Source organism: Augochlora pura, chromosome 3 (genome assembly GCF_028453695.1).
Source record: "Augochlora pura isolate Apur16 chromosome 3, APUR_v2.2.1, whole genome shotgun sequence".
NCBI lineage: Eukaryota > Metazoa > Arthropoda > Insecta > Hymenoptera > Halictidae > Augochlora > Augochlora pura.
Genome location: NC_135774.1, coordinates 20356182 through 20428270, shown reverse-complemented (window position 1 = coordinate 20428270; position 72089 = coordinate 20356182).

Sequence of the window (72089 nt, the reverse complement as noted above, 5' to 3'; positions counted from 1 at the left end):
ATTCCGGAAGTTTTCTAACAAGTATTTTTTATTTTTTTCGTGTTATTGTTCTCTGGTAATTTCTCCGGACAGCAGAAAACCTATAGATAAACAAGGGCACCGAGTTCATATATTCTGGAAGTTTTCTTCCTTCAAATGGGATTTTCCCATTGAAGGTAACGCTACTGCACAACGTGCCCACTGTCAACAATCTATTTTGATAAACTCTGATAGTTATAATACTGTATTGATCCTAGAACTGATCTCTCTTCTTTTATAATTATGCAAGACATAATAATAACGAAGATAAAAATTATAACAATATTTTTTAAATTTATATTAACAATATTTTAAACAATATTTTTGTAAACGAAGTAGCACTTTAATAATCGACAATTTAAAGCTGCTATTACAAAGAATTATTTTCAATTAGTTTTAATTTGTCTGTTTACTGTAAAAAATGATCGCACTTTTAGTTTAATAAACTATTATATATATATTTAACTGAGATCATAATAGGAATACTAGACAAAACTATACTGTGACACGCTCAGTTTAATAAAAATTAATGGGCTAAAATTAAATAGCCTGAATGAAGATAAAATGTATATTTTATCTTGAAATTTATCTGTTTTGATAAACTCTGATTATTCTTTTATAATTATGCAAGACATAATAATGCTCCCTTGGGATCTTTTTCAGTAGATTAATCGATTTATAAACTTATTATAAACACATGAGATATCAACCAATGAATATTTGCCAATATTTTGCCAATAAAAACAGGACATCTATGAGCATAAGATTTCAAAAGCTACCAGAGAAATATCAAATAGTTATGGATTAATACATCATTGAATAATATTTATTCTAAATATTAGAAACTCATCTTTTATTTTCCGGTGAAAGAATAAAATTACCTCCCGAACAATCCATAGTAGTATAATAGTACTTTATAAAATAAAAGCAATTTCTGGCAATTTTATCTGGTAAATGGTTTCTTGGTTTATCATTAAAATAAGGACATCCAATAGTCTCACATTTGAAAACAGTAACATGCCGAATATTGAGGAATATTTAGGATAACTATTAAAACTTCTAGTCTCTTTGATCATATCAATTAATAGGAAAATTAAGAGAAGATATTATAGTAATTGTCCAATAAGCTAATCCTTCTGTCACATATAAGGAAATTTGTCGACCATCTGCAGGTTAACCCTTTGCACTCGGAGCTATTTTAATTCGAAATTTAAAATAGTCCTGCTGATCTATAACGTTTTCCTTTGAAATAACTTACTGTATTTTATATGATGTACTTACTACATTTATTACAATTTTTTAATGTTAACTAATGTTATTAGATAGCAAAATTATTTTGAAACGTGATACAACAATTTTTTATGGCGCCTCAGAGTCGCCGCTCGAGTGCAAAGGGTTAATGTCTCCATCAACCCCCGGCGACGACCGATTGAAGTCTCATTATCGAAAGAATTCGAAAAGCAACAGTTTCATAAGCACTCCAATCATCCAAACCTTCTTGTTACCGAAACGACTGGAGGAGCTTGTGCCGGAACGATTCGGCGCAGCCTCTCAAAGTTTCCATTCGTGTTCCACCCACTACGCGCAAGGTAGCCCCGTTGGATCGGTGGACAGCCGTATAGGACAAGCCGCGAGTGTAGATGCTCGGCGAGGAAGGAGGATAAGGAAGAGGGGACCATCGAGCTGCCACCGTCATCGCTGCGGCGCGTTAAGCCAGTAGGTAGAGCCTAAGTCACCGGCAACAACGAACGTTCAGAGAGCTCAGTGATTACGAGGCTGATTGGCCGCCGCGAGATGAGACGGCGGCGTCCATCCTGTCGACCGCAGCTCGTGACGGAACAAGCGCGCACAGGGCTTTTCTTATTTATTCGTACTGTGCCCGTGGCCACACTCTGGCCTGGCTCGGCTTGGCTTTGCGACTGCAACCGGAATACGACTGCAACCAAATGCGGACGCAGGGGAGTCGCTCGCTCTCCGGAGCGGAGGAGGAAGCGAGCCGCCGCCGAAGGGAGAAGCGAAAACGCGGCGGCAGAAGGGAAAGAGAAAGGGAGAAAGAAAAGGGGGATATACCCTTAACCAACGTATATAATTTCATATCCTGGCGACCCGGTGCGCCGCGTAGGGATAGGCGCCACGCCCACCTGTGTGTCTCTTGGGCTGGCGCCCGTCGTGTCTCCTTTCGCTTCACCGACGGCTGCTGAAGCTTCTGCCGTTTGCTGCCTCTTCTTTCTTCCCGCGTCCCTCCGCACCGGCCCCGTCCTTCTTCATCCGTGATCCGTTTCTCGTCTTTATCCCCTCGTTCCTCCAGCTATCTGTCCAGACGTTTACTCGGTCCCGCCATTCTTCCCTTTCTCTCTCTCGCTCTCTCTCGCTCTCTCTCGCTCACTCTATTTATCTTTCTCTCCCTTGATCCTCCCTCCATCTCGTTCTTTTCTTTCTACCGTCATGCCGCTGCTTTCTTCTGTCCTCTGCTCTGTCAACTCCATTCCGTCGTGAGTTCAAGCCTGAATCCGCTCAATTTCCGCGGCAGCGTCAGCGAATCTGCGAAACCGCAACGCGCGACGATCTAACTGCTTTTCGTTTGAGGCCTCAAAGTTAGCCGGTCTGCGTCTCCTATGGGTGTCCTTGCTTCCCGTCTCTGTTGCCCGGCGAACCGCGTGCGGTTCCATTTCACGCGATCCGTGAAACGATGGATCCTGGGGTGCAATGATCTCCGGAGCATTAGACTTTTCGCACTTTGATTTCACTCGCGACTTTGTCCGATGCTCGTGGATGTATGTCTGCCCGCGCGATTAGAAAGTGTTCGTATTTGTGTAAACGGGATCTTACGGTGGCCGATGGCCTCAAGTTTCGAATTGGGTGATACGTATGGTGATTTCGGGATTACGTTAAACGCGATGCTATGGAACGGGAAAAGTCTTATCGATGCACTGAATTGATTCGTTACGGAGATACAGTATTACAGGGTGAACATTCTTATGAGCAAGAGAACGCGAATCTTAACACTTAAAGGGCTGGTCCCGTAGATTTATCTGTCAACGTAGATTTACGTAGATTTTTCCATTCTGAATTCCTAGAATGTGTTATTTTGTCTTGGTACCATTAGTTATAGCACTATCTGTTTGTTGTTCCTACTGCGTAGTTTTGATTTTAGGATGCATTTATAAATAATTTGATAACGGTAAAAATAGCAAAGAGTTTTTAGAAACCTTATCCGGAAGTGACATTGAGTTTGAGAACCTTGTTGAATGTTTTACGGCATATCACACGCTTAAAAAATACTAAACGCTTTAATAAATACTGTTCTGAAATATTATAAGAAATATAATTGATTTGATAAAGTATTATTGTATAATAGTTACAACGCTTTAAATCCATACATTCATGTTTATTTAATTCCCTTGAAAAATGCCCGGAAACTAGGAAAGACAGAGCCAATTCGATCCGTCCGTTAAGTGTTAATCTTTTGCAATGCCGATTTTGTAGAAGCTAATCGGTATGCTTTTTATTTAATTACAGCAAAAATGGGTAAATGAAATAGGGAGCGACGAAGATATCGGGAGAATGTAAGAATCTCGTTCCACTGTTTGCAATTTATTGGAACTATTGGACGAAGAGGTTCATCTTCATTTAGTTCTCTTTTTGTATCGTTGTAGACAATTTTTTGTTTTTTCCTAAATGATCGCATATAATGGTCACAGGATTGCACTAAACACGATGTTATGAAACGAGAAAAGAGTTTGAAATGACCCATACCGAAGACACAAGAGAGAAATCATTCTTGTGTACAAAGATAGGAATTTGAGATATCTTTTCTTTATTTTTTACAACTTTATTGTTGTGCAAGTTAATGCATTAGAGTTTTAACTTGAGTGATGCGTACAATGATCGTAAAATTATACTAAATATAAAGTGTTTGGACTTTTTGGTAGTCACTATTGAAAGATAGACATAAGGATTAAATACTGAAGCAACACCATAGACCAAACATCTTCTGCAAACGAGAGGATATTTTGTAGGTTAAGAACAACTATGCATTTTTATCAGTTTGCTATAATTATTAAAGAAGTAAAGAATGTTCTATTTGTCTTATATTTGTTGAAATCGATGGAAATCATTCTTATTTTGCATAAAAATCATTCAGTAAACGCGTAAAGTGATCGTAGAATTACGCTAGATTTTGTGGTATGAAACGGCAATGTTCTTTTCTTGATATGGTGTGATATAAAGTAACTTCTGTATCTTGGCAGCATGGACTGAATTTTGGCGGCGACATAATTTATTTGGCGTCCATTTTTTTTGATAATAGTTTCGCTCTACTTAATTTGCGAATTGAGAATACAGTGGGCGATGCGGTAATAAGTTAATTCTGCAACGAAATGTTTTTGTTTTGAAAAAATGTTATTTCTATGCTGAAAACAATTTCTATCTTTTGTAGAAATTATATTGCTCCTCAAATAAGGAAATATATTTGTCTACACTTGCATAGCGTAGAGGTGATAAAAAAATTAATTTTAAATTACTATCATACCTACATATTTATATTTCCATTTACGAGCTTATGTTATAAATTATATTTTTAGAATTCATTGTATTGGGTGACAATTCTCTTTAATCTGTAAATACAGATTAAAATAAAGGAATCGAAATTTTATAATCAATTATTAGCTGAATTATTATGGAGTACAAAAATTTACAATTAAAAGCAGCGTCTTCTCATATGATAAAAATGGATAATTTCAAAATTTGTATTTTGCAGTCTATAGAAAATAAAATAACGCTTTGGAAAATAATTATAAAGTAAATTAATGTGTTATAAAAAGCATAAATCAATCAACGCGACTGCTCACGGCTCCTAAACAATAATTGCTCACGCAGTTTATGACATATTTTTAAATCCATCACGCCCGATCCTATATTATAAAAACTCTAAAAACTCATTCAATCGATCTGAAAGTCATTGTAAAGTATTTGACAACAATTTTGCCATTCCGCTTGTAACAACACAGTAGGGATTTCCTTTGAAATAGAATAAAAGAGTTTGGAGTCAGTTATACAACGTTAAACGGAATAATACAGTTATGATGTTCAATTTATAACAAATGTTATTTTACTAATTATTTTCTTAGTCAAGAAGAGCACTTTTTCTGCAGGTAGACGAGTTACAATACTGGCTTTTAACAGAGCAAAACTTTTTTAACAGAACAGAGAACAAGATGTACGCGAAAGGGAAATATGAACGGGGAGCAAAGGATCTTTACAAGAATCGCGGTACAGACTAAAAGGACCGGGCCATCTTGTAATAATAAAGGACGAAAATATCAAGGGAGATAATTAACGGCATCTTATTAACCCAAGGAAAACGTTTTATGAGCGAATACTTAAAAAAAGAATGCTCGATCTCTGAGGGACGTTTGCGCAAGAACTATAAAGGAGAACTAATAGATAATAAAGAAACTTCGGAGAAGTATAAGCGTTTTAGACATACTTATGTTTACTATAATAAATAATCTACGTTGGGGAAAATACTAATGTCTAGTAAAAGAGTTAATTTATCAGTTGACCTTGTTAATACATTTTATATTGAGCTAATAATTAAATTAACATTGAATGCAAAGAGTAAGTGTTAGAGTGATGTTGAAAAAAGAATTTTATGAAAGCAAATATCATCAACTAACTGCAGAAGATGAATCATGCAATGCAAATGACAATGGTTCGCTATTTTTTGTCGCGTTATTGGATTTCTGTAGATTTCTTTGTATTCATACAAGGCGTCATGATTTAAATATAACTTCACATTTCTTATATGAAATTCTATAGTTTCTATTACAATAAGCGAAGCGGATCATCATTCTCCATACGAGAAAAGTTACTGATTTAAATTATATTTTGTTTACAATATTTTAAACTAAGGAAGAATATAACAAAAATGAATATACTTCCTAAGCTAAGACTTTTCTAGGTAAAGAGTATACTCGTAGTTAGGTATCTGTCTGTCAAGGTTATCCAAGTTTTATGCAAAATATTATTCGGTATAATTAACAGGTTAGAACATACTCTCGAAGATAGTATCCTCTTCTGTCGGCGTATGGTATCTATAGTTCCGATGTTTAAGTATGGGGGCGAAGACACGAGTTCATATAAGCGGTACGCCGCGTGGCCTCTTGGGTTCGGATAATAAGAGCTCAGCTACATGTTGGGTAAACAGGCTACCGTGACAAAATTAGTTCCCATAAATGGAGTTTTACTGTGCCAACATTATTAACCTTAAAAAGTCTAAGGAGACACTCGGGCCTACCAATTAAGAAATACTAAAAATATAGCGTTTTTATCGTTTAACCACTTTTATCGTTCAACCTTATGATTTATTTTACGGCTACAGTAATTAGAATTTCTTTGTCGTTCGCAATGCCCTATAAAAAAAGAAGATTTGCATCTACTTTATGTCTATTTTCTTATATGGTAGCGTATCCATAACGAAGATATAGATTTTTATTTCGGGTTAAAAGCATCGAAGAACATATTACAGTTGTGCAGAAATACAATTGGAATTGTTCAAGGAATCATAATTATAAAATAATTCAATCACATTACTATTCGTAACACAAATTTCCATTTAATTAAGTTACAATGTAATTTTTAATTGTGATTAGAATGTAGCTGCAAAATATTAAGTAATTACAAATATCTAGATAATTGAGATAAAATTACGATCTCAAAAATAATATGTAATAATACATTGGGAACGAAAGACACTAAAAATGGTTTATAATTTGACGAACTGTATTTTAATTATATTGCATTTTAAACACATTGTATTTCAATTACATTCTTCATTAAAATAATTAGCAATTAAATTAATTGACAGAGTTGAATAATGTAATCGGATTAAACGTAGTTGAAACACTATGTAAATTAAATTGCGAAATTCAATTAGCACAACTCTGTGACATGCACATGCACTTAAACAATAGGCTACCTTTAAAATGTTCATTATGGCTATAACTTGTATGAACCTAGTAATTGTTATTGTTCCTAGCTAGCTTGATAAAAACAATTTTCATGTAAGTAAAAATACTATAAATAAATTGCTTAGACGTACAGTGCTTTTAACAGCACAATACGAGACAATTGCACGGAGAAGAGCATTGAAAAGAGAAAAAACACAAAGGTATTAATCGTTCATATGATTCGTTTTATAAAACGTACTTACGTGCCACATTACTTCTTTTTTCTAATTGCGAATCGTGAACCGCGACGTAACAGGATTCCAATAAGCGGAGCGCGGATCGAAACAAAAACGAGTGACACATTAATGTCTAATGTTTTCTTAACTTGCGGAGATTCGTTGCATGGATCTCTGTTAATTTCCAAAGAAAGGAACAAGGCGTGCTCGCAAAACCAGCAGAAAGTGGAATATAACACGCCGATACGTATGTGTGTATATGTATATGTGTGTACATATACTGTGTATACTGTATAGTTTACAGAATTGTGCCATTCGTCTCACCGCTGATTGCGTCCTCACGTACAGTTCGAATTGCTGAAGAAAATTGCGGGCGAAAGCAAAAAATCGAGACAAGGCTGTAAAACAAGAACGACGAAAAAACAAAGAAATGGAGCGGACGGAACGGATGAAAAGGGGGCGAGTGTACGGCCGCAGCATCGATTGAGCAAGATTTGCAAAAGGGAAGACCGCAGCATGCATGCAGTTATTTAGGTTGCAAATCTCGGCACGCATCGTCAGCAAATTACTTTGGCTTTCACGGATCGAACTGTGACATATATGTGGACCGTTTATATTGAAAATGGCGTAAGTTCATTTTCTCTTGTTTCGAGAAAATTAAAGGTTAACATATCTGTCAATTAAAAAATTTAGGCGAATTATATGAAGTCTGGCAATGTTTCTACTGTTTTATCAATATGTAATTTGGTTATATAAATTTGTTATAAGTGTATTTCATTAAACTGATGTATACTTACGAGCAGAAAATGGACTTACACCACTTTCAAAGTAAACGGTCCATATATATCTAATGTTCACTTGAATTCTGAAAGCACGGTGACTGCAGAGTGTTTTGTTAAATAGCATAGCATTTTCCTGCAGTTTTACCGGCATGAAGATAAAAATTATCTTATCCTACTATTGCTTTAAATATATTCTTTACAAAATTTTATTTACTTACATATGGAGGCAAGATAGGCCAGGACTAAGATGGTGTCGACTGTGTTGCTCATGATGACAATGACTTTGTTCGTTAATGTTTACCGTGTTCTTAGGTGGACTACTATGCGATTGTAAAACAATTATTGGATTCTAATAAATTAAGTTTTTGTACTTTGTTTAATACATTCGTTATTAGAAGAAAATTTGTATGCATTAAAGAAATAATATTTTTTCAAACGAAGTAGCACTTTAATAATCGACAATTTAAAGCTGCTATCACAAATAATTATTCTTAATTAGTTTTAATTTGTCCGTTCACTGTAAAAAATGATCGCATCTTTAGTTTAATAAACTATTATATATATTTTTAACTGAGTTCATAATAGGAATACTAGAGAAAACTATAATGTGACGTACACAGTTTAATAAAAATGAATGGGCAAGTATGAAATAGCCTGAATGAAAATAAAATGTACATTTTATCTTGAACACCTTAGGCAACCGCGAAAGTCAATACTATATCGACACTGAGACTGTTTTCGAAAATGCGATCCTTTTAAGACGGGTAGGTACAGAAACTTGTATTTTTAGTAGATAAAATTGCATTTACTTAAAACCATTTCATACGTATTTATTCAAATAGGACGCTCTTTAGATTCAATTGCCACAGTAATGTTTTTCCAATCATCGCACCATCGCGAAATATCTTTCATTAACATTATTCTCCGATTGATAGAAGGCACTTTAAAGTAATAGAATTAATTTACTATAAAAGGCTTTCTATTGCTACATGAGCGATAGATATATTTTTGATCGCCTTCCATTTTTAATATCTCTTCGATTCAGAAGTCACAGCATTAAAAGTTTTATCAAATTAAAGGACATCAGTTCTTACAAAAGTGGAACCTATCGGATGATTAATTGATGAAATATTATTTAATTACTTCTTTGAAATTAAAATAATTTTAGGAACTTATATGGTAGTATTCGTTATTAATATCACTTATGACAGTAATATATTGAATTGCTGTACGTGATGAGGAAAGTGGTCTAATATGGGATTGCGCCTAGGTAGAAAAAACTTATCTTCATTATAACATTCTTCAATATTCTTGTTTCGTTATGTGACAATCGATCAATTGTTTTATATCTTTTTATACTATAATGAATTAAGCTTCTGGAGCAAACACGTTTCGTAAAAGTCGGTAAAGAAAGTTTTCTACGTGGTTAAATTCAATTGTAAATACCTCTAGCGTGGTGAAAAATCATTAGACTGCGAATATTCATGCGAAATAAACATTTGCTACATTAATCGTACCAAGCGAAAGTCGGATAAAACTATTTCTCGTTTTAGTAATGTAACAATATTTCAAAGCATTTCTAACGTCTTCTAAATAATTTTTAAACAATCACTTCTGTCATAAATGCATGAAATACGTGATCTAATAATCCCTTTCATAATTACTGCTCCATTATGTATACAATCGATGTAACACTATTTTGACCGATATTTTGTATTATACAATTTATCGAACCAATTTCGTGGTAAGCAAAAGTCAAGAAGCGATTACATAGAAAACATATAACACAGATAATAATTCGAGGATGTGCATATAACGTAGGGAATAATCAGAGCGCAGTTGCAACAGAGAGAGAGAGAGAGAGGGAGCCGAAATGGCAAAACATAAAACAGAAACGAATGCACCGTGCTCCAACGAATCGAAATTATGATCTGCCTTGCTCGAGTTGCATCAGAAAATTCTGATACCATGTGCCCCGCGTATCCTATTCCCAGGAACAGCCACCTATTTACCGATGGGCAATTTCACGCAGATCAGCCTAATACTTGCATTTAGCATACGAGCAGAGCAACGGGGCAGGTGATCGGAGGAATTACGATGGAGAGACAATCACGCGGTCGCAGCGGCGATGACGGGACTTTTGCGTATGGTATGATGGGATAACCGAAGGGCCCGTCGAGCGGCCCGCGGTAGAGAGATACCAGAGCACACACGACGAGGAAGATTATTGTGCAGCGCAAGAAGGGTAGGGCATGACCCTGGGCGGCCACGGAGATCGGTACCACGGCAGCCTCGCCGCCACCATCCACGTTCGTTCGTTCGTTCGTTCGTTCGTCCGTCCGTCCGTCCACACACGTGCAACGCACACGTTCGCCGCTCTCTCTCGACCATCGATCCGCAAAAGCGACGTGCACGAGAAACAGCATAAGCCGAGAGCCACACGCGGCCTCGTGAGAGCGAGGAAACACAATGTACCGTCACGGACTTCTTAATCGCGCCGGATCCGCTCCCCGGCGTGGCGCGGCCCACCGCCGCACCGCAGATTTAAATTCGATCAGAGTGTCCGCGGTGCTCGAATTTATATGTTACGTTCTGATTCCGCCTATCGAGAGCCGTGGCTCGTGCTTGATGCACCGTGAACGGAGGAAAGTCGATTTTATCGTTACCTAGAAAGCGGAGTGCATTCGGTAAAAGTTGATGGACTTTGTCATTGCCGGTCGAGCAGAGGCACGAACGCGGCAGGTGTCCGATGCACACCTGATCGATGCCTTTTTTTTCTTCATTAGATTTAGACCGATTTTTTATGCTTTGCTTAGCGAAAGTCTTTCGATTGTATTTTTAGTATACACTTCAATTATCATGCAGCGACAGATGTATAAAAGATAAATTTATTAATGTTTTTAGACTACTTATAATCCTATTCAATATGACAAGAAGGAAAATAAATTTTGATTCAACTCCTGTTTGTTGCAATTGTAGTAGATAACTTTAATTTACATAAAGATCTACAGTCTATTGATTAGTATTAGTTGAACAGCGATTTATGGCACCCAAAGAAGTGTGGAAATTTATTGGATCGATTTGAAATTCGACTGGTATTTTATACAGCGCCCAACATTTCCGCATAGACATCAGATATTTTGATGATTTCTTATAATCATTCCATAACAATAAAAAAGAAGTGCATGAGTAGGATTAAGTAGGATTAATTTTAGGATTAAGAATAGAAACTACATAGGTGATTACATTCATAGATATAATATTTATTTATAAAGAGTGTTAACGTTTTATATTTTAATTCTCTTTTCTTAAATTACTTTTTGGTAAAATACATTTTTCGTCTTTTTATAAAAGCGAAGTATACAGTTTCTTTTATTAATCTTAAAATGCTGTTGAGACACGTTCATGTACGAGCTGTGTTCTCATTGCGTTTCATTGGTCGTTTTAAAAGTGATCAATTGTTTGTTCTCCGTCGTAAAAGTAAGAGTAATACGCGTGGGTTGTCCTGCTACATTTGACCTTTCTGATTAGTAGTCTGATATGTGCTACACGAGCGGCCCACGACGACGTATCCACGGAAAATAGACTTTCTATTACGTTTTATCCTTTTAACCCCTTGCACTGTGACTCCTTTCATGCTGCGTAGATCAGCACTTATTTATTCTTAATATTTTTCCTAATAGGACCAAACAATTTTTGTTTATTCTGCTATTTTTATTTACTTTAATTTTTAAACTTTGATAAGAGAAGAATTAAATTTGATTTCGATTTAAAAGAAATGAATAATATTAATATTTAGTAGATCTTGCATGATATCTTTGTCACGAGTATGACTCGTTATTATAATGCACGGAGTTAATACTTGATACGAAATACGGAGAAGGGTAATGTGCCGAGCAAGAATTCGGATCTATTGTTAGCACATCCATCGGTTCGAATTTAAAGCGACGCGAAACATGGCCGATACGATTGTCGCCGACGTCACCGAAAAGTTAGCGTAGCCGACGCAATTTTTAGTAAAAATGGAATATCAGATTTTCGAACTATGTCGATCAATACAGAACGTACTTAGTGGTATTATTAACAGGACGGAATCTTATTTAACTCCTCTCGCCGTACCATTTTCATCACGGTTACAATGATTTTTCCTCGAGTCTAATAATTCATATCGGACAGGTTATCACTGGAAAGTTCCGTCACGAGTCAAACTCGTCAAAATACGGCAAGGGATAAAAGTTTATCCACTCTTTTATTATTTAAGTAGGTATCGTAGTTATTTTTGTGTGTACTGTTGGCTATACAAACATTCATTTATTGCTGGACTGTGGGCTTTGCGTATTTTTGGGGAAAATTAGTATGGAAAATTCGAAATAGTAGATTAAAACGATTTTTAAGAATATCAAGATGTTGATATCAATTTATTACAATTACCGAAGAAAGAAATATCTGCCGCCTACTCAGTTCATTCTCTAACATTATGTATTTTATTTATGATTTTATATATATAGTACTAACCGAATAATTAACATACTATCACTGTGTTCGTTAAAATTAGGTAGCTCGTTCGTTTTCTAAAAATTGTAACATATTGACAATAAATATAGATAATATATGAAAAGTTAACGACCGTAACGGAACCTAAGTACCGAATAGAATAAAAGTAACATTTGATTCAGGTTATATGCTACTTTGATACTTTTTTAATGATCTACTAGTACATGTGTAAAAGATACATAACCAGACGTAGTAAATATTTAGAACAATGACTTAATAAATTGATAAAGAATTGAATGCGTGGGAATTAGAACGTGTCGGTCGACAATTGTGAGTAATTACAAGGAAAGTATATCAAATTAGCTGAGAGTGTCTATTGTTTTATCGGTAAATTATGTTATTAAATCGTAAAAATTTGTATTATTTGTCATAATATATGTATCCAATTGATGCGTGGATACTATTATACATACAACTATTCTACCCATCTATAACATTCATATACAATAGAATTCCGAAGATCCAACATCCAATGATTCGCCACATTCGATAGTTTGGCACGCGTATCCCAGACCACGATTATGCCCCGTAGGACATGAATCATCGTAGTAATGGCATGAAGGTAAATCATATTAAAGAAAGCGAAAATGTTTACAAATATATGATCAATTATTTTTTCTTTTCTTTCGCACGAAATACGAACAGAACTGAAAAATGATAAAAATAAAACCGCATAAAGATAAATTCATATGGAAACGATAAAATCTAATAGCGTCGTTCAATTTTTCAGAACGTACTACTATCTCTCAGTGGTGACGTATCAAAAACGGAATGGACCAAAAATACGGAGAAGTTATTTGACAAAAATTATGCAAAATCTAGTAAATAGATATTTCAACTTTAGATCAAAGAAACAGAAGTATTCGACCAAGAGAACAATTGCTCGATCGAAGAGCTGTATTAAATCTTTATTGATTTGTACAGAAACTAATTTATAATTTCATTAAACAATAGGAATTTAGAAACTAGTAATGAACTAGTAATAATAAATATTTATAGAAAACACATTTCAAATACTATTTTAGAGAATAGATTTTTCACAATTGAAATACAATAGAGTGAATATAAGCTGTTGTAAAATAAAATATGTTGTTTTGACTATCCACGTCGTAACAAAGCCTGTACATATACGTAAAAGACTCCCTATATACACAGGGAGTGATATATATATACATATTAGCTTGCTCACGTAAAAAATAATATTTTACCCAGCGTTGACAACGTCTTAGATGCTAAATTCAGATAACAACGTTCAGCCAAGCGAAGTTGAAACGTGCTGCAGGAAAACCATGAAACATCGATCATGAAGTAATAACAAACCAATCTCCGTGAAATCTGTCAGCCCGCTTCATCTTCCGCGAGTGTCCCCGCGCCGAAGACTACAACGATGAAGTACCGGACACTGTGCGCCCCTCGTCCCCCCTCAGAGAGACAGAACTTCATTCGCGTGCTCCGCGACGGAGACAGAACGACGAAACACGATCGTCTCGTTGTGTAACGCGGACCGGCTACACAGACGACCCCGTTGTACCCCGCGGAACTCGTCAAATACTTTGCCGGGCGTGTATCATCGAAGTTCGAAGCGATACGAGAAGAACGTGAACGTAAGTCGAGACACAAGCGCGAGCGCGGTCCTTGCGACTCCGACAGACACAGGCGTCATGAGAGCGAGCAAACACAATGCCGTCACGGATTTCTTAATCGCTCTCGATCTATCTGTACCGTAATATCAGCGCCACGGTACACGTACATTACATATGTATGCATCCTATATGGACACGTACGTACGTGTTGGTGTTATATATCCTCTATGGGTTCTTGTTGTACCTACAGCTTACCCCCTCGTTCCACGGGTCAATGGCTCTGTGCCTCGGCTTTGCTCCGATCTGCTTCGCTCCGCTCTGCTTCGTACCACCTCTTTTTTTCCCCTCTGGAAACCTCGCCTTCCCCCCCTCCCGTGTCCTCTCCCCTTCACCTCTAACCACCTTCGCAAGAAGCATCGTCTCCTCCCCACATACGTTGTTTCGACTTCGTTCGTCCGGCCGTTCTTCGTTGGTTAGTTCGTTGGTTCGTTCGTTCGTTCGTGTTACTCTTGGCGAGAGCACCCTGCCGTTTCGGAGACTTCAATGCGCGACAGCTCCTCTTTTCTCGACTCTCCTCTCTCTCCTCTCCTGGCACCTCTTCGCTTCCCGCATCGATCCCCACCAACTGTCTCTTGCCTACTCTTTCGCCGGCCTCGTCCCTTCCCCTTTTCGCGGCAGCGTGTTTCCGTGGACAACAGGTATTTTCGCCGTCGGCCTGCGTTTCGTCGATCCAGCCGCGATTTTTCCGTCTCCCAGCGACACACGGATACGATCCTGAACTGCGGGGCTCGCTGGTATCGATGAATCACCGTCGACTCCGCTTTGTTACGATTTAATCGGCGCGTTGCGGCCACGGGGACGCGAAATTTTACGGAGCGATTAGTGAAAGCGAAAATTAAGCGATCGACACGGAATCGATGAGTGAGTTTTGCCAGGCAAACGAGCATGTTTGTCTTCTTGGCGCGCTTCCCTCGCAGTCGCGTCTTGTATTTTGAACGCCACAAAGGCGCGTGCTCAGCTAATTAATAAGATTAAATTTAATTACCGACTGCGAGGAGTTCGTTGGGGAAAATGTGATACACTTCCTCTCGGGGACTTGTTGCGTTTCCTTGCGGAAGGAACGATGGATCGAAAAATGACTATTTTCTTGGAAATAGTGGACGTTGAGGGAAATTTATCGTAATTACACGGTACCTTGTAAAATCGTAGGTTCTTTTTCTTATTTGAACATTTCTTATGAAGTTATTAGCTCGCTTTATGTTTTAACACTTGTCACAGTACTTTCTTAAACGTTTGTTGAAACAGCACTCGCAACATTGTTGCCCTGAATTAAATATCTGAATCTTGAACATCAATTTCGAACACGAAACACATTAATTACGAAAGTGAAAGCGTTGGTAAACATTTTAAACGATTTAATTGATTGTTATTGTGAACATTTCATTTGGTCAAAGCTTAATAACATGTTAAATAAAATACATTCATTTTGTAAATGTTTTGTTGCTTTGAAACGGAAAAGTAACATAAAAGAATAACATAATAATGGAAAATCAGCACAGTAACGTAACACAAATAGAATAACAATTTGGAATCAGCTTACTAACCTATATATATAACATAATAAACTAAAATTAACATACTGATGTAAATATGAAAAGGAATCTAATTCTCGTCGAACCTTTCGCGATTGTCTCGCAAATAAAAGAGACGCGACGCTGTAAAATTATAATGTAAACAGGAATGCGTGCAAAAGTGTATGAAAAATGTTCGATCTCGCCCGAGGCGAGATTAATTTAGTCGAAGATGTCGTGGAACTATGAAATCGTAAACGGTGAACTTCGACGAATCGAACAGTATTGTATCCGCGTTCGGAGCATAGATTTCTTTGAAATGAGTAACAAGCTGTATACGGTGTTGCTTGCAAAAACGTAATTGGCAGGAACTGAAGCTGTGATTATTTGAGTAGAATTTCACGGAATGGAGCTAAATGGGTTTGGGGAACAAACAATTTGCGCTGGCCAGCACCAGCTGATTGCTCATAAAGTCGTGTAAGTACAAAGTATCGGTAGATGTTTGCTCTTTGCTGGACCGATGCAATCATCGTCCTTCATTCTTGATTCTTTCCTGACGGGTTCTTCGATCCCGGCCAGACACTATATTTCTGAAACACTCCTCGAGGATACAATGTATCGCGCCGTATAATTTATATAATTGACAATCGTATTATTATCATTATGTCGTTTCTACATTGTCAAGGCCGCGCAGACGTGTATTTATTATCACAAATATTTACCTCAACTACTAACATTTAAATTATGGAATACGGATTATTTATTAATGGAATACGATATAAATAATACAGATATAATGATAACAATATTTATATATACATTCTAAACATATAAATATAAATGATAATAATATTATATTAAACACGTTTAAATTTTGTAGAACGCAACATTTGTTATGCATTTCAATTAGAATCGTAGTTAACAAAAATTCGATGTAGTTTCTACCGTAGTGCATAAGCAGCCGATTATTATAAACGCTCCATTGGTTACCATATCGAATTGAATAAAGCACAGACTGGCTTTTCTGAACAGATCAAGGAACGCTTAACAACCCATAATATGGATTGAATAAAATTATTTATCCTAATTAATAGCTTAATGGATGCGCTCGCAATTTACAAAAGAATAAACAATTATCCTCCTTTTATTCCGTCCCCGGTATCATGTTCCTCTGTATAATGGACGCTTGAACTCATCAAAAGGTTACCTCAAACGATATTTTTTATTTATTACGTGTAACCACCATCGGGGGGATATCGAAGTGACCACAAAGCCAATAATCCATCTTTGATACAGACATGTACTGCCGGTGCCGGTCTTTGATTGGTTATAGGAACAAAGTACAGGGCAATACTTTTATTACCAGTACTCGATATTTATATCGAGAAGTCGGACGGATCAATCGAAATATTAAGTTCCCTTAAAATATTCGCCGGCGTGGGTCGAAATAAAGGAGCCAACTATATATATGTGTATCTTATTCATTGGATGAATTATGAAACTAATAATCGATCGGAATGCGGTTCCTTTATTCGTTTCGTGCAATCTATCGTCAAATGATATTTCGTTTATTTGGATATCGTTTCCTACATTCCAACTCCGCGCGGGATTATTACACATCGATCAATAATTATGTGCATAAGAGGAGTGCTGCCGTGTGTCGTAAAATTTGTATCCTGACCTATATAACGCACATTCGATCGTTAACATTCCAGTTTAGCGGCGAGGCCGGTTTCCAATCGTCTTCTCGGAAAGGAGAAAATAAGGAAGCCGCATGAAAAATTCACTCCACTTAGGTTGATCGCACATAAATATGCTGAACTTTAGCTGCTGAACCAGCATGCTGATGATTAAGACACGAACTTGCAGTTCGCGACGTCGAATCATCATCGTTCGATGACCCCGATACAACACAGTCATTGTGTCCCGCTCATTTCCCATGCAAAAAAGCCATAACGTTGCGACACACGCGGTTTACGAATATTCGATCGAAACGTTTCCTGCTTTTCGTAATGATCGCGACACTCGATTCGAGGAACGAGAATCTACGCTCCACGATCATTCGATCATTTTTCGAAACTATTATTTTTCTATAATTCGATCGTCAGCCTTGCCTGACCTTTTTATATGTCACCGCTCGACCGCGGCGGTTTGTGCAAGTTTGCATTTTTCAACGAAAATCTTCTTCTTTTTGACAATGGCTTCTGCAATTTAAAAATAAAACGAAACGATACAACTTTTTTATAGTTAGTGGTTCCATGAAATGAAAGATAAAGGGAACAATGAAATTTTTCTAAAAATAATGATGTCAGAAATTAAAAATAAAATGGAACAATACAATGCTAAAAATAATAATGTTGGTAAATTAAAAATAAAAAGAAGCAGCTCAAGTTTTGTAAAATAGCTATATAATATGTTTCGAAAATTATTTTGGAAAAATAATGAACCTTCATTAACTCATTCATTCCTGCAGTTGATGCAGAAAATTTCAATTTTGCATAAAATACTGCAGTGTAGTATATAATATTCTATTTTCAGTTTTCCAAATATTAAATTTAAATTATATTGAATATATATTACTGGTCTTGCTTCGAAATATTAAGATTAAATTCTAAAAATCAAAGCAATGGTTTTGGGAATAAGTATTTGAAATAGTCTTGATAAATTATTATTAAGACTCGTATTATATAGTTTTAAACCTATTAGACCTATAAGGAAGGAAACGAATGTTTATTTTACTTCGTTATTTTGTTACAATCGAGGCAGAAAGTTAGGTAGAAAGATATAGTACAGCAACGAATGCATGTCCACCTACGATTAGTAGACTACAGATCTTTATGCAACATAAATAATCTGCATTAATTGCAGAACATAGAAATCTCGCACAAATTTCTTTCGTTTGTTAGAAATTTTATAAAATTTTAATTAATACATCGAGATTTATAATTTCAATGTTTTCCTTGCTTCGAGTTGCACCTACTCCTTTAGACTGCGGATTATACGCATTTATGGTAAAAATGAGTTACCCTAATTTGAAACAGTGAAAAGAATCTTGATGCATTAATTTCAATTTCTTAACATTATTTAAAAGAGAAGTTTCTGCTTTACTGCAATGTTCTGCAATCGATGCAGACAGTTTTATAAATTATAATTTATAAATATAGTTATGGTTATAAATTAAATATAATTTTATAAATATATGTTGCACAAAGACCCATAACTACTGGACCAAAAATTGATGAACATGAATAATTACGCAAAACAACGTCCCAAACAGGAAAGTAACAGGAAAGCGATATCCTCAACTCGCAGGGAAATTGACCTGCCGGTGAACTAAGACCTAGAAAAATGATTAGAAAGTGTTAGCCAGCTCTGTTGACAATCCGGCGGATTCAATTTTACCGAGAAACGATCCGCCATTGAATATTTACCGCGGCATTATCGAATCCATAAACCGGTGGTCGCGCACCGAATCTAATAGCAGCGTACTAGGTCCGGCGCATCATGGTCCATGGGTGTCCATGGACTCTCGTCCCAGCCCCCTTCCTCCGGTGCTCCTTGGAAACAAGAAACAAACTGTAGCATCGGACGGTGAAGGCTTCCACTTGTGGGAACCATCGTGCACCATACCGTGCTCTCTGGACCACGAAGTGAAAGGTCTGACTCAGAGTTAACTGACTGACTTGCAGTGTATTTGAAGTGTACGGTCCGTGTGGTGCAAGGTGATGTATCCTTGCCGACTGTTGCAGAGGAGGAAGAAGAAGAAGAAGAAGAGGAGGAGGAGGAGAAGGAGGAGGAGGCACGTCGAGGCGCACTTACACGCAGAATTCGCGCGTGCACGCAGCCAGGCACGCACGCGGGTTCGATGGCGCGGAGGAACGCGAGAGGATCCTCGGCCTGCATCGGTGTGCAGCTCTCTTACATGCGTCGTTACATATGTAGTTTACGCGCGTACGTATGTACATACGGGACGTTACGGCCTCCCGGGTAATCGGCCATAAACCGCGAAACTATCGCTGCATACGCTGCGTCGGGCTGCGTATCCCGCCCCTGTCCTGCACCTGCACTCAATCTTCTTTGTCTCTAAAGGAATCGTCGGCGTTTTCTCGGATACAAGCGGGAAGCGGCGGCACGTCGAAGAAAGGAAGCCGCTGCGCGCTGCTCCTTCGTCCCGCAGGATCGAAACAAAGCGTTTCATTGTCCTCCGGTATGGGTCGCGTACACGCGGTTCGCGGTTCAACGCTGGGATTGAAAGTCATTTGCCGGATTCGCTGGTTAGAAGTTTTGATTGCCTCGATCTCTGCTATAATTTCGCTTATTTTCTTTAGAGTGGGTGTTCTAACTCCTCCGATAGGTATACACTTATAGACGGGAAATCATATAATTTGCAGGGGACCGTTCGGATCGGATAATTCGCGGAGCAAAAGCGCTTGTGGGCACGCGGAAGACGTCTCGAGGATGGCCCCTACTTTCTGGCTTTAGAAAGCATACTTTTAATTAGTTATGGTTCCGAGACTATTTTTCTACCAGGTACGGAATGTTGCGTTCCAAGGAGATTGCTTAGCGCCTTTTGTATCTCCGCTTTTTGTTAATCAGCAATTTCAGCCCGATGTCCGAAGGAGTTGCGAGAAATATGACACTGTAACTGACAAACCAGTCAAAATTACTGATTTTCTCTTTCCCAGTTGGTGAAATCAAAAAATCTTTCTATAAGAAACTTTTTATTGAAGCTACAATAATAATTGTGATGATAAAATGATAATATGATAAATAATATTATCTTAACAATGAGGTAAGAAGAATTAAATAATTAAAGTAATAATAAGATAAACTTCTTTGTTCGAGGATATATTGTAATATAAATAACAAAAATAAATGCAATCTTCACATTTTTACGAAATAATATAGATTTGTTCTGCTTATGGCTCGATATTTCAATTGGTAAACTTTTTAATGAAGATCAATAAATACAGAGTATTATAAATAGCAGTTAACATAACATAATTCATAAAAATATGACTGAATAAAACATTCGAAGTATACTTATTCTTCTTCACTTCATACAGTGCACGTTATGCCTATTTTATTCCATTGCTTTTGTATGCCTTTTGTTCTTAACCCATTGCACTATAAGAACAAATCATAGTTAGCGAAACGTTCCAATAAGACAAAACTTAAATACAAATTCAAGAATGTATAAGAAAATATTAAAGTTTCAATTGAACTTATTATATCTCAATTAGTGTCGATTCCTGTGAAATGTGTTAATTAGGTGTGTTGAATCCTATATCAAATTTATTTAAAACTATTTTCTCTAAAATATTAGATATAGAAATCTAATATAGACACTACTTAATGTATAAAATAAATTAATAAATTTAATAAAAATTTAATTTAATAAAACAATTTTCAATCTGTTTTTACATACAGTTGTGTCCGAAGACAAATTTCTGACATAACAGGGAACGTGTGTTTTGTATAATTATTTTTTACGTCTATCAAGCAAATTTACGTCTCTAACAAATTTCGTTTTCACTTCACTTGGTGTTACCGAATTATAAATACTAGATTATAATCGAAAATATAATAATGGACGCATAGAGTCGCTAATGACCAAGAAATCGATGCAATCTTAAGCAATGGAGAAAAAAAGAAGAAATTTCAAGTTGAATTCTGAATCTAAATAGCTCTTCTTGAATAAAGAAGAACTTCTACTTCTGAAGCTTGAGATCCGATTTATCGCTTTCCAGATCGGATTGTCGATGGTAGGATATCTCTTTACTAGCAAATTTTTTCCTGCACATTGAATAACTAATGCCAGTTTAAAAGCTCGACACTAAACAAAATATATATAACACTATTTATATATTTATCGGATGGCGCTATGTTCCTTTCAACTTTAGTCCTGGTCACGTTCTTTATTTCTATTATTTAAAAATATTTTAAATGTTTTAAATATTCGTACAGAATAAAATATGAAAGTCTATAAAGACAAAAATATTAAAATTATTTATAACGACTTATATTCTGTCAAGAAGTTAATTTCTACAGAACGACGGAATATTGAAAATACGTCGTTTACTGATTTATGATTGCTTATGATAATGGTGGAACCTGTTTATAATAGAAATATATAGAGTATATATATAGTGCTTCATAACAGACTTCTTCAAAGAAAAATTTGACTGAAAACGACGATTTGATCTGATTTCGTTTGGATAATCTCCAGGCAAGCCTTTAAAGTTACTTTTTTCTGTTTTGTTTAATGCTACGAATAATAAATATTCATCGTTTCATCGTACAATTTCGAGCTTCCTCGCAAGGAAAAAACAGTATGCAATTACACGGCATGAATTCCCAGGAGCAAATTATAGCATCGAGTAAACGGGCCCAAAGTTTCGCATAACTTGATCGCCGAAAATTGCGATTTTACAATGTCACAAAGTCATGCATACAGAATTGAACAATCTGAAATTCGGGGGTTAAAACGGTGCCCGGATCACTGAAAAATGTAAATCCATCCTGAACTAGCATCCTAGTTATTAAATACAGTGCTTCCGTTCCGCTAATTGGTTTGCTCGCGAGTATCATCCGCAATTATCGTTTACAGCCATCGACGTTCCCATCCCGAAATACTGGTGATCGCGGTTTTTCGGGAATAATTAAGCCACGCTTAAAGATCCGATCGGAGATAAGCATCACCTGTCGAATAAACGTTAAAATTCTATCGCGGAAGGCTGGCAATCAGTGGATTCGTATCCCCGGTATCCGTTTCCTTGCGCAGAAATTATGCAAAAGCTTCCTGGATGGCGTGGGCGGTCGAAGGATGGTGGGGGTGGGGTTGGGGTAGGGGGAGGCTCGGGTTACGTGGTCAAAAACGAAGACGGTAAAATCGTAGGGATCCGTCCTTCGGAAACGTCTCGGCGTCTTTCCACGGCGAGCTTTCATTTCGCATTTAATCCTGGGAACTACCCCCGTGTATTTCGTAGTGAACGGAGCGCAAAATACGCGAAAGACCAAAGACAACGCCCTTAGGTACTTATATACGATGTTGGTGGTAAAGATGAGACGTAAGAAGCGAGGGGGGGTTGGGAGTGCTCGAACGTGGAACGGGGAGGATGGAGATGAGGACGGGCGTGGGGGTAGGGCTGGCTAGGTATGTATAAGCAGAAGAAAGCGTGGGTCGATTAAAAGTACCGAGGGTGTTTCTCCTCTCGTTACTGGAGAGCGAGCCAGCACCATCGGGAAAGGGATGGAAAGAAAGAGACGGCCCGGGAAGGACGAAGCCGGTCGGGAGTCGAAGGAAGATGGATAGACCCGGGAAGAGGTTAGCATAAAAAGAGAGAAAGACGGTGGGAAAGAGGGAGAGGCAGAGAGAAAGAGAGAAAGAGAGAGAGAGGGAGAGAGGGAGAGAGAGAGAGGGAGATGGGGGGAGGGGAAGAGGGAGAGAGAAAAGTTGGAAGGTGGAAGATGGTGGGTGTAAGACGGAGAAGGGGGAGTAAGGGAGGCGACAGGGGAGAAAGAAGAAAAGGGCTGGAAAGCAAACGCGGCGAACAGAGACGGAGATACGGTTCCGATCCAGAGGGGTTCGTAGAACGCCGCCTATGTCGGACGAATGGTGGGAGGACAGGGAAGAGGAGACTCAAGAATCTCAACCTTTATTTGGATTTAAGTAAGGAAAAGGGTTGTAAGATGTGTCGGATCCTGGTGGATTCGGTCGGGACAGACCGGCGAGCGCAGGGGGTAGCGGGAAATTTCACGATGCCGCAGCGCATACGGAAGGAGCGCGAGGTACGTGAATGTAAATTTTATGATCAAAGTACCGGATTAATACGGAAGCGATACTGCTCCACGGTTCCCGGGAACGATGTTTGTTTGCGGCCGTGCCCGTCCTGCCATGCCGGCTTGAATAGATGGATTTAAGGAACTACACAACTCGTATCGTTCTTCAGACCGACTAGCTATTTACGTGTGCTATTTATTCTCCATGCGAAGTTAACGTGTAACCGGGCCACTTGGAAAAGTTTCGACTGCTGCCGGCATCTAAACCGGCGGGACGCGAAACGTTCAAATATAAAGCGGCTGATTAACGTCAATTATGCAAATGTTCGGATAGCGGAACTCTTTTCGATTCGCGACTCTTAGGCCGCGGCGCCGGTGTTGCGCAGGGCGCGGATCGTCCCGGGGTACGGCTAGGGAGGAGAAAAAAAAAAGAGAAGTTTGTTGGCTTTAAGCACCGCGCGAAGCCGGCTAGATAGAGCTAGAAGGAGCCCCGGCCGCTGCGAACGGAAACAATTTGCTCGCGATGTCCAAGCGGTCGTAAAAGCGGGAGAGAGGGAGAGGGAGAGAGAGAGAGGAGAGGCAACAATTCCCGAACAATAATTCGAAAAGTTCCTTCGTTTGGAACAGTAATTAAAATAAACGTTTCGCGGGCGGAAGTTCCGTCTCGCTCGGCGAGGAGCGAAGAAAAATGAATGAAGTTAAACATGAAATACTTGCTCGCATCTGCCACCGCGTCGCCGCTGCTTCATCAAACGGATCGTTTGAAAACCGTGTGCGCAGATGGAGAAAGAGGGAATCACGGATTTCATCTCTAACCCATCGGCAGCCTAGCCCCATCAGCTGCTTCGGAGTTAAACTTTAATTTAACGCATCAGGAACAGCCGTCATCCTGTGTTCCTCTTTCTCCCCCGGCTTCCATCTCTGCCTCCCGCCGTTTAACTTGTGTACATCTTGAACGCGAAAAAACAACCCGAAGGATCGGGTTGGTACACGCGTTTCGACGCTACCGGAGCATGTCTGGCTTTACGATTCGCTGCATGCAGGTTGCGCCTACGCACCGATTGCCAGCCACGGGTAATAACACCTGCTGTCTATGATGATTAATGCGGATTACGCCGCTGCTAGCGAACCGCTCGAAGACAACTCAATCCGGGATTTCGAAACTTTATTATGTTTCGTTGAGCAACGCTTTGTATGCACGCCTACGATAAAAGTCGATCGGTCACCTGACGGTTCGAAGGAAAATGTTTACTATGCTACGGCTCGCGTGTGCTAAGAAAATGATCTATCGTTGCTGCGAATGTCATTGTGGAAGAAACTACTTACAGGTGGGCGAATTTTTATTCGGATGACAGATAAGAGATAAAGATAAAGATTAACAAATAATATCTATATAAATATCAAATCAAATAACTTGTTCGAATAAAGAATTGTGCGAATAATTTATTCGAATAAATAGGTAGAGTGATTTAGTATGAATAATTGATTCGAATAAATAGGTGGAATTAAGAATTATTATTGTTGCTCTTGCAAGTACTAAATACATTCTTTACAATATGGGAATAATTATAGCAATAATGACTCGACTTGATCGACTGAGTATTTTTGGTTAGGTATAGCGATATTAAAACACTGATATTAAATACGAATTCAATATTTTAATTTGAATTAATATTTGCGTAATATTTTCCGCGACGGCTTCGACTAAATACGGTTACTGATTCGAGCCATTAATAATTAATCTAATAATGGATGACGCTACCGCTGTCTTTATCTTATAAAATTCGTCTATATTATACGACCTCGATTAACCCGGTAATGATTCTCAACAGTCTAAGTCATCCGTGATCTCTGATAGAATCTTTGTTAAATACGATTTCCGCATACCCACGACTGTCTTCTAAAGAACATACATTTCCTGGCACATCTCGCTTTGCATATAAAATGCTTCTCATCGTTTAAATATTTTTATCTTTCTTATCTCTATTCTTCTATTTTTATTTCTTTTATCTCTATACTTTTATTTGTATTCTTCTCATTTTTTTTTTGGACGTACCATGTTGTGTATTATAATTGTCATAATAAAATTAATTATTAAACTTGAATTATTACTTTGCATTTACTTTGCAGGCATATCATTTGATTATATACATAACGAAAGAACATGATATTTTGACATAATCTAGTTCTTTGAGGAAGATATTCAAAGAGTTAATTATCTTTAATCTTCCAATTTTGATTTTCATAATTAAGCTGCTTTGCGTTTGTAGAGTTTGTTGGTGTTACTTGATGAACTTCAATTATTTATTCCGTGTCACTACATGACACAAAGACGAAACGAGAAATTCTATTCTACTTTTTCACTTGCAATGCTGTACGAAAAAGTTTATGATTATGTTACATACCGCGAAAGTTATATAACTGTTTGATTATTTCATAGGGATTGAATAATTAAATTTACGTTCATTTTAGTAGACACGAGCAGTGCCTCGATATTCAGTTATCAATTTGATCACCCTAATTACAACAGTTTGAATACCACCGCGTCACATTAAACGCTCCTTTAACCCCTTGACGTACCATTTTCTTCACAGTTACTGCGAGTAGGAATTTTCAATTGGTATAATTTCTTAAAAGAGACAGAACATTAATAATATACTTAAATATTTAGACGTTAATAACAAGGGATTAGAATTTTATTCCTGCTTCAAAGAACAGAATAACATCCATACTTAATAATTTATTAATGCCACTTTCCACTACGAGTCGGATCGGACTCGTCAAAGTACGGTAAGGGGTTAATTTTGCACATCGGGACGTTTGAGAGGCGCGCGAGGGTTAATCAGATCGCGAGAGACTGTATCATAGGTTACGAACTAACAATATCGGTGTACAGAGAAATTTGGCTGGATGCTCGATAAGAGGGTGAGGATCGAAGGGGATGCCGGGGCCAGAAACTCCGGTAAGTAGGCTAACACCGTCCCCGTTTTCGTTAGGAGTCCGTACGCATGCCGCGATAGAGTAAATCAGCCTGGCAGCGACGAATATTTATTTTCGCCTGGAAAATCTAAGGCAAAGTTTTTCTTCGGTAGTCGGCAACTCCCCGTCGCGATCCACTGCGGTGACCAAAGCGGGAGAGAGAGTAAATGAAACCCGTCGGTGGCGAGTCAAATACAAATTCGGCGGGTTGTTCGCTGCGTCGCGTCGCGTCTCCGGCGAATTTACGATTCCGTCGGTGTTCGGTGACTCGTCATCGTCACGTGTAAATTTAGTTACCGCCGGTACAATCGTTAGCATTCATTAAGTCGATCGATCCGGTAAATGGGAAAAATAAGTAGGAAACGACCGACGAACGATACGTGGATGCGAAAAGGTGGAGGGAAGTTGTACATCCTATCCTATCAATTCTCCCTTTTCGCATAACTTTCAAGCGATAATCCTCAATCCGGAAATTTAAAAAAATTATGGAGCACCGAATATATACGCAGAGCATATGTAGACAAGTATTATGCAATTTTTCTTTCTTGCATAAATTCACTTTGAGGGGTGGAATTTTATTTTATTGCTGTAATTCGCACACTGTACAGGATAAGAGAAAAGTGTTCGAACGAAAGTTCGAACCTCTTCTTCTGTATAAATCTATCATGTGTTATACGATTTTTTAATTGTTCAAGTTATGAACGATTAATCGACATTGTTTGTAAACCACGTGATAGAACAAAAGAAATTTTGTTTCAAGATTTTTTCATTTCAAATCCGTAACACAGTGATTAATTTTTTAAAAATTATGGATACGGTCGAATGACGTATCAGACGCACCTAACTATTAGACAATTATTGTGTAGGATATTTAAGTCGAAATTAAAACCGTATAAACTCATGGACCGATTTGTTGGAATTAATTCCATTTGGGACTTGCAAAATATTAGGTTGAGGAAAAAATAATCCATTATTTTTTCGGTAGACGGATGTAGTGATCGATATCTGTTAATGTATTGATCAAACAATTTCAGATTTATGCTCGTTGGAAAGGTGACATTTCGCACTACAAAAATTCTTTTTCCTATTTTTTGTTTGGTCCATTCAATTACGAGCTACAGGGTGTTAAAAATGGAAGTAACATAAAAAAAATTCGGTACATTTTACAATTTTTCTTTAATAAAGGTAAACATGCAAGCCAAGCGGCTGAAATTGTGAATGGTGCTTATGGTCCCGATACTGTAATAGTCAATTACGCGCAATTTTAGTTTGGATGATTCCGTTTAGATATTTTTGATGTTAATGATGCGCCTCGTACAGGTAGGCCTGTCGTAGAAAATGTTGACAAAAGCACAGAAATAATCGAAGTTGACTGGCATGTTAGCAGTCGTAGCATCGCCCGGGAGCTAAAGATCAACCATGAAACGGTTTTAAACTATTTGCACAAAGCTGGATTTAAAAAGAAGCTCGACGTTTGGGTGCCACATCAATTAACACAAAAATCCACGATGGTTCGAATTTCCATCTGTGACGTCTTGTCCAAACGGAATGAGATCGACCCATTCCTTGCACGCACGATGACTGGGGATGAGAAATGGATCACATACGACAAATTGTGCGAAAAGGTTTATGATCAAAGCCTGGTGGAGCAGGTCAGATAGTAGCCAAATCATGACTAACAGCCAAGAAAGTTCTGCTGTGCATTTGGTGGGACTGGAAAGAAATTATTTATTATGAGTTGCTTCCATATGGTCAAACACTAAATCGGACCTCTACTGTCAACAACTAGACTGTTTGAAGCTAGCGATTGACCAGAAACGGCCAGAATTGGCCAACAGGAGAGGTGTTGTGTGCCATCAAGACAACGCCAGGCCACACACGTCTATAGTTACTTGTCAGAAAATTTCGGAATTTGGCTGGGACGTTTTGATGCATCCACCATATAGTCCAGACCTGGTACCAAGCGATTACCATGTTTATCTTGCATTGCAAAACTTCCTAAACGATAAGAAATTGGCATTGAGAGAAGATTGTGAAAGTCGATTACAAGATTTTTTCGCTAATAGGGGCCAAGTTAAAATGGTAACAAATTACAGAACAAAACGATGCATATTTGACTTAAATCGGACAATCGGAAACATGCTAAATAAAGTCTTGAAGTTCACGTAAAAATAATGGATTTCTTTCTCCCCAACCTAATATATACAATAAGTTTTGCAACTTCTTTGATCGGGACAAGAATAAACGATATTTCGAGAAACTTTCGCGTTGCGGTAACGTGTCGGAAGAACGGGAAAGTAGAAAGGAAGGAGATGCGCCGGATAATCGCTAAACAGACATATCAAACATCCGTGTATAACTGTTTCGATCGCGTCGGTGCATCATCGTGATAAATAAATTCGGTGAGTCGCCCTCGTGTACAAAGGCGCTACGCTAATTGAACACGCTTATCGGGCTTCATCGATCATCCGGCCCGAAAAATGTATTTAACCGCGTCACGAACCGCTCGTAAGACGTACAATTATACTCTGTCCTGGCGCGCGCGCGTGTGTGTGTCGGGTATCGTGCAGACGGCAGCGCGCCCGCGCGCCCCCACAGGTAAGCACATTCGCCCGCGTAGCATGACTTAGGAGGGCATTCACGGCCCGGCCCGCCCGTGTAGTTCCTTTTAAACGAATTACAGCGATAAAGACCCCCACAGAGGTACTTCTACGTATGCATGTATTCAGATTTCACAGCCTTCGAGCGTATACCCATGCGGCAACGTGCAGCAATGGAGCCCGTGTGCGTGCGCCTCGGAAATGCGGTTCTATTGTTGTTCGCTTTCGTCAAAATATTTCGGAATCTTGTATCGTGAAATTTTCATGGACGATTAAAACTCTTTCGATTGTTCTAATCTTTTAAAAGAAGGCGAAACATATTTATTGTATACCTATTCTATGCTTTATTGTATGCTGAGTCGTATTTTTTTATTATGAGAAACAAGCAGTTTCAAGCAATTTGTGTATTTTTTTTCACATTAAATTAGTTGTTTAGTCGTGTCGATGGCAGAAGAACTTAATATGATTATATAGTTTGAAATTGATTAAAAATATTTAAAAAACAGATAATTGTTTACCTAGCTCCAATTTACAGCAATCGATGCGGAAAATCTTTATTCTCCATAGATATCGACAGTTTAATAATAAGAAATTATGTTTTTTGTTACGTTCTGTGGGACAAAACGAGTAGCTTTTACGTTTCTTCCTTATGCAAATGTATATTTTATATTTACTTGAGTATGATAGATGAGTATGTTCCAAACGTCATTTTACATTATTATAATACATTATATCTGGACCGTGTAATAATATCTATCGCATATTTTTATTAACGTCATCGGTTTCCCCTGTATCATATGAGCCGTTCAGTGCACACATCGACTAACTCCATAAAACAAAAAGTCGAGAAACGCGATGAAATGATGTACATTGATTTTTAAAATTCCTGTTATAACATAGATTCACATATATAATGTAGAATGAATAAATACAGATATAGCTTTCATTTAACGTATAATTTAATGTATAAAATTAATATTATTTAATGTATAAAATTAACAAGAAAGAATAGCCAAAAAAAAAAAGAAAAAAAAATTTTGCCGTTTAATGGTGTTAATCTTTATTATTCAGGAAAGTTATTATAAATATAAAAAGTTATGACTATACCAAGTGCTTTGACACTTAAATTTAAGATTTTTCAAAAAGTGGAGTTAATCGATGTGTGCACTGGGCGGCTCATATGTATCATCCAGTGCTTCGGCATAAATTAAAAAAACAAATAGATGCAGCATAGTGATTCCAAGCTCATAACTAGTAGATCTATTGTCGAAGCTTTGTTCAATTACCAGGAATATGATCGAGAGATTTATAGGAATTATAACTGGTGAAGCACACATTTATATTCCGGAAACAGCGGGATTATTACGAGATTCTTCCGAAATTCTTGTTTCACGATTAAACTGCAGATCTTCGCGTGAAGTACGCCTTATGAGGCATTCTTTTGAAGTACCTGTTTCGCATTTCGTTTTTACATAAAGTTCTCTGTACTCCACGCTAATTTCTTATTGCGATTTCGTATCGTTTAAATTCTATTATAAGAAACTCGATACATCCGTCGTCCCATCGTCGGGCATAATTGAGCGTCACCATTACCTGTCCAGGATTAAAAATTAATCTCTGCTGAGACATACTAGAATCAGCTGAATTTGATTAGGATTTGTAGAAGCTAATAGAATTGAGAAAGCATTCGCTGTAAGAGACGTTAATTTTACAGTTTCGGTTTTAATGAGCAAATTGCGTGAAAAATCTGGCTAGGTCTTTTATAGAAATAAAGAAACTGTTAATTAAATATTTCGCGTACCTTTCATTGTCTTCGGTGGATTACAAATTTTCATACGAGATAAACATTTCCTGCGTCAATTGCAAAAGGCGGAATTTAATAGATTTTAATAATTTTTTTTTCTCTTAGTGATTACAATAAGTTATTTTTAAGGTAAACAAATTTGCTGAAATTTGTTAGTTGCATTTGATTTCTGTAGGTTTTTGTTTTCCGTTTGTCGATGTTTTCGCATTAATAAAAATACAATCTTTATTTCGGATCTGTACAGTTTCAGCCGAATAATTAGGTTAATGTCTATAAACAGTTAAAAAGTATTGCATTTCTTCTTCGAATGTACTAAAGTTGGACGTACGTTGGCTTTTCTAGCTATTTGAACATCATATGTAAATCATGAAGTTGGCGCGTTTATATTTAGATAATGTCTGTTCTAGGTCTTTCAGAATGAACTACTATAAATGACTCACTGCTATTAACTAATTTATTCCCTACCAGTAATACGTTCGCCAATTTATTTAGGAATCTCGGGACGCGGAGGAAGTTGGTAATATATTTGGCTATACTTAACCGTATCAACGTATTGAAACTATATTTGAACGCAAATATTATTGGACGATAACCACGTGGGTAATGAGCGGCGATTAAATACGAATATAGTTTACTAACCCATTTACTAGAAAGCGTATTATTTGTAATTTGAATTAATTTTTTGAAATTTGAATTAATTTTTCGAAATTTGAATTAATTTCTCGAAATTTAAAATAATAAAATATTTAACATAAATGTATATAAACACGTGACCTTATCTATGATTTAGATACAAATGTACAAATTGATTTACATGTAAATATATGACATGGCGATCAAATATAATAGAAAGTACAATAAATAAAATGCTGATCGTCATGCAAATTCTTATTTTATGTTTTATATTTTATATTTTAAACATTTGCACATACTGTAATTGCAATTTATTCCAGTTTATTTTATGTATTTATAGTAAACACGGCCAGGAGAAAATAACGTAAGAGAATTGGTTGCATTATAATCTTGTTCAACTTACGAAAAGAGAAACAATTTTCTACAATACTACCATTTCTTGCAATTCACGTGGGAATCTTTGATTTTGCATGAAGAGACGTTCGTTATTCGATTAAATCCGGCTCTAACTACTGAAATAATTTTGATATGAGTCTGAATGTAAGTGAAACAGTGTCGAAAATTTGACAACCTGTCGACACGGTTCTATTAAAACCTCGTTCCATGTAACCCACTTCCCATTAGCAGGGAATATTCATGAAATCTAATCCAGTAATGTGCAATAAGTGGATAACGAATCTTTATGCATTAACGGCTTGTAAAGATCCGTGGGAAGGTATAAAATCGGAATTTCAATTCCTCTGGATTTTATATCGATGCCGAAACTACTGAAACTATTCGTACTGAAAATAGAATTTGACTGGAGTTTCACCGAATTTGTCTATAAAAATGGGAATCTGCATAAACTTTCTTGATCCGGTAACAAGTATCGTTTCGTTCTGTCTCTCTTCCTCTTCCTCTCTCCCACTCTGTCCTACGATGACAATCTCTGTTCATCCAAGTTATACGCCTCCTTGCACCCCGTTCCTCCACCTCTATCTATTTAACGGTCGGCTTCCTCTATCCAAGAAGCGCTCTCTCTCTCTCACTCTCTTCCTCTCCCACTCTTTCTCTCTCTCTCTCTCTCTCTTACTCTCTTCCTCTCCCACTCTCTCTCTCTCTCCCTCTCTCTCTCTATCTCTCTCTCTTTCCACCCTCGGATCTGATTCGATTTGTCGTACAATGTTGTTCACGATGTGATTACATGCAAGAGGTCTCGGCAGATGGCTTAACGATGGCAGAGCTTAGGCAGCGTGTAAATTTACAAAATACAACGCTATCGTCGCCGCGCGCTGCGTCGACGCACGGAACGCTGACTTTTCCGAGCAAACCGTGCCAACCCTCGAGGCTGACTTTTGTGCAGTCCGCGATTCGCGCGAAGGGTAGTCCCGATGCGTGGGTCACAATATACCGGTAACCGCGTGGGTTGAGGGGCAGCCGGTGAGGAAAGAGTTTGCCAAAGTTTCGAGTGCCGCGATAGGGGCTAAATTGAGGAAAACCCGAACCGATTGTTAAGCCTGAACTTTCGGTAATTAACAGAATACATAATTAGGCGTTCGAAGCAAATTGAGCTTGAATCAAACAACCGATGGGATTCGATGCTGGCTCGGTCATTCGAGTGGCACTTCGATGCCGGTCGGGTCTACGTTTTCTTTAGCAATCGCATATTTGTCTTGATTTCGATTGTTCGTAGAAAACAATTATTTTCTCAAAAATATGCAATATATCTTAACATCATATATATCTCATGGATAAGAAAGGAACATTACCAATTTGAATGGAATTTTGACACGTCTATATTCGTAATAAAAGAATAAAAATAGAAAATAAATATTCGGTAAAAGTTCATCGATCCTAAAATTGAGATGAACAAGGATTCCGCAAATTAGCCGTAAAAGAAATAACTATGCCATTAATAACGCAAGGCAACATTTTTATTATATTTAAATAAAAAAACTAATATTAGTAACGTAATGCTTTACTTAATTTCATTTTATAAAATATATATTAAATTATATTAAGTCATTCTTTGGTCGATATAAAAGCTTCTATCTGTTACTTATTCATGAAAATGCGACTGTATTGCTTTATCGACCGAATGATCCAATAATAATAATAGCTTTGCACCGCGTCACTGATTTAAAAGAAGAAAATGGATTTACACCGATTGGCTACTTAATTGTTCATATATAATTTAATTGGCACTTTAATTGATACTTCGTCGGATCAATGAAGTGTCTTATAACGAACTGAAACTATTAGCAAAAACTATTTATTCTTATTGCAAAATATTTACTGTACCGTTTCATTTTGTTCCATAGTTATTGATCTGAAATAATGCAAGTAACTCGTGTGACGGTGGCGCTACTCGAGATGAAATCGGTGACGAAGCGAAAGAACGAATGATTATCACATCCGAATCTTAATTCGCCTCACTCGCGCGAAGGATATGTGTTTTAACTTTAAGGACGGAGATACGTCTCAACAGTGACTAGCAAGAATATTGTTAAAGATGGACAATACAAAGCTTTTGTTATCTCGTTTAGCCCGTCACACAGGTTTTATGCGTGCGACTTCCACGTTCGTTTTTCTCCGGCATTTATTCGATGTTTTAAGACGTCCCGTTGAATGTAGAATAACGGATAAGAATGCAGAGAAAGTCCGACGTTAGAGGTTTTCGCATCAGCGCGACGACAGCATCGTCAATCATATTACAAGTCATCGGGGGATTTAGTAATCGTTGCGCAAGTCATTTCTTTCATTGGATACCGCGTCGGAGAATACATGTTGAACTGAATGCAATCACTGTTACCGATTGATACGCCACCTTGTCGTATTTGTTTCTCTTATATTCTGTTCACGAAAGCAGTACACGCTATAGTTAATTTCCACTTGTCCTCATTTATTACAACGTATGGTCGAAATTACCAAAGAAATTATTCAATATCTAATTTCCTTCGCGTCTTGACATTTCATATCCCTCCACTTACGTTACTTTAGAGAGTTCCAACTTGTACTTCAATACACGTTTTCGTTCAGAACTAAGCTTGCTCGTACAACTTATTAGTGTAACTCATTTGACTTTTATATACTTTAATTAAACAATTATTTATTCAACTTTCAAACTGTAATATTTTTTACTTGATATGATAAAGTGACATTATACTTAAGAATATTTTTACCATTCATGTTATCTCTGACAGGTTCATTAAAACATTCTCTGAGGATGCAGTAAACGAAAGTTTTCTCATACGTTTTACCACATCCTTAAATAAAATTGTATTTGTATCAACTATTACGAAATTATAACGAAAATTTTTAAATCGATTTATTTTGAATACCTTTAAAATACACAGTGGGAAAAACTTTAATCTTATATTGATTTGTGTTTGGTCGTTTTATATGGAATCTGAAATGATTTAAAGATACAATGATAAAAACAACAATAATAATAATATAATTAAATAAATGTAAAAAGCGTGTTACACAATCAAATTGCGCAAGAAGAAATTTATGTATTTTTGGACAGTAAACATCTAAAATATCTCAGCATTAAGGGGTTAAGAAACCTGAGATTTCGTATCACACAACCCAACAGTTTTTCCTAACAAGAACAGGAAACTACTCTGTAATAGGAACGTAGCAACGATTAGGACCATTTTCCCCATAGCTCCGTCGGACTGTGCGGAGCAGTAAATTCTCCATTCTAAATTTCTAAGAGTTCAGGTCGCACAAGACAAGACACAGTGGCCGTGTTTCAGACGAAATGGTACCAACTGGAAACAAAATATCGACGGCCGGTTTACGGGAAACGGTGGGAGGTTGGCGGGAAGACAGTAGACGACAGAGGGAGGGAGAGAAAGAGAGAGAGAGAAAGAGAGAGAGAGAGAGAGAGACCGAAGTTCTGAGAAGGCGCGGCTAGATTGTAAAACGCGATGCAAGGAAGTTCGTAGCTTGATCTGCACGACCCGTCATCGGCGCAGAAAATTGCACTCACGTGACGCCCGGATAGCGTAACTGCACCGTGAGCAGAGCGTAGAGAAAGAGAGCAAGCCGAGGGACAAGAGCGGCGATCTGTCGACGAAAAAGAAACGGGGAATGAAACAAAACCACGGGGCGAGCTCTAGGAAAAGTCTTAAATCCCTGAATGAACTGGTCAAATGGTACCACGGCCGAGTGAAGAATGAATGGTTGCACCGGCAGTTTCGATTCCAGTTCGACTTCGAGCGGTCCTTCTTCTTTGCCATCCTCTTTTTCTACTCTCGCCCTTGTCTTCGGCCCCGTCATCGCCACCACCACCACCACTATATTGCGTCCACCACCACCACCACCACCACTACCGTCGCCGCCTCTACCTCGGATCGCCCCTAATTATGTCATAACAATTTAACTGTACGGCTCGTCCTGCCTCTTCCTCTCAAACCTCCCGTTTCCTCCTTCACGGCGTGCCATGTCAGAGAATCCTCTGCCCGGATGACTACCTACGAACTTCTTTCATTTTTGTGGTTTTCTTCATGATGACGGAACTCGGTTTCCTACTCAGCCGATCGTTTCTTTGTGATCGCACCACGGTGTCAATGATGACGATCGGTCCGCCGGACCAGCGAAGACGACGAGTGTTTAACGTCTTAGCGGAATTAGCGAAGCTGACGCGGATGATTGCCGCACTCGGTCGTTTCTTTTAACCTTTTCGTTTTAAATTGATTCATTTTTTCCGTACCTGTGATTCATCCGAATTGGACAAAAGTTTGACTCGGACGACGTGATAAGAAATTATGACTAACGAATACAATTTGATTCGATACGATGATATAAATATGATTTTGAATACTTTATCCGGATAAGATTTTATTAGAAATCTCATATATTCAATATCTTATGTTTTATTATAAAATAAACGATTTCAGGAAAAAATGATATAATATTAAGTGTATTTTTCATAATTGATCGATTTATTTCCCTCAATACTTTTGTTAACTATTTTAGTAAGAATTATTTATTGGTATACCATTTACATTGCTAAATTTACTAGGAAGTTATTAACTATAAATTATAGATATTAGATATATGTAACTATAATTGTAGATTACGAAATATTCCTTGGTAGATAATGCGTTAATATAAACTTACCGACCAAAATTTATCCCTCAGAGAGGAGAAAAAACAAAGTTTATTATACACCGCCGAATTTTTAGAACATTCGTATAATCTTTTAATTTTTATTTTATTATATTGTTTACTTTATTTCATTTTCGTTTGCAGTTCGCAACTTGTCTTCACCGTTGTCTGACAAGTAACGCTACGAGATTTAACGAACTGCAAAAATAAACTCGTTCTTCAAACTGTGCCCACGTAATAGTTGTGTTTTTTTTCAGAATGAGACAATTCTTTGATGGTTAGCTTATCGTGTCGACGAGTGCCACGTACCATTTGTACGGAACAATCGGCAAAGAGAAACTGGCTGGTCAACCGTGAAAAAGTTACAGGCGAAAACTTTACAAGAGTCAATCGGTCGCCCAAAAAAATCGCAACACTTGCAACCCGAGCAGAGGAAATCCAGTCATACAGAACGAAGAAGAGTTTTGAAAAAGTATTCGGATCACCGAAATGTAAAACGGTTGCTGGAACGTTTCTAAACTTAGCAGCAAAATCGCCATGACACCGAGATCATCGATGGAATACTTACGCAAAAATTATTATCTCTATTATTATAGATATCTTTATATTATCTGAGTAACTATTTTTCGTGTCACATGTAGACGATCTATATTCATAATCAGTGAAATTGTAGCAATGGCTGACTTCAAAACCTTGGAATACCACATTTATATTAGTTCTTTCTTACGCAATCTCGATATAAAAAGAATAATTTATAATTTTGTTAAACAATGTTGACTAATAATTTAGAAATTAATAATAAATAATATCAAACATATACACATGCAACGATTCTGCATTCGTTAGACAGTCTCGTTTATAGCATTAATAAATAAACGAATAAGCTTAGTAGTCAAAAAACTTAGTAGCATCATTAAGAGAATGAAATATCATCGTCAAAATCATTTTAACGAATATACAGATTAAGTGATCGTTCGCTGAAGAGTACATCCTTGTTTACTACAGGAGATCATATTTTACGTACGAGAAGTACCGCAATGATCGAAGAGCCAGCATACCGTGGAAACAGTAATATTTACTGTCATCTTATTAGTAATTCGAGGAACTGCGTCAAGAAATGGGCTTCATGCTTGGAGAGCGTGGACAGCTGCGTGTTCAGTGAAACGTAGGCGGATTCGTCGAACTGAGGACAAGAAACAGCCTCCCCCTCCCTTCTCCCGTGTATCTATATCCACCGTGGTTTTTATTCTACATTCTCACGGGCTGACAGGCAGCGACGGCGAGCCGAATCCGTGGATTTTATCCGTCACGATTACGTAGATTCGTGCAGGATACGCACAAACGCGCACACCCGTGGCCGGACTGTGAAATCGCAGCACGAAAAAAAAGGAAAAGGAGGAGCGCGTCGAAAGCGAGTAATTTCACACTTGTGGATATGTGGATTCCCAGTGGATGGTTCGATCAGGATCAGATTGTTTTGGCGCATTCCACCGGTAACTAATATCGCGATCCTTGCATGGTATTAAAGGCGTGTTCTCGCGTGGATTACGTTTTTGTTCCAGCTTTCTTTGACGGTTTTTTGCGGAAAAATTATAACACCTTTTCCAGTCTGATTTAACATGTTTTTATAGGAACATTTGAGTAACGTTTAAAAATTCGTTTGGCTTGGGATGGTTAAAACTGATAGCCATTATTAATGATTTATTCGTCTACGATGATAACATCAGCGTAAGAAAAATTTTAAAATCGAGAAAATGTTTCTGGCTTTATAGTATTTCCATTTTGAGAGACAAAATGCATTTTATGAATATGAAATTGTTTCTTGCGATTCATGCCAACAGTTCCACTTTTTACAATTTTTTAAATCTAAACTTTGTTGGTATAAAACTATTTTTAAACGTGATAGAATTTAGTGGTGCCTCAGAGTTATCAATTGAGTGAGAAGATTTAATACACTTTCCTCTAATCAACAGAAATGCCCCCCCCCCCCCCTTCGTTTCTCATGTACAAAGCAAGAACAATTGATTTTCAATTTTTATTCACCACTCGATCCAATTATAATTAAGTTATTCCATTTTAAAAGACGTGCGAATACTTTTTACACCGACTGTACTCTGTTTTTAACCATGAATGTCATTCAGTGAACGAATCCTAATATTTTTGAATTTTGAAATTTTGAAACGACGGACAGATATACACGCATCTCAGAATGAAATACGGAATAATTCGTTCGGTGTAAATTCATTATTCGAAAGAACCTTTCACGCCGCTTTTAATTTCTTTCAATTCCTCATACATTCGTTCGATTACATTAACCGACGACAGGACGTCTATCACTGCAATGGCATCTCGTAGAGGTACACCTCCAATCAAATTAAGACAGATGCAACACGGGCCTGTCGCGCAGGTTACTCAGTTTTCCTCGACTCTTTCGTTTTTCGATTTCATTAGATCGACCATCGGGACGCCGATGGGCGTTTCAATGAGATCCGTACCGAAGATTGGATTTAGAAATCGAAAGTATCGGTCCTCGGCGAGTTATCGGTGCAAAATGTCCAAGCTAGATCCCAAGTTAGGCGAGTACCCGGCCGAAGATCAAAGGGATAAGTAAACCAAAGCTTTCCAACCTTTTCATGGAGTTTAAACGGCCAGAAAATGCGAGTCGTACCACCTGTAAGTCCCGGAAACTATTCACGATCCTGAACTTCCGTTGCCCTGAACGAGTGTATCTATATTGGGCCGCATTAATATTTGGACACTATCGTAGTTGAGAATTTTTTACTCCGTATCTTTACTGTTTAGTTAATGAATTTATAGGTTTTTAATAAGTCGGAATATTTACTTTAGATTCTACAAACATAAGTTTTATTTACATAATTTGTATAGTTTTATTGTTAATTGATATTAAATGAACTAGTGCTCAAGTTTGACGACGCAAAAATATTCGGACACCTTACAAATTATAATCTATTCATTAAGAATACACATATGCTTTAACAAAAATAAATCGATATTAATACTTTGTTGGATTGCCCTTTTGCCTAATTACATGGTTCAATCGTTTAGGCATACTAGAAATAATTGTATTTATATATTCTAATGGAATACGCGACCATTCTTCGGTTAATCGCAATTTCAATTCTTCTTTGCACTTTATTGACGACATTCTGATTCGACGGTCTAAGTAATCCCATAAATTTTCAATCGGATTTAGATCTGGTGATTGTGGAGGAGTATTCAATACTTTTGGGCAATTATATAATAAATATTCTTGAACTATACGTGATTTACGTTTGGAGTCATTATCTTGGTAAAATTTACAATTGTTATGAATGTTCACATTAATAGCACTTTTTAGTAAATTTTGTTTCAAAATATTTAAATACTTATTTTTGTCTAAAATTCCATCAATAAAAACTAATTCACCCACTCCAGCTGCTGAGATACAACCCCAAACCATCACACTTCCTCCACCGTGTTTCAACGTTGGTTTAAGATTCTTAGTAAGAAGCTCCTCATTAGCTTTACGCCATATAAGTTTTGTGCCCATCAGACCCGAAAATATTATATTTGCTTTTGTCTGCAAAAATTACATCTTTCCACCATGTTTCTTCTTTACAAGTGTATTCTTTAGCGAAGAGCAATCGCTTCTTTCGATTAATAGCGTTAATATATGGCCTTTTTCGAGCAACTCTGCCATGATCTCCATTTTCATGAAGCATCCGACGAACTGTTTCGGGATGAATCTTCTTGCCGGTCTCCTCAAAAAACTCTGCTGTCCATTTTGTGGCACTTAAATTAGGACCTACTTTTATTTTCCTAATAATATTAAGTTTATCGCGATTGTTCAGTAACTTTGGGCGACCTTTTTGAGGGATAGATTCAATTCTATCCTCACGATTATATCTTCGTACAATGTCCAGAACAGTGCTCTTGCTCAAATTTAATAATATCCCGATTTCTCTATACGATTTTCCTTTTTCGCGATGATAAATAACAAGTTGGCGTACATTAAACGAGGTATTATTCCCTTTACGTGGCATATTCACAGCTAATATGTATAACACGAACAAAATTTGAAGTGAAACTAATTCCATGAGATAGTGCTTACATCATATGTCTACAAACAATGCCATGAAGCAATGTATTCACCTTAACAGGGCACTGAAACTACAAAGCGTATGGAATGTCCGAATATTTTTGCGACGTCAAAATTAAGCACTAGTTCATTTATTTAATATCACTTAATAATAAAACTATACAAATTATGTAAATAAAATTTATGTTTGTAGAATCTAAAGTAAGTGTTCTAACTTATTAAAAACCTATAAATTCATTAATTCAACAAACAGTAAAGATACGGAGTAAGAATTTCTCAAAATACTATGGTGTCCGAATATTAATGCGGCCCACTGTATCTGCTATCCGAAACGTAGTGGAACATGGAAAACACAAACATTTCTGACAAACGAAAAAATTGTCAAACAACTCGCTCTTTAACGTTTAACTTTGACAGCCATTATGCATTAAACTGGTCTCTCTAACATATCTATAAAGCAAAATTCCAGTAATTTGGCCCGAATTTAATATCGTTATTGCGTTTTAGAAGTTGTCCCTCATGTTTTTCCTGTAAGTATAATTTAACTGTGTTCCTTATTGCATATAATCAATAATAACGAATGAATCCACGGAACGTAATTCATCAAAACTTTCCTGTACATACCGGTGTAGCAATCAGTTTGAAATTATTTTTCTGAAACAACAAAGTTTGGCTCGCTGCGCTTCCACGGCGCAGAATCCTATTCCCCACGGGTCAGGATAAAAATTTGCGTAAAGCATCGATGGTCGCGGGAAAACAAACGGGGCAAGAAGTTTCGACGAAGTATAGTGTTCGCCGAGGAGACGTTCGCTGAAAGGAGAAATTCTCGCGTGCCCGAATGAGAGGGACGAGGACGACGACGAGGAAGGCAAAGAAGAAGAAGAAGAAGAAGAACAAGAACAAGAAGGAAGCGGATCGATTCTCGTAATACATTCCGGTATGGTTCGTCCCGCGTGTTTCTCTTCTTCTATCTGTTGGACACGCATCAGTCGCGCATCTCGGTCTGAACCCCGAGGTATGAATGAAGTTAATGTGGGGTCGTGCGAGCCAAGTGTGGGAAGCGAAGTGCCCGAGACGAAAACTGACGTGAAATAAATCTCGTGATAGTCATCGACGTCCGTGTAGAAACGTGATTATTGCGCGTCAAAAGAGTTCGCCCGGTAGTTTTTCAACGGTATCGGCAAGTGAATCCCGGAGCTTTGATCTCGCCGAGGTTGACTTTAAGCAGCGCCAATAATTGCACAATAATCGCGCATTGTTAAACTCGCGTTCCTCTCCCCCTTATAATTTTCTTTCGGCGATTCTTCGATCGTTCGGAAAGAATTCGGAAAAAAATATCGTTTATTAACTTCGTTAGGAAGCCGATCATTTTTCGCAGCGCAGCAGCTCCGCGTTTCTTGTCGGGTCATCGATCGGTGGTGAGACAAAGTACCGCTAAAGTTGCGTGCACGAATTCGCATTGCCTTTCGAGTTTTTTCGTCTTCCACTCGCGTTTCTTTTTCCCCCCTGTTCGTATCCGCTCCACGTTCCACGCAACCATTTTTCTCCTAATCAGGATGATTCGACGCCTGATCGAGAATTTTCTTACGGAGACGCAATTGATTTGGATCGCTAGATTCCTGTTCCGTGATTCCCTACTCGGCGGAATGTTGGACCGAATTTATACACTCTCATCTCTTGCTCGCAATATTTTGTAATTTTTATTCGCATATACGTAATTATAACTTCCCTGTAGTCAGATCATTTCCTTTTGTCGTTTTCGTAGTTCGAAAATTTCGGACATAGTTTAGTTATCATGTTAGATATATATTGGTGCCCATTTCGAATTTTTTTCCTATAAAGTTGCTGTATTTTAAATGATAAATGTGTGGCTGGTATAGAATAACTCAAGGTACCCCATGAGGAGGTTGCATGGTCAGACTTGTATCTCACGTGCATGTGTTTCGTGATCTTTCTTATTTTATCATGGTAATCTCCTATCCGACAATTCGGAAATCTTTTTACAGTGTTGATAAAAACGACGGTATCGACTGCGTTCGTTTCCTTCTATGTTTAAGGGAAGAAGTGTAGATATTAAATGTCGATACAAATGGTACTATGCCTAGTGTCATATAGTGGTGGCGGTACGATTGCGGCGAAACGGGATTCACTTCGTTCGAAAAACACGCAAGCATGCCGCTTCCTTGCCGCTACAATTTGCCTTGCGTGTGAAGTACATAGAAAAAGTCTGTGTTCCGCTAAAATGCGACGGCAAGTTGCCGCGAACCGTTCGTCTGCACTTTTCTACATACGTCTACATTTCAATGAATCTCGAACTAGCCGCTAAACTGCCGCGTCGTGTAAATTAGTTCATATCATTCACTTTATTGCGAAAACGAGGCGACACAAAGCAGCAGTCGAATGGTTTTTTCAATGACAGATTGCTGTGGCGACAAATTGCAGCCAATCGTTCGTTTCAAGCCAATCTAAGGCGTGTGTCCACCTGATAGAACGCGAATCACGGAAAGCTACTCCACGAACAGGTGTCGTATTATGAGCAAAGCTCTCTGATACTGAACTATTGCGTTTCCAGACGAAACTACAATTCTTGTGGGTTATACTCCTAGGTGAACACGCGTCTTAAAAATAAGAGTATATTATAACAATTTGACGATAACTTTAATTTTCATTAAACAATAAGCACAGAGAGCTATTCCTTCAGAGCCTCAGTTTACAAAGATTGACAGAAAATTTGGTTACATTATGACAGTTTGATAATAACTATAATATTATATTATAATAGTCTATCGTTCGAAGGCACCAAACCATCGATCTCAAATTTATCAGCAAAATAAACAAATTGAACAGTACCAACAACCATAATAACGTTTCGAGCAATGCTTAGGACAGTTTAAAGTTACGCGGTGCATCTCAGCGTAAATTCGAGCTTCGAAAGTTAAAATAATCCGCGATCTATTTTCTGACGTCTGATCCAATAAAATTCGTACGACAACGCGTTCATCCCGGAGGCGTCTAGTTGCGCGTACACTTTCTTGTCACCTGGAATGGACTGACTTGAAGCTCGAGTCATTGACTCTGCTTCCGGTTCGGCTCTCTGTCGCTCGTATTGTTATCTCGAACCCGATTCACCTTCCTCGTTCCACCCCTTTCTTCCCAGTTTACGAGAGAGCCTCTGTCTTTCTTTACAGTTTCCGTGCCGCATTTATCCCTCCGTCTCTATCCGTTGCCTCGGTTTGTTCTCGCGTTCTTTGCTTACATATATCTATATACAGAAGTGCAACTATATGGAAGTATATCCACGTATACGTAAGCACGTGTACGCGTGCGTACCTATATATGTATAAAGGTACGTTTCCATGTAAATACGTGTATACGTAAGCAAGTGTATACGTACACTGGCGTTCATAAGTTTTCGGACACTTAATAAATGCAGACAAATAGCGTGCCAACGCAGCAACAATACATTTAACAGTTTTTCAAGGCAAACTATTGGGTTGCGAACTAAGTAATTGCGGATTTAAAATCAGAAGGAAAATTCAATTCTTTTGCTTAAAAGTATAAGTTTATCCAAGTGGATACTTAATCAATTTTGACCCTGCCTTTCTTTCAAGGCTTCTTTTTAATATACTGCTATATAACATAACAATTGTGATTGCGATGCTTGCTGTTTTGGAAATAATGTAATAAAATATGTCTGAAACGCGCGCCTTGCCCTTTCATCTTCAAACTGTAATACAAACGAAACTAAATAATCAATCGGTGCAATTTTCTCACTAAATTAAAGGTAGAAGTCCAGACAGTAAGAAAATAATATAACTTAATTACTCTGAACACGTTGATAAAACAAAAGAATGTGCTAAGTACATCTATTAACAAAATCCGCAATCACTTAATTGCCAATCCAATAGTATCGATTGAAATGGACAACACTGAATACATCTTTCTAAATTCTCTTCTCATCGCATTGTTACTACGATCGTTTTCTAACATTTTCATCTAATTTTCTAAACAATGTCAAATTGCCAATCTTAGAGCCGTCAGGCTGATTCAAATGAACATTACGCATCTGATTAAATAAAATATAACCGTTTGGAATTTAGCGTGACAAGAAACAAGAACAAAACGAGAGATAAGATCGTTTAAAACTTTGACGCGATATTCCAGAGGCGACGTGCGTGGAAATTAACAAATAAATTGACTGGGAACCAGTTCGATGATATTTGCAAAACATACAAAGGTGTGTCTGAATACTTTTGGACGGTAGTGTATATGCATATAGTTACGAAACGTCGTTTCTCTCTTCTGTCCCCGATTTTTGCGCTGGTCCTACCTCGGTCTATTCCCAGGCGCGTTTCTTTCTCTCCTATTTCGCGTTGGTCTCTTGCCGTCGCATCCCGTCGCATCCCGTCGCGTTCGCCCGTTCCGCGGATTCCGTCTCTCCTAACCACCGTTACCGGCGAGCCCTCTTTTTTTCCGCGGGTCCCGGCTGCACTGGGTCGTTCTGTTTCCAGAACCCCATGGCTGGCGACGACGACGAGATAGAATAGAGATCCAAGTAGGAGGCCTCGGTTCCTCCTGTATACATCCGCGTACCTGGTGTGCGCCGATGAATGGATGTATTTCAGGGGTCGCTGAATTAGTAACGCGATACCTGGCACCGCGATTTTCTCGCGCCTGCACCCTACCAACGACAGTTCGCTTTTCTCCCCGATCCACCATCTCCTCTCTCTTTTTCTCTCTCTTTATCTCCCCGTTTCTCTGGTACCGTCCCGCTTCCACGGCATCGCCCTACCATACGCCCCGACTCCCCCATTTTAACTCCCCCCCGCTGTGTATCTTCTCTCTCGTCGAGGACGGAATCATTTTATTCGGGATAGCCCGAGTTAACATGGCATAACGTCGTAGGTTTTTGATATTAAGGTATTTGCTTTTGTTTTTGAAGAGCGGTGCAGAATTTTCCGGCGAGGCCCGGAAACGTGACGTCGCCGGGAATGGAAATATTTTTAAAGCCACCGACGCGGCGATTGTCAGTTCTACGTATTGTTCACACTGGATTATTAGGATAGAACGACCTCGACGGCGACACTTGTCATTTTTCTGCCGTTGGAGAGAGAGAGAGAGAGAGAGACACGGCGCGCGGGCTCCGGACAATATTTTTAATAGTAAAAGCGGCGTGCAGCTCCGCCGGTCGGAGTTAAGTGGAAAAATTAATTAAGCAGAATCCTCGGAATTAATATATAGAATCGAAAAATTCTCTTGGTTTTGAATAGGTCGGTTTCTGGGTACGAGGTTTTTTTCGTGATTAATTTTTGGGACAACGTATAATTGGAAATTGATTTTAACTTTGCGTCAGCTTCGATTATTTTAAATGATTTATTAGCTTGGAACATTAGTAATATTAGCTAACGGTAATGCATTTATTGTAAATTAAATTAGATGAATTTGATAAGAGATAAGCGTTACTTATTATTGTCGATGATACGTGCATACTGCTTAGAAAAGATCAGAATAAAACCGAAATGATACTATTTAAATAAAATAAAAACAAGATAAATAAATAAAATATAAATATCTAGAAATAAAGATAAAATATAAAGAAATAAATTAAAGGTAAGGAGTATGTGCAACTAAAATAGTTTGTACGTTAAAGTGGTTTTTCTCACAACAGCTTGATTTTTATGTACCTGCATTTATTAAAACTAACTGTATTTTAAATGTATATAATGTTTGCAATACAAATACCTTGAAGAAAGTATTATTAACTTGCAAGAAACTAATGTTATCGACATATAGTCAGCGCGTTGCCCTTTTTATTGAAGTCAGTTACCTTCTTTGATAATACAAAAGTGTTCGCGGTTTCACGCGTCTAACAGATTGTTAGTTGAATTCGAAACGCGGTTGTAACTCCACGCGTCGCATTGTGTGCTCCGAATGTCACATGTTTCTCGTTGCTTCTAAAATGCTGCATTGTGCGCAACACGTGACGCGTGTTTCGTGCATACGTACTCTTCAACGTTCGTTTGATCCTTCCATGATATGTGCACTGGCGGCTAGAAAGCTCGAGCTGTTGCGAAATCGCGGATATTTTTCTGTGTGCGCACATACGAGGTGTAACACGACTAGTTGAGCAACTTCAAATAGACCCCGTTCTCTTTTTAAATTGTCACGTTCGTCAGATTTTTTTCATTGAAATCAAGCCATATAAACAACATTTATTAAAAAATAAACTTACTACGTTAAAAAAGAACATGAAATTCCTGTCTCCTGTGTAAAATAGTAATTCACAAAAATGTTCGAATGTTCACATTTACAAGATTTAATCAGTGAAACATCAATATTTATCTTCCTTCTGGGTAAAAATTCATTAATCGTTTTTGTTAGATATTGTAAAATATATCATTTCTTTCTATCTGTATTATAAGATAAGATTACTAATATATAACCTTATAATTATAGACTCAATAACAATTATTCATAATATAAATAATTATGGATACGAAGTAACTTTTAAATTTGTAGTAACTATATTATAACTATAATTAGTAGTTGACTAGATCACCTTTGTCTGTTTTGAATTATGTCAGTTTTTAATGCTTGTACGAATCTGAATGTGCGGTGTTAGGATTACATATTTTTGTAATGTTATCATTTAATATATCATTTCTACTCATTCCGTAACAATTACATAGTCATATGAATTCTTTCTTATTTGTAAGTAAATTAAAAATCTTTCTACCAGTTTTGCATCAGCGATGCGGCAAATTGCAGGTAACCAAATAATATAAAACTCTATCGCTTTCAAGTAATAAATTCATTGAGACGTTTTTGGACATCGTTAGCTGGTTGTATATTGTAGAGATCTAAACAAATGGTAATCAAATGGGGCTGTGTCAGGCGAATAAGCTATCAGTCACGGCCCCTTCACCATAGGCAGCAGAAACTATTTTGGATGGGTTCGGTCACGGTTTTTCTAAGATTGAATGCAAATAATGTACGGCGCTGAATGTGCAGTTTGCTGGATACCATCATACATTTATAAGGCTATATTAGGAGACATCAAAATTAGGCATTGTTTGGTCAATTGTGCTGCTTTATGTCCAAATAAATTGCTACATTACTTGTATGAAATCAACTGGGCAAACTTTATCTCTGTACTTAATAATTAACCCTTTGCATTATCACGCCTTTCATGCTACGACGATTAGCTTTTATTCGTACTTAATAATTTTCCTAATAGGACCAGACAATTTTTGTTTCCTGAATTGTCTTTATTCACCTTCGTTTCTATACTTTGATGACAGAAGAATTTATGTTTACTTCAATGTAGAAGGAATTAATAATAGTCATATTTAGTAGAGCTTGCATAAAATCTTCACCACGAGTCTGACTAGTTATTATAGTGAAAGGGGTTAATTTACTACTTGAGATTACGAACGATCTATAGGATCAATATTTAAATTATACTGATGAATTTTTAAAACGTGTGTTGCAATATCTATTATTTTATAATTGTAGCATTGAAATTTATTCCTTCAATTCATTATGCATTGATTCAACTATTAAAAATCAGCACAGTAGTAAAATCCATACAATATACTATACAATAAACTTATAGTGTAGTAAAAACGACATTTATGTAATTTATTATTATTAATATATTAAATCACTGTCCTTCAAGGTTGAGGTACCACAATTCAGTGCCATAATTGCACTTCATTGTTCGTTACGTAACTACTTATTTGCCGTCGATAAAAATATCTATTTTATTTTAAATTACAATTCGTATTTCTTCGCATTATCTTGTTACAATAATGTTACATTTTGTATTTCATTTTTTGTACGATATTACACGAAAGTCCAATTCTTACAATATTAGAAAAAGGACTTAATTGGCGTATTAACTAAGGGGTTCAATTGTAACTACGTCAAGATTTCTTTCGATCGGCAGTAAATAAAAAATCGCTAAATAAATCCGGAATATTCCAAAACCACTGAAGCAGTTTGGATCAATTCCAAAAAAAGCTGTCTTATTTTTAAAGATGTCCAAAAATGAATGTCGGTCACAGTGTTTACAAGAAAATTTCACCTGAATCTCTCTTTCTTTCTGTCTCTTTTGATGCTTTGACAAAATGGCGAACACTTTCAGCGCAATGTCCGCAGGTGGTCGTTCTTTCACGAACGTTTCTGCGTGCTCTGTATCTTTTGCATCCAGGAATCATTCTTCTGTAGCACGCGACCGAATACAAAGCAATCTACGCCGGGTTCACGATTTCCAGAATCCTCGAAGTTATCAAGCACGCCCGAAGCAGCTTCCGCAGATGACTCCCCCGTGTGCTCCCACTCTCGTCCCCAGCCCCTATCCCGCCCCTTTCTTTTTTACTTAATATCCCCTGCCGAATAGCCCCCTCCTCGCTCCGTGTTTCAGGTATGCCGAGTGTCGTGGGTAGAACAATGTGGTATTTTTTGCGGAGGTTGCACAGGATGCGTATAACAGTGCATGAGACGTAGCCTACAGGTTTACGACCGCGTAATGGGCCCCCTTAGCCTCTCTCTACTTGGGGCTTCCAGCAGAAATACAGACCGAGGTCCCAATATCCTCGCTCGCCACTTTACAGTTCCTCAATCCTTACGCATGCAGCTTGCTGCACGTGCTAACTTTGTAATTACATCGCTCACGCCAGATCGTACCGTTTGATATCGAAGTGCTGCCACCGTGTAATACTTGACACTCGGCCGTCTCCTGGGTTAGATTTAACATATTGTCACTGTGTCAGGTTGTATAATACATTCGTTCTTGTTTTCGTTACGCGGGAATAAAGGCGGCGGAGATTGAAGTAGCTTGGTCGTGACAGGTGCAGAATTCTAGCGAAACGATTCTACGAATTTTATAAACAAAATTGTGTGTTTAAACGAATTCATTGTAATCTTTTTACTACGATAATGTTATTAGGTACCATGTATTGTTAATATATTAGCCAAACTGTGAATCAATCGTGCTCCATTTATTAAGTATTTACAAATTGCATTTACTTGCACCTATCATTCTGTCTTATTTGTAAATTAAGTAAATTTACTACTGAGCAGAATTACAATGGCTATGTGGCCGTAGTAAAATCACTATAGCGCCAAACATAATCGTTAATGCATAAAAAACTTTTACACCTTCTCCAAAGGTTAATAAAAAAAAATACAAGATTTTCACATTATAGGTCTGTTAGTGTTGTTTAATAAAAAATTGAACATCATGTCGCTTTTCAACAATCTAAATGGGAAGATCTTTTAAGATCTAGATATTTTCGTAACGCAGCAACCTTTTGGCGTTTCATTGTTTAAAAATTTGCTTCTATTTATGTGCAGAAACGTAGGTGGACGGCGAGGTGGAAGTCAGAGGTTAGTCGTTAAGCCTTAGCTCCAGATTAGTGTCGGCAAAACCGAAACTTTAAACGAGATTGTTTCTTGGCTTAAACTCTCCTAACCCTTCCATTTAAATCCACTAATTGAAGACCGGTCGAAACAGCGCGGATTCTTACTCCGCCATGATAATTTGACAAGGACGGGATGAACAGAGAAAATGTTCTCTCCGCCCATTTTCTTCAGTTACAAATTTCTCGGTAATACAATCCATTTAACAATGTCTCGTTCGTAACTTCTCCTAAAAAAATACAAGACCGCTGTTGAGCAGATTTAATATGTTGTTCGTGTTAAATGAAAATTATATTCGCTTGCCATTGATATTCAAGCATGCAAGTAAATGTAGACACGCAATTAATATAAATTTTCTTTATCTTTTAAGAAATTATTATTGTCAAGAAATTTCTAATCATTGTAACTGCGAAGATAATTGGACGGCAAAGGATTAATGTGAGACCGACTATAGCAATTAATTTCATCATTTCTGCGATATCAATGATTTCTGCATTCTTGGTATCGATTATATCGAATTAATAATAGTTAAATTATTTAAATAAAATTTTTTAATTTTCGTTTCTACTTTGATTTTATTTACTTCATTAATCGCAAAAGATATTTAATATTTATAAAGTTATATAATAATTATGAAGTTTACGTTATTATTAAGATAAACACATCTTAATAATAGATAAAAAATTAATGGTTACTGTGATAACCGATTCAAAGACTACTAATTAGGAGAAAAAGCAGATTTATAGGCTACCGGTCGGTAAAGTGTCAATAATGTAATGACCGCATTGTTTATTTCATCTATTTAACTGGCTCGGAACAGTTTCAAAAACGTAGCGATGTGATTATCATAAGTATGAGGGGTAAGTACGATCGAAGGATTTCAAAGATGACATTTCTAAAGTTTTTCGCCTCGTTCCTTCTTATTTGAAATCACCAACTCTCGCTGGAAGTTTCTTGCATAATATTTCGTAAATTAAGAAGGAAATCTACTTTAATCAATAATCAATCCACTTTTTAATTAATTTCCTGAAACTGGTACATCGCATACTAATTTCTCATTAATACACTAACAACGTTCCTTTCTATCTGTATATATACCTTGCGAGAGACAATGTTTAAAATGTTTACAAAGTGACTTAATAAAATAACTTCTTTTATAATTGACATTAATTTTAACAATGTTGAAAAAACGACCGCAAATATACAAGTAAAATATTAGTTACACTTATTCTATGTACATACTGTCATTGTGAACGCCTTTTAAAACGGTATAAAGTTTCCAACATTGAATGGATGACGATATAGCTAATTTGCTAAACAATGTATAAAAGAATTTTCTAAAAAATTACAATTGGCTCGAATGACGAAAAACTCACGTTTCTAAATTATTCATCTGAACATGTAATGAAGATTGAAATGTTACACTTATTACGTGTTAGTAACTTATATGCGTGCAAAGATACAAGAATTTAGTTTCTTTGTAATAAAGAAAAAGCTAAAAGTATATAAAATGGATTTTTAATATAAAATTCAGTTTGGCTTCCTTAGAAAAACTGTTCTTTTCTGCTTTCTTCACACATGAAACATATAAAATTTGTTCCTTTAGAACCTCTCTCTTCATGGATGTATGGCTAGATTGAACCCATTGTTCACCATGAAGAGTAAAGTCCTGTACAAAACTTATATTCTGTAACACAATTTTTCTTCGCAATTATCACTTAGATAATTTAGAACGAATTAATTAAAATATCATTTAGAACAAGAATCTGTTATAATAAGAATCTCCGAAGGTCTTGTGTTTTAAAACAATAACGATATGTCAGATATTAAAGAACTTTGGGGATAATTCTACAATTTGTACAAAAGTACAAAAGTATAATACAACAGTAAAAAGTACAAAAGTACAAAAGTACAAAAGTACAAAGTACAAAGTACAAAATATAATTTTAAGCGTATGAGCAAAACTTGCATAAGAATCATTCGAGACCCTTCTTGATAAGAGCTTCGACTTTCTACAGATTCGGTTAGTGGATGTCGTCCATGCCCAAGTTTAATTGACTTAATTAGCAGATTATGAGTATAAGGAGTTCTGTTCGAATGAACAAAGGACACAGTAAATGGTCCCTCCGAAATGGTAGTACTCTCGTCGCCGGTTCCATACGCTGGGTTTGAATGTACCCAGATTAAACGAGCGACCATCGGTCGAATCGTTCGATCTGCTTGTCCAGTCCAGATCCCAAACAACCGTAACGCTTAGTCATGCTCGACGTTCCCAGGCGTGGAACGCTCCGAGCAGCGTGGCCACCAAGATTTCTATATACACCTCGTGTACGTGCGCCTCTGTGGTGGTACGTACCTGTAAAACTTTTCATTCGCGTAACGACTTATATGTGGTCACAAAGCCTCGCTAAGAATATCTGATTCATTGTTCCCCCTTTCTTATCGTAAGAACAATAGGAAAGAAATCCTCGTTAGAAGACATCCTAAACGAACGCTATGTTATTATTACCTAATTTAAGGAATTATATTGTTCAATGTTTTTCTTTTCATTTAACAAGTACCCCTATTTTGACAACAGCTAAACGATTCGAATGATACCATTCCATTTTGGCAGTAGTATGTATAATCATTCCATTTATTCTTTTATTAAGCAGGAAATTTTATTTTAGTTAATCTGTGATATAATATTTTGGGCATTTAAATGACTAAATCAATATCCGCGATAATATTAACTATGTACAAGAATATCTCATGGATTGATTTTATTCTATTCTTATTGTAAGTGGAATATTCTCACAATCAATTGTATTATATCTCACTGATAATACACGATTACATTTTATACAATATAGATCTTATATACATCATATTAAATTAAATGTAGATATTATTGTGAAGCATACAATGCATTGTTTACATTGCAATATCGTCTTAGCTGGTGCACAGGACGAATAAAAAGATAACAACATATAAAAAATTAAAAGAAGGTAAAAATAAAAATAAAAGATAAAAATGAACTGCTAAAAATTGTAGAAAAATAAAATTAATAGTTTCGTTGACATACTGCAAATCTTCATTCTACGATTACACATTTAAGAATCTGTGTAACATGTTTCTCAAGCCTTCGCAGGTAAATGTATGTTCTTATGCATCTAATTGTAAATCAATAATAAAAGTTTGCCTACAGGAAACATATTTATCAAAATAGAATAATAAAAGTTCAAAACCTCAAGCACTACATTAAACAGATTCATCATACAAATCTGTACATTAATCGATTTGTATTTCGTTCTACATATTTAAATTGCAACCACGGTTTAAAAATTTCGAATAAAAACATCAAATTGCTAACATCGTGTTTATTAGTTGCTTAATATGAATTCACCGCAGGATACGCTACCGCAAAGCAAGTCTTGCGCAAGTAGCTGATTTAACTGTGAGCAATTTGAAATGTTCAAAGCAGTAGCCTACGTAAAAGTTTCTTTTATACGCTTATATGTCTTCTTACGTGTTCGCATACAGTGTGCAATATAAACGTGGATAGTTCTATTTCCACGCAACAACGGTTACTCGTTCCTGTTGACGCAGCGATAATGGAACGTGCTCTTGTTAATGCGGTCAAGACAGGAACTCCGAGACGTTTCAACTGAATTGAACTAGTTCTTCTAATTCGGAACACTTTTTAGCACATTTCATTCAATGGCAGGCGTGTCGGATGTTCCTAATCTCGAAATACTGATTACTCTGAATCACAAATCTTTGATACACGAATCTGAAATTGTTAACCAGGGAATAATCCTAAACTCAGTGCCATTAACCTAATTTCCATTTTCACGAGTTATTGAACAACGATACAATTGAATACAAAATAGAGGATGCCATTACTTTGTTAATAAAAAGCTATTTCTCTTATTCTACGAGTATATAAATTCTATAAACCGTTCCAATATTTAATTATATTAGTGGAAACTGTTTTTGAAATACATCGAATATATTGGCGCTAAAATGTATATTTAAATCTAGAGAAATAATTTCATATTTTCTTAGAAGAAATAATAGAACAGAAAAGAAAGTACTTTACTATGTGTTGTAATTAGTCAAAAAAAGATAGGAGGTATCGAGAAGCTTTAAATTATTAAAATATTGTCTTTTGTATTCTACGTTACTGTATTACTTTTTCATGCACGCAATTTTGCCGCCGCATCATCTTTGCTTAAGAGCAGATTTTCTTTAAGGGCACAGCGTAGGCTAATTTTCTTCCAAAAAAGAGAGCGGCGTGCCAATCGTTTTACGAATCTCTGATTTGAACAAAGAAACTTTCCTTTCCTGCGACGAGGACAGGTTCGCGCGGCGGTTGCGTGGATCGTGTCACGAAAACGCGACAGATAAGTCGAGATTAAAGACGGAAGGAAAAACAAGCGACGGTGTTAACGGGGAACGGAAATAGCGGAGACGTTCGAGGACTGTCCGAGGGTTCGCGCGATGGCGGAGGAGACAGAAGAGGGGGAGGAAGACCACAGCGACGTGCCGGAAGCGAGCAGGTGACTGGTAGTTCCGCTCCATCGAGCGCTGTTCCGCGCCACGGCCGCTCAGGATCGGCTCCGTACTCCTTGGCCGCTGACTACCTTTGAAATTCGCATCGCACGCTGTCAACTTTTCGACGGCCTTCCACCATCGTACACCGCGCCGATTGCTTTCTGCGTTGAACACCATTTTTCAGCCGATGCAAGCTGCACAAGATGCCACCGACGATCGTGTAATGATTCTGTACGTAAGTTAACTCCTCATCTTGTTACTTATACAGGGTTAGACCTGGATAAAAATACTTGAGAAATAATTGATAAACATAGGTAATGAAATATTTTTATTTATGTGCAATTATATGTTAAGATTTATTTGACATCACGGTGTTGAGTATAAAGTGAGGAATTTATGATGTGGTAGAGAAAATTATTAGCTAAAGTAGTGATGCACTGGAAACAACTATTTGAAATAGCATTTCACGCCTCTAAATTAATTATTTGGAATTTTATTTTTTGCGAGAAACATTTACGACAGAATTCGATCAATTAAAAAAAAAGATCAATTGAATATTTCAACTAGTATTTAATTTTATACAGAAATAAATTATTTCAAACGAAGCGCATGTAACATGGTTAAAAGGATATATTTATATTTCATAATCGAAATACGGCGGTGTGCATAATTATAGACACTATGTGACTTTTACATCCTTTGAAGGATGAGTTTAGAATTACTTACTCGTTTTATCGTCTTCAGTTCCTTACTCAGCTTGTCCTTCATTAATATTTGCAATTTGGATCATGCTAATTCATTTGTCAATGTTTCTTTCAAAAGTATCCACGATTTTCTATTTCTGTACATAATTTCGCTACAGGTAAAGGAGGCAATTAGAAGATCCATTCTAAGTGAAATACACTGTATGTATGTGGATTTCTAGAGAATGTGCAGACAGCAGGAGAAAGGATGATGATCTAGTGGCTAGGTAAAAGGGCAAAGATGAGTATGGTACAAAGTGTTCGTTAATGACTAACTAAGGCACGAAATATTCATCTACTTTCGAAGCAATTACATATAAAATAAAAGAAAATGTAATTTGTTGTATCTTGTAAAGAAGATGGAATAGGACATATGTTTATGACGTAGAATTATACACAAAATATTTTCCACTTATTCTTGGCTCTTTCTCTACATAATATATATCGTACAGTTACAAAATACATATACAGTTACGAAATACATATACATTTATAAAATAGTATACGTCCTTCTCATTTTGCATTCGGCGTTTCTAGCGTTAAAAATGGTAGAAATGGAAACGGTGATGTCAGAAATGATAGTTTTACTATCTTATTGTCAGTAGTAGCTTCGAGATCGTCACTCTTGATAGTAAAAGTCTTCGTCGATTACGATAATGTTTGTGTGAAAGCTTCGTTAAAAAAAAAAGTTGGCAATTTGGAATTCACGCGATTTTTCAGAGGACTGTAGAAATAGAAACGGCGGCACGTGGTAGAAGTGACTCGCATCGATAAAGCAGTTCGCTCGAGATACGATTAAACTCTAGACACAGATCATTGTGACCCGATCGTGTCACGTGAAGGACTTTTATTGTCTTAAAATATTCGCCACAATCACAATCTACATTGAAATTAAATAATATAATTATGTGTCGTCTGAATTATTAATTAATTTTTTTATTTCTTGCGTTACATTTAATGTCATTGTGCAACTATAAAAATCATATAAAATCAATAGAAAATAACAAATATTTCAGATTAAAAATCAGAGAAGTTCTTGCAAAAAGAATTTAAGATTGAGATAACAAAATGTACAATAATGGTGAATAATTAAATTATCATTCGAATCAAAATAATAGCAATGGTCTGAATTGTCAAATTTTTGTACTCTACGTACTTGTTTGATTGGACAATTTTTTGGACATAAGCCATGATAATTATTAAATGAAAATATGCCATTACGAGAGTGAAACATCTAACCTAACATCTCGCTGGAAGGCATGATTGTGATAATGGCGTACACTTCGAATAAATAAAGTTCCGTTATACATCAATATCTTCCAATTTATTGAATTGTACAAGGAATATTCTTTCAATGTTCGAACTAAAACTATCAAATTTTTCCATATGCATTAATAGAACAGTAGAGATCTAGAATGCAGTGTTAGTTTAATTTCATCACTAGACTGCAAACATCTGAAACGTTTGCACATCGATTACAAACGACAATAAACGAACAGAAATTTCTTTCTCCTTTTCATAATCCAGTGAATCAACGATAACATATCAATGTTCTTGAAATTTTCTAACCCGTTTACTAGCCCACTTTAACCGCAGACTGGTGAAATCCGCTATTTATCAAAAAGAGTCTAAATAAATGGTCCCCCTATCCATTCTTTCATGGAATAATCCCTTAAAAAGCGTAATTTGAACCGAGATCCATGGTCCAATTACGTCGTTAATTATTCGACGCTATCAATGGGGGCCGGAACTCGTTTCGAGAAAGGACTATTCTTTCGCTCGTTTCACAGACGGCATTCAACGGACTATCAGGAGACGTAACGATCGATAAACGATCGAGACGCGTTACGGGGATTCCCACAGTCACCCCATGACCCGCGATCCTCCCGCGTTTCACGAGTCGATCGGTCGATTCGCGCAATCGGGGCCCTCCCCACCGAGTAAGTCGGGTCGTCGGTCCGATAATTGGCCCATTCGCTAATTTCCAAATGCTCTGTCATGGATACGACAACGACAAGGAGGAGAGCAATTGGTTAGGGTAGGCGAAGGCGGGGGAGAGGGGGGAGAGACAGGACAAAGACAACGCGATACCCGGCACGCTCTACGTTGCATTAGATCGAATAGAGAGATCCGAGAATGCTACAAGCGGACGTGTATATCGCAAACGAGTGATTTGCATCAAATTGATCCGTTAAGTCAACAAGACCAGTTATACGTTCGAAGGTGTATTCCTCGTGCCGGTACCACGGATCCCGTCTCACCGAACGGCCCGACGTTGACTCGTTGCGCAACCCGGACTGACCCCCAATGGAACGATTTGCTCCGCAACCGATCCTTTCTACCACGAAACTGCGAAAGATGATTGATGTGGGAGCGGTCTACGGCGATCCGATTCGTTTCGTTTCGTTTTGTTTCTTGCGCCGATACGCCAAAGAGCATGGCCCTCTCTGTCCGACGTCCCTGTTGCGCGCCCCTGGACCGGCCACGCTCCCGAACCACCTTGGTCCTGCGCTTTACATCGCCGTGAATAATTACAGACTGAAATACTTTTTCTGTTCTGTTTTTTCTATGTTTTCAGGAATCGACTCATCGTGGCCAACTGTGTTTAATATTAGGTAATAGAAACGTACGCGCAGACGCAAAGTTTTCATTATATTCTTCGGTACGAGTTGTCCGCTTAACCCCTTGCCGTACTATTTTCTTCATAGTTGCAAGGATGAGTACTTTTTCTACTGTGACGATTTCATAGAAGGTAAAGGAACAATATTTATTGCGTCTGTCTACGTTTACTTAAATGGTTAAATACCGATGACAAGAGGACAGACTTTTATTCCGTTTTAAAAGAACGGAATAACATTTATACTTAACCAGATATCAATAGAAATTTCTGTGACGAGCCAGACTCGTTAAAATACGGCAAAGGGTTAATGTTGTAGAGCAAGACGGATAGCATTGTGCGTATTTCCGAGGCTGAAAGGAAGAACACATGTTTCCACTTTTGAGATATTGTCTCTTAAAGCTCTGATCACCGATGCTTTATAATAGCAACGTTTCAAGTTGCATATGTTTTTCTTGAGCCTATAGAATTTGTTGTTATGATGCATCTTTTTAATAAGTACGCAAATCTTATTTGCTGCGGTTCAACTAACGCGTTAGCTTAAATGTTTTGAAAGTGTTCGCAGGCTCACGAAATTGTTGCTACTACAATGAAATAGTGTTATAATAAGTATTATGATAAATGTTTAAAAGCGGTCTTCAAAGTATTTCTGAATCAATTGAAATAAAAAAAAACAAAGATAAATTTTATTTTTTCAGGCTCCTTATCAGTAAGAATTTTGTTTACGACTTGCTGATGTTTTTTTTCGATCACAATGTAAAAGTATTAGGCGTATTATAATATAAAAATATATCAATATCATTATACGTGTAAAAATTACTACAGTCTACACTTACTCGCAGTACTGTACTTCATTCTCTGGGCAGCAGAACTTCGTCGTAAGTCCATCCTCCTTCCATATCTGCTAAGAACAGGAACATGTTCTTGTGAGATATGGTCAGCCATTCTCTAATTGGAAAAACATGGATTCCTTGTTTCGTTGAAATATAATATACTGTGACATCTTGTTTCTAGATCATGTTTCTGGGATTACTTTAGACCTACAGGAACGGAAATGATAGTTTTTCATGGAGGCGGGGTGTTATGATTATGCGAATCATTGTGAGAGTTTCCCTGCTAGTTGACACATCATTCAGCAACTATTTATTCACGCGTTGATTAGTTTAAAATAAATATACACATTAACCCTTTGCACTCGAAGTTATTTCAACTCCAAAATAGAGACATTTGTTTCAAGATTAAGTATTAGGTTGGTGCATATGAGCTGTCAGCTGTTTAAGTGAATATATGAAACTGTATATCTTTTTCCAAAAGTTGTTGATTTAATCAGAATATGTTCCGTTTGCTTTACTACACCTTTTTCAACGAAATTTCAATACAGAAATGCCTGTCTTAAACAAATTCTGATCTTTAGAATCAATAAACTCTGATACGGAATATTTCAGACCGTCTTCATATATATACTATTTAGGCCGTAAAAACTGTCCTAACTGTTTAAAATAGTGAAAGTCGGTTGGCGAGAGATCAATATTTCATAAAATTTTATATTTTACTTCATTTAACTTCGCAATTGTTTCGAACGACGTATGCGAAGTTTTTATGGGCTAAACAGTATGTAAATGGAGACAGTTTGAACAATTCCATACCACAGTTTATTGATCCGAAAAATCATAATTTCTTGAAAACAGACATCTATGAATTAAAATCGCGAGTCAATTCTATTCACAGTTGTAAATTTAAAATAGTTGAAATTGCAAGGACTCTTCTAATAGTGAGAAAATGATTGAATTAATTTCTTAATACTAGCACACATTGTAATAAAAATTGTTAAAAGTCTTAACATGTTCAGTCATCTCATTGTGAAGTAACACTGGCGCTTAGGGCTCTATATATTTGACATTAAACCCGCAAGTGAATAAAATCAGGAGAAAGCTTTGAGCTTCTCTTAGAAAAGTACATTAGAGCTTCGATTTTTATATTTAAATTCACTGTTAGTTGATTACGTTTAATATACAAATAGCTTAACCTAAGAGAGTCTATACGCAACGCTGTTTATTGCCAAAATTTGGCGAGGATTTAGTCTAGTTCTGTGTCCAATTAAATGTTTTATAATCGGAAAGTACGTGTTCTCATGTTTCAGTTGAATATATTTCCTGCAATTGTCACCACGCGAAGCTAACGTTAGCAAAAGGATGCTAAATGAGCGAAATTACTGAGGATCAAGACGACGGGGAGCGCACGAGGGTTAATTGAATTCGTGAAATCGAAAGCTAGATGAGGCGAACGACCTCTTTGCTGATCGCAGAAGAACTTGCTTGTCTTATAGCAACCACCATTTAGATATTAATCATGGATATCGCCATATATATTTCACTTGGAAGTTTCAATTGCTTAGCCAGAATGAATGGTTACCATAAACAATTCGCTGCACATTTTTCAGAAACAAAAGAAGATATGATATCTTTTGCACAAAGTTCAAAATTCTTAATCTGGTTCGTCACATTTGAAAGATAAATTTCTGTACTCACCACGCAAATTGGTAGCCTCATTCTCTTCGCAAATATAATTAGCATTTCGCGTCGCGAATATACTCGAAAGCAGATGCAAAATGATTTCTTACCGCCTATAAATGTACGACAAATGTGCGCATTTTCTCATTTACTCCGCCATTCGTGTTCGATAATCGACAACAACAATTTTCGATCGGATAAATAACAATAACAAGAACTTCCCCGCTTTATGAAAAGCGATTATCCAAACGCAAGCTAGAAGTTGGCAATCGGTCGTGCAATTTTTCATTCGAGCCAGGAGGCAGGCAACAAAAACTTTACGATGAAGATACATACGTAGGTCTGACGCGGTAAAGCATCGGTACCGGCGAGCCGCCTAGGAAGCGTTACATCGTGAAGGTAATTTTCCTTTGGTAAAAAAGGGAAGCGGTTCTATTAAAAGTCACACGGTGGTTCCGATATGCTCGCAGCCATGGTTAAACGGCCGAGAAAATAGAGATTTACGAAGGATAAGTTATTCGGTTCGGGATGTACGCGGCCAAGCAAGAGGTATCTGCCATTCGGTTTATGGGTGAACGATTATGTATGTAGAATGAATAAATCACGAGTACCAGGTAACAGAGCTACTACGTTTGCGCATACCTTCTGTCTGCCGGAAAGAGGGAAGCATTCCTCGTCATTTTACTGGGGCATACGCATGGAAACACGGTCTCGATGTTCGGGCTTGTGCGGTAAAGGAATCCTTCGGCTGTATACCACGTGTAACGAAGAATTCTCTCTCTCTCTTTCTCTCTTTCCCTCTTTCTCTCTTTCTCTCACCCCTCGCATTCGCGTTTCGCGTTGCGCAGTCGATCAAGAAGCCCGGTAGCAGATCGTAAAATTCGACTGCCGCGAGCCGCCGGTTCACTTCCTACATCAATGCGTGTCTTCGACTCTTTACGGTGTACACCTTTTGTGCCCGGGCACACGGTTTACTTTCACGGATCAAGGAGAACCTGTCGATTCCTCCGCCGAGTGATCCATTGTATTATCCCAATTGAGCTGATATTTTCGCGTCATCCACGAACCCAGGGAACTGGGAATCGGATCAGGCTGTGCCGCAACTTGTGCAAATCAGTTCCACGTATCGGAGGATGTCGATCGATTTTCGTTGATCTTTCACGACAGCCATCGCTTTAGCTCGACCCGCTGTTCGCGGATTCTTTCCGAGGCTATTCGGCGATAGAACGCGATATTTTGACACCGTTTTTAGAGTTAATTTTACTGTGAAATTCAGGGCTCGTTTACTGTCAGAACATTATATGCTTTATCGTTCGTGGTTCGTGGAAACGCAAAAATTAAGTGAACAAATCTGTGAATGTAAGGAGGAAAATGTAATAAGGAGGAATGTAAGGAAAAACGCGGCATGACTCAATTTTGAATAATTTTAGCGTATGCATTAATTGTGCTGTACAATATAACATTTATCTATTTATTAGAACAAAATTTAAAAAATTTTTAAAAGAATTAAAAAGCAAAGAAATACTGCTAGTATGAAGCATTCAGCATTCATCTTCGCAACCACAGTGATAATACTTGAAATCGTTAAAGTTTTTCGATGAATGATTTATTTTTAAATTATAAATCTTGTAGGATTTAATATAATCTCCAATAACAATTCACTTAAACGTTACACAATTTTATAGTCATTATAGTTATTTTATTATTGGTTCGTTTTGAGTTCTATGACTTGTACGATTCGATGTTTGCGTCGCTTGTTGTGGAACAAGTAGATGTGGCATAGAGGAACCAGAGCGAATATCGTCGATCATGGATCCAAAAGTACTGCAGTAGTTTTGTATCGATGGCGTCGGAAAGTTTCGTAACACTTTGACGACAGACATTTACGATCTTACGTGAGAAGTTTTACGAGCGGGAAAGGAAAATGAAGAACCGTTGATCTTCGGCTTTATAGATCAAGCTTTATACACTGCAGTTACTTAAAACTAACTTATCCTCGTCTTATTCAAAACATTTGTGGAACGAAATGAATAATTCACGTATACTCTTGATATTTTATCATCCCCGTAGCCATGTTTACGACATTTTTCTAACACAGTAACCTGCTCTTTTACTTTGCACGTGTCCTGCATCGATCACTAAAATATCATAAACATTCCAATTAGTAATAATTCGGTTGCCAATATGGATTTCAACTAAATTTTTCGACAGAGTTTTTGAATCGTTCAACCAGCTTTTCAATAATAATAACTAAAATATGCATAAACCACATTTGCAACAGCATTGAAATTTTATCAACGTTTCTCTTCTACTGCACGAGTTTCAATATTTTACGAATGAGTTTATTTGTTGATTGTAAATTCTATAGTTAGATAGTTAGATAATTGGATGAATTAAATGTAGAAATATAGTTCTCCATGTCTTAATTTGTAATTTCATTTACCTCCTTATTTAATATTATTGTATAATAATATTAATAATATCTAATTAACGATATCGCATTAGTATCGAATTGCGTTTCAACCGCAGCCCGATTACGTTTATATTTCTCGCAAATTCTCGTTAAACCGATTACAGTATTAAAGTAAAATGAATGCGAATCCAAATTCCTGTATTTTTACAGTGCAACGGTATCATTTTATAACATATTGGTATTGAAAATACGCTATCGTGTGCGATTCACGATTAGAATAGAGACGAACAAGTTCGCCGGTGAATATAAGCTACTTTTTCACAGCGGTGTCCTTTTATGGAGCAATTTCAGGAAGAGAAATCAAGACCGGATAGAGTTAAGTATTTAAATGAAACCGTGTGTCTTTAACGACATGCACTTCGCCGAGCAAAGTCTGCTACAGTTCCGCCTGTAATAGAAGAGTACCGCGTGCGGTCTGTATTACAGTAGCCAGACTCTAACGATAAGAATATTTTCTTTATATTTCTTTCTTAACCGTTTCCTTACGCGACGGTAATAAATTTATAATTAGACCGCGGTGTACTTTATTCGTCCGTGGCACTCTAGGCCAATACCCGACCGCGCGCGCCAATGTGTGCAGAAGAAACATTAGCTTCTTAATTGCAATAGTAATTCGGTTAAATGAAGACAGTGACAGTACCGTTAGACAGGAATAATGGAAATGAACATAAACTTTTCTAAACTTCTTTTTTACTCGTATCATAAGTACCTAGTATCGTTTCACGAAATAATGAAATAATTAAATATTTAATATATACTCAGAATATTCCCAGAATGTGCGTATCTATATAACATTAAGAATTAAGAAGTAAAATCAGGTTTTATGAATTTATATCCTCGTTAATTATAATAAAACAGTATTTCTTTTCCCAATAAATAACATTGCTATAATTAATTAAATATTATATATATATATATATATATATATATATATATATCGTGCATAAAATCATAAATAGAAAACAGTATGAAAAATATGCAGTTTAAGGTAACACGTCTCCTTCTGCTTTATTTAAATAGAAATAACCAGCGATGGACAGACTAATTCAACTAACTATATACAAAAATTTCAGTAGAATATTTTGCTTTTTGCTAGATGCATCGCAATAATTTTATTATTAAAATTATATATAATTTTTATATATCATATTTTATATAATTTAATTTCTGAAGTGTTTTTAAAATTACAAACGTCGAAGCTGCTTTCTTAGAATAATTTTGATAGACTTTTGCTAAAAATATGATTGTACGTATAATGTATTACAACATGGCGTCATAGGATATTATTGTACAGAGATCATGGGTTAGATTGAAATCGCTATTTCAGGCTCAATATCGTTCCGGAGCTGCTTAAGAGGTTTCATAGAAGAAACTAAAATGGCCGCAATAAACATAGATCGGTGAATTAACAGTTTTCAAGTTATTCAGCTTTATGTACATATATTGCGAGACATCGATATCTCAAGTGTTCGATATCTGAATAACTAATAGACGCCATCGGAATGAATGCATCTTGTTACGGATTACCCTTATTTACATTTTCAGTAGTAAAGATATTCTCCCTGAGCAGTCGTGCCACTCCTCGGCGATAGTCGAACCATGCTTCTTAATATTTTCCTCAGTCTTTTTTCAACCTTATGTTAATTTAAGTGACTCCTCATACTCATTTAAAATTGCAAATATATGATGCCGCGATACGTCGGGACGCTCAATGGAAAGAATATCCTGCTTTATACATATATCAATATCCGGTCGCCTCAAGGAGGCGATTCCGCTTTAGAAGTTTCAGAAAAATGGACGGGGTTTGCATTTTCTTAAGAGAAGGCGTCGAGAATGCATTCTTGGAACACAATTCCATGATCTCAGACGAAATTACTACGTTTCCGAAGAAAAGGTGCACATGCCGAAAGGGGATAATTCTACATGAAAAAGTAAGTCGAAAATATGCAGTAAAACTCTTTTATTAGAGGCTTCGTTATCGAGAAAAAATAGAATTTGAACGCAATGTGTGTACTATTGAATAGAAATAGATTATGTGTCTGATCATAACATACCAGATCTACTTGTAATTACTTGTCGCGAAACACGCGAATCTGAAGCATTTTTTAACATTCTCCATTTTCTGAAACCAAAGTTTCGAATCAAAATCCGTTTTCTTTATATTTTCGATTTATTTTTTCATATACATAGATGATAATAACTTGCAACGAACGTTTTTTTTTACATAATATCAAATACTAGAAAATTGTTCTATGGATGTTATAAAAATAGAAAAAGTTTATAGTGATATCTTTACTTGTAACAAACGTTTATCAATTAATATATCTTCTAAAATTTTATAAACTTTTTTCTTACGAAAATGTTTAGGCACATTTATCCTAATTATATGTTTTAATTTTTTTATTTTTCATCGTGGTATTGACTGTAGCCACTCATTTTCAGAAAATAATACTGAAATTATTCTTTACATGAGATACTTATAAGTATTATCATTTAGTCTAAAGTACTGCAATTTATTGAAGACAAAATTCTAAAAATAAGATATAGTAGTACACTTTCTTCAATCAGTAACTTAAATAATGTACACATACATTTTGTGATTTTTGAAATTTATTTGTTGAGATAGTTTCTTCGAAAATTAAGTTAAGTAAGACAAGAAATTAGGATGACTAGAAAGGTAGAAAAAAGCGGGAATAGGGGAAGAGATCCAGCGTCCGAATAAAATCGAATGAAGAAAGAAGGAAGGAAAGAAAGAAAGGCGGTAGAATCGAACGGGAGAAAAGAATCCCGGTGGAAGATCTATGGAGCGAAGGAACAGATAGAAACACAGTAAAGAGAAATAAGACAGAATGATTTTGCCTCTCCTCCGGAGGCAACGACTACCAATTCCATTATACCCATCAACCGCCAACCCACCACCCTGGAAAAGAGTATTTAAAGTGACGTCACGAGGGCGAGACGAGGAAGAGGTGGACGAAGATGAAGGAGGAGGAGAAGGAGAAGAAGAAGAAGAAGCGAAAGAAGCAGAAACCAGAGGAAGGAGAAGAAGGATGAGAGCAACAGGGAGGGGTGATGAGGAGAGAGGAGGGGGTGAAGGAGGAGAGTTGTTCGGACAAGAAGAGAAACAGAGAGCAAACTAGGAAAGGAGGAACGGGAAGGAGAGGAAGATTCTTTAAGACGCTCAATATAAATACTAGAGGGGGTTGAGAAAAAGGGTTGCTACCCTTCGGGCCGACGACGCAGGCCGGAGCGTGTACACTCGAGGAGAGCATGGAAAAGAGACGGTGCGGGCTGAGCAGTGTCCAATAGAGAGGGACAGTGCCACGACGTGGAAGAAGAAAGGTAAAGAGGATGGAAAGCTTGGCAGGATAGGTGGTGGATTCGAGGGGGCAGGGGGAGGGTTTAGGGGTGGTAACGGAGTCGGAGGGCTTCCAGAGAGAGAGGCAGAGCCAGACGAAGGCAGAGAAGGTGGGGGGTTGGGGAGAGGGGCCAAGGGGAAGACAGGGCCTACGGGGCTGGAAAACTCACCCCTTTTCTTGCTTACCCTCGCTCGCTGTTTAATTGCATCTTACTTTCGAATTTTCCGTGTGGAGCTATCGATCGAGACACCCGAAAGGGGGTTCGTTTGCGTCTTATCTCCGACAGCCCTCGTCGTCTACTCTCCGGCCTCTATCTCTTTCGCCCTTTTTCTCTCTACTTCCCTCGTGCGCCAGACCCGTTCCTTTGCTAGTCTTCACCCCCCTCATCCAACTTACCCACATCAACCCCTGTTCCCAGAAAACGCGGAATATACTCGTCCTGGCCTCGCTCGGTCCACCCACGCTCCGCGGACTATTTAAAATTACACGTTGCCGCTGCCGCCGCCGCCGCCGCCGTTGCCGTTGCCGTTGCCGTTGCGTAAGCTGCTCCCTTGCCCCCGTCCCTTTTTCCATTTTCCCGGTTACAAGCTTTTGATCTCGGACGTCACGTTTGATTTCGCACGTCCAAGTTCAGTCACCCGGTGTCACGGCTATAATTATTTCAGCTGACGAACCGCTGCGCTGTTCTCAGTCCTCGATTATTCGCCGACGGACCACGGATCAGCGAATGACTGGCAACGGTTACAATTTCAGAAGAACGAGAGCGTGTATCTGCATAGATCTCAGCTACTTCGTCGTCGAGGAGGACAGGCAACTCCAAAAGTTGATAATCCAGGGTCAATGATGATCGATTCTCATCCTTGAAATGTACTGAAATGTTTCTAAAATTTCTTCAGAAAATTTACTTAATTACTTTGAGCCACCTCGTCTAAAACAATCACATTTTATCATGGAACAAATTTCAAGAATTTTGTAGGTATTAGTTTCATTAACACTTGTTTGTCTTTAATAATTTCCCCGATAGAACCAAACAGCTTGTTTTGCCTCCATCACGAGTTTGACTCATTATAGTGGAAGGCGTTAATGTATATTAGCAGAGAGGCATAATAGTTCGAATAATGGAACAGTTACTTAATTATAGTGCTGGAGGTTAATCTTTGTAGATTTATACACTTAATCGTTTCATACAAAGGATGTCTTAGATTGAGTTGATTATCAGAGAATCAAATTTAGAATTTATTATTTAGAAGCATTATAAAGAAGTAGTACCTTTTTAAAAGTAGTTTAAATATTCGAATGTTGTGCCAAGGAAACAATTCGTAGAAACGAATTCGTAAAATTTGTTCAAGAACGATATTCCGGGCGGAACATTCGGATTCGTATAGCGCAGGAAGATGTTCATGATAAAGAATCAGTGGCAGCCGCGTTTGCCTGAATGCTCGCGATGACACTTGGAGCTCCCGATCGAAAAAGAGACAAGGGAATGGTTGCACAGTCGCAAGGTTCGGGTCCGATATCCGTGAAAAGAGAGAGCGAAGCGTGTTGTAGCGGGGAGGCGCCCGATGTTATTTTCGCCCCCTAGATTTTTAATCAATCCGTCACTGGTAGGGTAGAGACGGGGGTGGTTTCTTCCTTAGTTCCCTTCCTCGCCACGTATTTAAAACCTCGGGGCTGATGAACGCTTCTCATGCCAAACAGCCTGCTCCTCTCTGGCCCTCCCTCCGCTTCCACCGCCTCCGATTCGGCCCCCTCTTCCGCCCTCCTCGCCTCCTTCAACCCCCAGCGAGATTCGACGGTACATGTACATGCGTGCACGTGAGCGCGCGTTCTCCCTTCGAGTTTCTTCTGCAGCCGTGGGTAGGTGAGCCGAGACAGGGGATGAGGGAGGTAGGGGGGGGGGGTTATTTCATAAGTGTGCAACGCATCACGTGTACTCTCGCGCCCCCTCCCCCCTCCTTTCTCCCTCTCCAGCCACCATTACCTTTTCTTGCGTTGCAATATAGGCCGGGCAACAATGAGCATTTCGAACACTTACGAAGCCTGCACGTGAGCATTGCGTAAATAGCGGACGGACGGGCTTATGAGCGGCTGCTTCGTCTTAATTTCGTGATCGATGTGTATTTCGCAAATGGAACCGCGCCGACGCGACGCCGACGGTGCGAGGGGGGAACCGTACATTTCGCGTCAAACACGAAACGTTTTCGCGAATTTAGGCATGCGACGGCTTTTCACCGGCTTCACGTGTACACCCTTTCGTTTCTTTCTACCGGCGTTGTCTTCTTTTTCCGATCCACAATGCCGCCGCGAACATCCTTCGGAACAATGAACCGCATGTGTGAAGCTTGTAACCGATGTGTAGCAGGTAAAGTGGTACTTGTTCCCTGCCGCATCCCACGCGATTCGACGAATGAATGATCTTTTATCTGCCATTTGTTCGCTCGCTGCTCTATCAGACGGCACCGAGGTGTTCCACATTATCTTGGGCGTACTTTTTTCAAACCGTACGTCGCTTTTACACGGCTCGTCTTTCTAGTAGTATATTGCTATTGTGTAGGAATTGTCTAGTGCTGTTATTCGTAATTTTCAGTGACACAACTATTTTATTTCATTGCATACAATGTCGTTGTATATAGAATATAATAGCATACTACATAATATGATGTACTAAGCACAAAATTAACATTTGGAACTCATGAAACTTAGAATCTAACGTACTTCGATACGTAATCTGTATCTTTTGATTGGCATAATATTATTGCCTATAAGTTACTTAACAATATTAATCATACATTTTAATTATACGATTCCTTTCTTGTATACAACTTCTTTTATTGTAAATATTATGTACTAATATATTATATAATATTATATATTAAGCAGAGAGTTAGCATTGGGATTTTATGCAATTCAAAATCTATCTTAATTAAATACGTAAATGTAGATCATATAATTAACAACTCTGTGTCTTTGATTTGCCTCAATTTAATTTATTCCTAGATCGATTTTATTTATGTCTTTCTAATTTACCACTAAACAGCAGTTTTTAATTAAAAATTAAGAACTTCTGAAAATAGTATATAAACATTTTTAATCTCTTCTGTCTACACAATTATATATTTCACCTACAAATTTTTATGACAATTCCATAAAATCTGTAATCTATTCATCATGAATCTTCAAATTTTTTAAAGATTCAAAATCTAACTTACCGAAGATTTTCGACTAACAGCTGATGAACTTAAAACCTCAGTAGTCAAGTCTATTTGTAGTTGAATCCTTCCCGACTGCAAGTCAATTTCAAAGACTATTAGATCCAGGTACTTGTGTCTGAGAACATCCAAAACCAGGTATCTAAACAAAAATTCGCTGAAACCGGATGCTTTTGGAACGCAAGGATTTCGTCAACCTAGATCCAAGAATCACAAGAGCCATTGAGTTACAGTCAGTCCCAGAAGTATTTGTACCTTCATTGCTTATAAGAGAAATCAAGGGACGCATGTAAGTTTTTACAATAAACGTTTTATTATAAATGAACACATGTATAAAGTTTATTTATACCAAATTATAACAAAATTGATTAACTAATAACAAAAATAGTAGTATAGATTAAATAGTAGTAGTAAAAATAGTAGTAGATAGATAATACCAGTATAGATTTTGTCAAAAAGTCGCATATTAGAGTAGCTTTTTTACTTTATATTAATTTTCTAGTATTTAGTGGGTCCACCTTTATGACTTATTATATTGTTTAATCGATGTGGCATACTTTCCACCAGTTTTAATGTAACATTTGGTTCAGTACTATTCCAAATTTTGTTTCTTAGCATTTATTTATTGAAAATTTCATGCTCGTGTAGTCTTTTATCTATTTCCGGCCATAAATTTTCTATAGGATTTGTATCTGTACTCTGAGGAGGCGTATGTAAAAAATGGAGAACGTGGTAATGTATCCACTTACGAACAATCCGAGCAATATGCTTCGGGACGTTGTCGCGTTGGAAATAGTAGTCATCGTCCAGACCAAGCTTAATCATACGTGAGTGCAAATTTTCTTCGAGTATATTTTTATACTTTATCTTATCCAAAATTCCATCGATAAAGACAAGTTTGTCCACTCCGGATGTCGCCATACAGCCCCACACGATCACGGAGCCTCCGCCGTGCTTTACAGTTCGTTGTACATTTCTTAATTCTAGTTCTGTATTAGACTTTCTTCAATCTTTTCCTCTTCCGTCAAATCTAAAAATATTACATATGGTACTAAAAAGTTAATTTCAAAATTTTCCATGCATCCCTTGATTTCAACAGATTTCTCTTATAAGCCATGAGGGTACGAATACTTATGGGACTGACTGTACCTACGTCCTCAGTGACATTTAAATTTTTTACGTCAGGATTTCGATCGAATCTCTCTAGTTAGTATCAGCTCAGGGCTAAACCGTTCCAAGAACCTTCACCCTGAAGAAGTTTGACTCGAGTACCTTGAAGATTGTTATATTTCGACTTTTAGGTGCTATATAGAACCGAACTCAATTCCTACGTCCTGACTTGGTCCAATTTCGAGTCTTTCAATATTTGCCAGCCTCAACTTGAGTTCTTGCTTGGCTTGACTCGAGTATCTTGATCCTGCTTTCCTCTAATTGAATCTGTTACTTCTAAGTTGGTTCGATCAAAATCTATCAAGTCTGGTCTGATCTAATTTACGTTCATCGATCCGTACTTGTTCTGGTGCTAGCTTCTTAGTCTTGCCTTCTTTGGATCAGAGTTTCTTATGCCGAACAGTCTTTGATTCTCTCGGTATTGTTGAATCGTGGATCGATCAGAAACATACCAGTAAATCCAAAGTTACAGGGTCTGGAGACTCTATAGTAATGAGAAGACAACTCCGTTTTTTATGATCATATTAAATTTTTAATATTACGATTATATGATTAATTCTTAATATACGTTTTATCAACATATTAAATACTATGCTGCAATATGTATGCTTAGTGCAATGGAAAGGCACCCTAGGAGCTCCTAGTGTTTCTAAATCTATATTTTAGTAAATCAAGAGAATATTATTATAATAAAATATACAATTTTATATTTCTGTAATGGCTATTTACAGTATTTTCCCATTTTTCATTGAGAAAAATTTAAACTGTACTTATTTCAACAGTATGAAAGATAAGAAGTTATCTATCCTGTGTATAAATTAAATTATAGTAAATATAAATTAGTTGTAAATTTATAGCACGTTTAAAGTTACCCGAAATTGTATTTTCAAATACATTCTAGCTTTGTATTCGTATTAATTAACAGAGTTCATTGAATTATATAATTTGTTGCTATAGATATTGATGATTGGTAATCCTCATTTACATGAAAACAATATTCCACTTTATAGGAATTCCGACATATATTAAAAAGCAGTTTACATATTTCGTTTATCTAACAGAACTAAAGGAAAAGACAGGAAATAGAAAAAAAATCAACAAAATGTAACCCGATTATTTGTAATCTAATTACAATGTTAACCCAGATACTGAAATTTAGTTTCACAGAAGTTTCGTGAACATAATTCACTTAAACGTAACTATTCATAAACATTGACAATCTATTTAGGATCGAATCTAATAGTTACAGCCGAGGGAAGAATTCAATTTTGCTCTATCCCCTTTAGACACTCGGGCAGAACTAGGTAAACTAGTCGTTCAAATAGTAAATAATTTATTTCATTTCAAATCGTACATTTACT